Source organism: Cryptomeria japonica, chromosome 2 (genome assembly GCF_030272615.1).
Source record: "Cryptomeria japonica chromosome 2, Sugi_1.0, whole genome shotgun sequence".
In the NCBI taxonomy this organism is placed as follows: Eukaryota; Viridiplantae; Streptophyta; class Pinopsida; order Cupressales; family Cupressaceae; genus Cryptomeria; species Cryptomeria japonica.
Genome location: NC_081406.1, coordinates 560109384 through 560181472, shown reverse-complemented (window position 1 = coordinate 560181472; position 72089 = coordinate 560109384). Strand labels below are relative to the sequence as shown.

The window sequence follows — 72089 nt, the reverse complement described above, 5'->3', positions numbered from 1 at the left end:
AAGGAGATACAAATTTGGAGAGAGAACTTGTATGTGAGAAGTCAAGAGAGATGAGCAATCTTTACGCAAGCATCGAACCAGAAACTTCAACCAAAACTAGCTCTGATACCATATTGGGATTAGCTAGATTCAAAATGCACAATAAAACCTTCAACAAGTGAAACCAAATTATCACAAGTAGAAATATCTATTATATACAATAAGAGTGTATGTAATGTACATGGAGACCAAATTTACATAGGCAAGGTTGATGAAGTGAGAAGGTAGGATACCATGACTGACTACCCCTCCAAACATGGGACACTTACAAGCTCAGTTGACAAGTGTATGACAATAGGTGTCTCACAAAGTGAGGACACAAGTCTCAACCACATGAAGCAAGACAAAATCTAAAATTCCCTAACTAGAGACTTAAGCAATGTGGATAAGACTCTCTCAAGGTATGCTAAAAGCTACTTAGTTTGATAGCTACTATCTACACCAACATTAGCTAGGACCCACCATTATTGATCTAGTTTGGACAAATAAGAGCTTGCTAGTTGAAAGAAAAGAAAAGAAATAAAAGATTTTGTTATGAGGCATGTATGCTAAAATAGTACAAGTTGAAACAAATATATTAAATTAGAATCCTAACTTGTAACTAATTAACCTACAATACAATTGATATTAACAACCAAACTAGAGAGAAATTCTTGGAAATAGGAAATGTAAACATAACATGTGAAAAATGTGATTAAGTCACAACAAATAGTAAAATAGATGGTTTTGATACACCTATAAATAAACTTAAAAGTTTTAAAAATACTTGAAATGTTCTACACTAGTTGTGATTAAAATTTGAAGTTGGTTTGAGGTAGGGTCAAGGGTGCCTAAGAAAAATTAGGGTTCCCATGGGGTATCCTTGACCTATGGAAGGTTTTAACTCTACTTATTATTCATTGAAATTTATAAAACAAGTTTTTGATATTCTATTGATGACTTCTTTTAACTAACCCTTGTCAAGACCTACAAGAAAATTTAGAATAAAATATAAAAAAATACAATAAATATTTAATACAAAAAGGGAGACAAAACTAATGAAATGAATTAAAAATAACTAATGAAAATTGAATGCAAATTTTAAAATGATATGAGAAAATCTGATAGAGATTGCTTGTGAAATCTAATCTTGAACTTTCTAATATAAGGCTAAGGGTGCTAAAAAAATTAAAGCATGTAGTGGACTTAATTCACCTAGGGGTGGAATTAACTTTGGCTAGGAAATTACTAGAATTCTCTAAGGATTTTTGTGATGAAATTATATGTTAGTGTGAAATTTTTTATTACCAAACTAGTTAGCTTAGACCTTATCGAGGAGGTTCCTATTCACACTACTCTTAAGCTCACTTGGGAGACATCTCGCTTTTTGTCTCACCTCATGTGAACTTGCTAATTGTCCCAACACTTTTCCATAGACTCCAACATGTGTTTCACATTTGGAGAGGTAGTCAATGTTTCATTCCTACCTTCTCACCTTTGTATCCTTGCCTTTATATGCAAGTCTCTTTGGTACATTCCAAATGTTGTATGTTGAATATGATAGCTTATTTTGTGCATATTCTTCTTTATGGAAACATTTTTAATTTTGTAAGAGATCTTTGTTGCTCCAACATGATACTAAAGCCTCCTTGCACATTCCTTCCCAAATTGGCTTGAATTTGTAACCCGGTCATAGGCATCAACTTTCAAATGGTGTCTCCTAGAGAAAAATAAACATTATCGTTGCATTCAAAAGGCCCAAGTAATAAATTTTAGTATAAAATATAATTATATTTTTGGTGATAGGAATTCTATATCTTTTTAAAGGGCCATCAATGGTCATATAAAATTTTGTAGTCGTATAGATTCATATGACTGTATATCCTCCATATAGTTCTTGTGTCATTACATCACCAGATTGAATTAGGTTATCTCAATTTATCTGCTCACTATCATCATAGGGGTTTATTTTTTATTATATTTTTTTGGTTTTTGTGTAGGTGTACACCTTGTGTAGGTATGACATTGGCCTATGTAGTTCTAATGCCTATAGAGTCTACCATCAATGGTTGAGGCTCATTGGATTTTCCTCTTTAAAAACTACCTACGATTATTGATAGTGGTTTGGTAGATTTCAAATGGTGGTTTTCCACTTTTGGGGCAAAAACACAATAAATGAAGAGTGGTTTTGCAATATGCTAGTGACAAAGAATATTTTGATAGAATCATTGAATATTTTGTTGATATCATAATGACATCAACCTATTTCTCCCCTAACATAACACCCCTTACCATTGGTCAGGGCCCAATTTGATTTTTTTTTTCTAAACTTTAGGAGCCTTATTCTCAACAATATAAACATAATTTTTTGTGCAATTTTTTTTTCTAAGTATTTTTTGTGCAATTTTTTTTTCTAAGTATTTTTTGTGCTCTAGATGGTAATGTAATGTAGACACTTAAATTTGGCTAATCAATTTAGTCAAATTTATTTCCTTTAGCCATTTAATTAATTAAATATCTTAATTAATTAGCTCATTCCTTGAATTAATTAATCTAATTAATTAATTCTCCTCTTCCAATCCCTTTGAATTAATTAATTAATCCCCCTTCCATCCTATCCCATTAGTTAATTTCTAATTAATTAATGATCCATTTTCCATCCCCTTAATTAATTAATCCTAAATTAATTAATTTCCCTCACCTCATTAAAAAAATTAAATAATTATTTAAATATGTTACGTCTCCTAACTTCTAACTACCCAACTAACCCCCCTCTAACATAACCTTCAATCTAACTCATGGGTTCTAACCAATCCTATCTCCCCAAACTAACCTTATCCTAACCTCCCCTCACATGTGTGTGCACACATATTCCCCTAATTTCCTTAATGTTGGGAAATTTGATTCTATTTTTGGGTGGCTTCCTCCCAAATTGGACATGCGTCCTCAAGCCCCTTTTTGACATTTATCCCTCCAAGGGACACTTGTCCTCCCTTGTTGAGTGGAATCTTGTTCCACTTCTCATCCTTGAGGACAAGTGTTGCATTTTCCCAATCCTTTCCTCTCCTCCCTTCTCCTATTTAATCCCCTCTCATTTTCAATCAAATCCTCCACCTTTTATGCAATACATCGTTATAATGCAGGATTTCTCTCACCATTAACACATCCATATTGTCATAATGCCCAATTTCATCCCCACTTCATACCATCCAATCCTCATATCTTGAATCCAATCACCATAATCACATCATGGAGCAATATCGAGCAGTTGTTGCGTCAATGAGCACACATCTTACCATGGAATAATCAAATCAAAGATTGAAAATGGAGTTTGCATTCTTTTGCTTATGTTTTTATACTTCATTCGCTTACTTTTCAACATCCTAATCTTGAGGTGTTTGAGCTAATTGTGTTTGCTTGATTGTCAGCACAGGTATTTCAATCTCTCATATTTGAGCGCAATTTTCCCTCCCACATTTTCTGTCGTGCCCAGTGGGACCCACTTCATAGGTTGATTTAATCATATTTGCAGGTTGCCATTTTTAGCAAGTTTCCATTTTTAGCAGGTTTCTACTTCTAGCAGGTTTCTAAATCTGACAGGTTTCTATTTCTAGGAGGTTTCTAAATCTGGCTAGTTTCTATTTTTAGCAAGTTTCCATTTTTAGCAGGTTTCCATTTTTGTATGTCATTTTTAGAAGGTTTCCGTTTTTAGCAGGTTTCTAAATCTGGAAAGTTTCTATTTTTAGAAGGTTTTTTTTTTAATAGGTTGCTATTTTTAGTAGGTTTTCATTTATAGCATGTTGCCATTTTTAGTAGGTTTCTAATTTTAGCAAGTTTCTATTTTTAGCAGGTTGCCATTTTGGTTTCTAAATCTGGCAGGTTTCCATTTTTAGCAGGTTTCTAATTTTAGAAGATTAAAAAAAATTAAAAAAATTAAAATTGATGTTGTAATTTTGACTTATGCTACTAATGCTTTGTCTGCATCATGGGACAAGGATAATAGAGACGTTTCGATCGGCCAAAGACTTACATTGAAACTTCTAATCATTTTGCTTGCAAGGGTGTTTCGAGCGGTCAAAGACAAATCTGAAAAACTTCTGACGATTTGTTTTACAAGGGTAACTTAGGAGTGTGTTTTCTTTTTAGAGTAAACAACTTTTATATGGGGATTAAAATGAATCTTGTGTCTTTCATGTTTGGCACACTTGTGCACTCATAGGGTGGAACGACATTTACACCTACTATCCTCTCCCCTCACCTTCGCGAAACTTGGGTGATGAGAAAGGTGGTTAACAATGCCCGTTTTTATCTTTATTAGTGAATCACCTCTTGGGGGCCTCATCACCTTAAGAGAGTGTTCCAAAATAGGGGCACGTTGGGGATATCATGATCTCTCCCAACGCGACCTCAAGCGGTGTTTTTCCAACCACTATACAAATACCTAGTCAAATGGTCGGAGTGTGAATTCGTCATATGTAGAGGTGTTCTCTGTACCGATAAGCTCAATTAGAGCCTTAAGCGACTTGCTTCACGAAATCATTGTTGGACTGGACCCATCAGAAAATTACTACGAACCAATGTTTTAGTGGCCCCAATCCTTCTACTTGTTGGCTCAAGCGTTGTGATACGCACATGTCCAAGACACCCCTCATGTACCCCCCAATCAGAGATAGAAAATTTCTCTAGATCCTCGGATCTTTAGAAATTTGAAGCTTGGCATGCTTGAGAAGTGTGTATCATGGAGTGGAGTTAGTGCTACCAAGCTTCTATATATCCTATCGGATGTGGTATTTTATAGTTAGGGGATTCAACAAGTATCATCTTTGACTATCCTAGGAAGTGCATATCAGCTTTTCAATATCATAATTGCTTGTTTTTCGTGTTTGGTGTCGAAATAATCTTTGTCAAATATCCACTCAAAACATCAAACAATCTCATGTCACTAGGTCCTAGCTTGGTCTCATCCTCCAACACTTGTCCTTTTGATCTATCAATTTTGCATCAACTGTCCTGTTACACTGTCAAATTTTACCTAGGTCAAGTGTCAAAACAATTCATCTTGGTCTCATTTCAAACCTAATATCATCACTATCATCAACTAAGGTATTTGACTTACGTAATCAAACTTTTGTCATCACAATTGCTAAGTCATTACCTTGTCATTTGTTTCAAACTTGCATCATCACTATCATCTACTAAGGTCTTTGACTTACATAATCAAACTTTTGTCATCACAATTGTTAAGTCATTACCTTGTCATATGTTTCAAACTTGCATCGTCACTATCATCTACTAAGGTCTTTGACTTACATAATCAAACTTTTGTCATCACAATTGCTAAATCATTACCTTGTCATATGTTTTAAATTGGCGTCGTCACTATCATCTACTAAGGTCTTTAAATTGCAAAATCAAACTTTCATCATCACAATTGCTAAGTCATTACCTTGTGATATATTCCAAATGTTGCATCATTACTATTGTCCTTTAAGGTTTTTGACTTACATAATCAAACTTTTATCATCTCAATTAGAAGTCATAACTTTGGTCCCTCATTCCAATCGAACATCGCTAATCGGATCTCAATTCTCATTTCTATCTTGCGTCATCATTGGCATCCATCATCATCCCTTGTCTCCCAATTTGTGTCATCAATGGCTTCTTCCTAGGTCATTAATCCAAACATCAAACATCCAGAATCAAACATCAAACTTCATCCTCTTTCCAACTTCCTCAAAGTCAGTCCTCATCTCATTCTGAGCTTTAGTCTATCGTTCATTCTCATCTTTCATCTCTAGCCAACTCATCATCTAATCATCATGTTGCAATTTTATAATGATGAGTTTGGTCATCCTTCATTTTCTTCCACTTCACCCTATGTTGATGATGACAAGGGTAAGGTTGATCAGCCTGATGAGACAAATGTCCAAGTCATGTCACAATTTTATTCTGATGAGTTTGTTCATCCTTCATTTGCTTCCACTTATATCCCTATTCCAAATCCACCATTTCATTATCCCCAAATTCATTACACAATCCCTAATCCTAATCCTCCATCTTATCTCACTTCTCCATCCAATTCTAATCTTCCATCCAATTCTAATCTTCCATCCTATCTCAATCCTTCATTTAATCCTAATTTGCCATCATTTATCATACAGGCTATGACTGGGGACATAAATTACACAATGCCATTATCATTTATGCCCTCGCCCATCCAATCAGTGCCACAAGTTGGTAGTGCTCCACAACATCAACCTTAAGTAGAAGCAACCTGTTGTTTCACAACCGTGATTTAGTTGTCTACAGACACCACCTTCATCCATTATTGTGATGAACATTCATGAATTGACAAGTGGCACCAGTTACACTCCCCAAATGTATCTCAACCCACCATCTACTTCATCCTACCTTAGTCGACCTTCGTTCACCCCATCTTATCTCCATCCACCAACTTCACTTCCAACCCCCGCACCTATCATTCCTCTCCCACTTCCTAACACCATTAAAAACCTTTCATCCATTAAGATCATTGAGCCACAATCCCCATCACCTACTCCTACCGTCATCCAAACTCTAGCTGAAGAACCTCTCATCCTCCCATCCACTTCATCTATCCCAGTTGAAAAATATCCCATCCTTCCATCTACTCCATCTATCCCAGCTGAAGAATTTCTCATCCTTCCATCTATTCCATCCACCCAAGTCATTGAATCTTTCATCATCCCTTCCATTCCATCTGAAGAGTCTACCCACTCACCTCTCGTCACACTATCCACACCAATCCCCTCATGCCAAGATCTTGTTCTAGAGCATGTTGAAAAAATTAATGATCCAAGTCAAGGTCCTACTATTCCATCTCCATCTCAAGATCCCTTATCATCCCCTCTTCCAAGTCAAGATCCTACCACTCCCTCTCCTTCATCTCAAGATCCCCTACCATTTCCTCTTCCAAGTCAAGATCCTCCCATCCCATATACTCCACCTCTTGATCCTCCGTCTCCTCCTATCAAAACCATCCCACCACCATCACTCTATCCCCTTGGTTCACTTACATTCATCTATGGTAGTTCCCTCGCAGTAGAAGAACATATCATATACACCACCTATTCTCCTTCATCTAGTAAAGGACTCACATCTTGTTACCCAAAGAACAAGTATCCTACTTTAGATAAAATGCTCAAAAAAATGAACTATCAAGGAAAAGGCTTAGGCCTACATGAGCAAGGTATTTTGGAGCCCATCCATGTCAAAGCACATCCAGAATCTCATGGTCTTGGTTACATATCCCAAGGCAATTCATCCAAAAATGTTGGTACAACTAATGCAAAATCCAAGTATGCTTCCAAACACACCATTGCATCTCCCCATCGTTCCTCCAAATCATTTATCAACATTCCCCCTCCTCCATCATATAAAGCTAAAACAACCATCCATCTTCCTCCTTCATCTTCAAAATCCATTTTGGGTCCCTATATCCCAAAATCTACCTTCATATATCCCCCACATGCTAAATCCATTTTGGACCCTTGTATCCCAAAAGCCCATCCTCCATCTCTTCCTACTCATCCCTTCATGCACAGATCCCATATCCCTATCACCCATCATAAACATACTACTCCTTTCATTCCCAATTAGGATCAACAAACGCACATATCCCCACATTCCATTCAACATCCTACATCCATCACTTCATCCATAATTCCTCCATCTCCTACACCTTCGCACACTCCTTCCAGGGCCTCTAGCATCAATTTGGACACCAAATAAAAAATGCATAAAGCTACATAACCACGACAATATAAAAAATGACCATGTCCACTCAAAAAGACATGTTCCAACAATGCAAAAAGAGAATACAAAAATGCAATGAATCCCACAGGTCACACAGGCCCAGTAAAGCAAAAGAAAAAACAATGTGGATCCCCAAAGAAAAAAGAAGCAATGCATCCAAAAGAAGAACCTGCAATGGCATCCAAAATTGCTAGTACACCAACTAAACATTCTCCCCCTCCATCTCCTTAGAAGTCTATTTTGGGTACCTATGTCCCAAAGCTACCTATCACAATTCCTCCATCATATCTGCATGCTACATCCATCTCCCCTCCACTTATCTCACATCCTTCGCAACATGTGCCAATGTTGGTCCTGACAACATCCCCCCATCATGTGCCAATGTTGGCATTATAACAGACAAGGAGGGATTGTTGGCATTTCAATAAGGATATTGAGAAAGTTGTTAATGATTATGGATATAACTGATTAAGGATGTTTACTGTCTTAATATTATTATTTTGTCATTGATGTCAAGAAATTGATTTTCTAATTCAGTATGATGTTGCCATATCTTGAGAAGTATGATTTGATGAGTATAAAGATGTCGGTAAAAGACACAGAAAGAATATGATGAATAAGGGGAGGAATAAGTTATTCAATGGGCAACTATTACCGAGTTAGACAATGATGAGATCATGATGTTTAGATTGTTTTGATATCCTACATATGTTATTGATTGAAAGGTTAATACTATACTATGTTACCGAGCATTGAACCTAGTTGGTAAACCCTAAGGTTATCGCTATCGGTTAATGAAGGTAGAATGTCTACCGAATGAAGTTTAGTATTTACCGAGTTGCAACCGAGTAATAACAGAATGCATAGAATGAATAAAAGCATTATTTAATAAAGGAAGCTAGTGAGCTAGCTATGATTAAATGATTGGTATGCCGTGAATGAAGTTTGTTAAAGAATCTATGGCAAAGGAAAATCGGCAGGAAGATCTACAGCCTAGATTGAACCACAATACCCTAGCACAAGTTCCAAGAAATGTATGCAAGTTCCAAGGTGGGGTAAAACATTTTCAGATTGAAGGATACATTGAACCTGGTCAAAGTTTGAAGATCTGATGGCTATGATTGATCATGGGAAATGTGATCAAGGAGATTAAGCAGTTGGCAAATTGTTTATAAATAAGGAACTGTTGATAAACAATGTATGCGGGCAAGTGTATGCATAGGGATGCTACATAGTGATTACCGAGAACTGAAGCTTGAAGATCTGTTTTGAATAACAAAGTATAGAGCCTAGTAGATGGAGAAGATTAGTTCTATGTCTATATTGTATTGAGCAAATAAGAATCTGCTTTAGCATTTTAGATGTGAAGTTGCAGATAGATTTTTATTACTGTTATTTTGTGAAGTGACAAAAAATCTCTTAACCAAGTGGACTTAACAGTCTTATTTGTAAAACCCTCTAGCAAGGTGACATTCTGATTGAGTGTTTGAAGTCCTTTAACAAGGTCACTTCTAACAAGGTGAAGATCCTAACAGATCTGAGGGAAATCCCTTAACTGGGTCACATCTAGCAAAGTGTTTGTAATCTTTAACTGGATTTTCTTTTAACTGAGCATACTCTAGAAGAGTATATTTCTTAGTGGGTCTAAAATCCCACAATGGTTTTTCCCTATTTGGGTTTCCACGTTAAATCTGGTGTTATGAGTGTTATGATGTTTATATGCTTTTGAGTTTGCATGTTTAGCATTTTTGGTTATATTACTGAAGTATATGTTACCGAGGTTGAATCTGTTGTTTTTATGGAAGATTAAGTTTGTATGATTCACCCCCCCCTCTCATCTTATTAGCTTGGCATCTGTACTTATCTTTAAGTATCAGAACTATCACATCTCCCCTCCACTTATCTCACATCCTCCGCAACATGTACCAATGTTGGTCCTGACAACATCCCCCCATCATGCTCACTTTCCCTCATTCCATCCAAACACTTTCCACTACCATATCCCTTCCACCACATACATTTCCCATCAAAATCATCTAATCCAAGTCTTTGCATAAGTCAATCCTTCCACTAGTACATTCGGGCCTAATTTTCAATGGCCTATCGTCAGAATTTCGACTACTTTTCGTCGAACTACCGACAAATGAAGTCGTCAAAAAATCATTGTCAGACTTCCTGATGATGCCATTTAACGTCGAAATTCTGATGACATCGTGAACTCTTCTGATGACGGCCATGACCACTCCTCCGACCAAAAATATCGTCGGATGGACGTCAAAATTCCAATGCTCCCCCACGAATATGCATCGACAACCGTCCGACAAGAAAGTGTCATCGGATATACAACATCCTCATCAGATGTTTCTTCAGTTGGTGTTGGAATTCTGACGAGGATGTTGTTGGTTCGATGGTTTGGCCGTCGATGCAAAGTTTAGTTGTCATCAGAATTCCGACGACTATTTATTAAAAAAAAAAAAAAAAGAATACACATATGAGGTTGTAAGCCACTGGTCAATTTGATTATTTTGTATTGTGACTGCAGCAGGGGGTAAGGCAGGTGGTATTACCTGGGTGTTTACTTAATGTAGTCTAACTTACTGGAGTGCAGGTGTTTTCCATAGTCTAGATCCTCCTGAATACTAGTGTATCGAGCTGGAGGGCGGGTGTTGTCTATAGTCTATTTCAGCTAGTGTCCTCATCGATCTACGCATACCTTTGCTAGGGCAGCCCGGAGTGCTATTCAAATATATATATATATATATATATATATATATATATATATAGTTACCAACTATCTCTATACATACACCATCTCTCTAAAGTATATCCAGGAGTGATTCTCCTTATCTAGACGTAAAGCACACCTCATTGATATGTACAACGAATGGTATTCTATCCCCATCAGCTACCAATAGGGGGCATAGGTTTCAAGCTAATATGAGGGGCACTGGTTTCAAACTAATATGAGGCCCACCATGGTTGAGATGGTCTAACTCCTAAGAGGACTATATGAACTACCGAGTATAGGTAAACCTATTAAAAATGGGATCAAAGGGAGCAGCTTTGTTGCTGATAGAGAATTAGCTAACCCAAATACAAGAGCCTTTAAAGCCAATTTTCTAGAAAAGGAAGGGACATCACCGATGGAAGAAGAGCAACCCAATCAAGGAGATGAAATGACAAGACTTCATGATAAATACAATGCCCTAAGTACTGGCATATGAAGAGACACTTCCTTTACAAAATAGTATGAGATGAAGACAAGGAATGGTCATAGGAGGAGAAGATGTGATGAGAAGCCCCAAAAGGACATTCAACATTGCTTTGGAAAGATCACCATTCCCACCTTTACTGTATCCAATAGCTCTTTTGCAAGAGCTTGGTTGCAAAAATTGGACACGTGTTTCCTTTTGAATCCAAAGTTTGAAGAAGAGGCCATCAAGTTTGCTAACTTGCATCTTGAGGGGATGACTCACAAATGGTGGTATCATGGCATGATGGCCCAAGGGAAAGATTCAATCACTACCTTAGAAGATTTCAGCGAGACATTGATAAAGCGATTCGATAGAAAGGATAGAGAAATTTATTTCGAAAAGCTAGCACAACTGAATCAAGAGGGCATAGATAAATAGAGAATACATAAGATTTTGAAGGAGTGAGGAGACTAAACCAAACTTAGAATTGCAAAACCTAAGGGCCAGACCTAGTGTCTCGGGGGCTCATCATAGATGGCCTTGCCTATGTGAATGCACAAAGACTTCATAGTTCTTGAAAATATTTAAAACCCATCTAACATGATGGTATATAAAGGAGTGGGTATGCAACCCTTTCAAGGGTCCCTTTACCCCAGACAGTTTTCTTGTTGGCTGCCACCCACTTAGGTGAAACAGAGACGATGACCTAGCTAAAACAAAAGGTCCATATACAACCCATAAACCAATGTTGATTGTAAAATAATGATAAAATTGAAACCAATCTATATGCGTCATCAATGGATTATCTCTACCACACTTATATGATCTCCCAAGAGTTATAAACACAATTTTGATTCTTACAACTCTCATGATAAGAATGACTCTTAAATCATACAATTTTCAAGTGATATAAAGTACATGATAATGCTCATATCTATAAAACATGATCATTAACCAATACTAGTTACCCCCTAATGAATACCCCACTCAATTTGAATCATGGAATCATATAATAATGTTGATAATCAAAACAATATCAATATAATATACCTAAATTTGACATCATTTCAATCATCTAGTAGGAAGAAATGGTCCTAAAACCATCATAAGAAATCAACATATGACATTACGAATTTGCTACTTAGGAACCTCGAGAAGAATGAGAATTATTAAGGATCTCAAATGTGGAATCTTTGAATATGGACCTGACTGCTCCAAAGTCCTCTTTTGTTTTAAATCTTTGAATATGGACTTGAATTCTACACCAACACCAGACGAAACTCTCAACGTACCCACCCCTAAAACTCATAGCTGTTGTCACCTCATGAAATGTTACGATTGCAAGATAAGCATAGGATGGGTTTGTTAAAAAGGCTTTAGAATCTTTCAAGAAAATGTGATTGGCACGGTGAAACCCTTGTGAGAAAAAAACCACACCAAAGAGAACAATGCTTGTGTTATTCCTTTAAATGGGTTAGAATAATACTTCTCTCTAAATTCCTCTGGCACTTTATTACTGGTACAACCTACAAAACAACTTGTCTAACTTCCAAGACCAAGCTCCAATTCACAAAATAAATAAAGGTGAAAACATGGGATAGTTTTGCAAAACATTTTACAAGCCCAATTTCACATCTCACTAATACAAAAGGTATGCATTTTGATTTCACAGTATAGAATGGTTTCTCAACTTGTCTTATTATGTTTGTCACTTGAAGATAGGCCAATGGGGAGGTTGTTAAATTTATTTGTTGAAGGGTTTGGGCGAACTCTATCAATCAGTGAACACTTTCTTATCAATAATGAGATTTGTGGTATTTTTTTCTTTATTGAGAGGTAGAAATATTTATATCTTCTCTCATTAAAACTTCCAAAACACATTTATTTTTGCTAATTCACATGGTTTGATGGTGCAAGAGCACCCTAGGGACCTAGGTTTGGCCAAAACGGTCAAAAATTAAGATTTTTTTTTTGTGTGTGTGTTATTTCATGTAAATAAGTCCATTTGAGTCCATTATGATGTATTTGGACCTAATTGGGAAAGTTTGAGGTCCATTGGGCAAAAATTATAAAAATTGTAAAAAGTTGTCATTATTGTCATGACAACTTTTTAAAATTTGGTTGGGAGGTTGGTCTTTGGCGGTTTGAGATTGTAACCCACTTGGATGGGCATAAATAGTCCTTTTCACACCACCCAAGTTTGTCTTGTTGAATTTTGAAAGTTTTACTAAATGAAGTTGGAGATTTTTGTTCATACAAAAACGTTTAAGTCCGATTCTCATTATTTTTAATTGTGAGATTCATCATATTTTCATTATAAGTCGATTGGATATGGTAGAGAATTGAATTACCTTAATTTAATCTTTTGTAGAATTTAGATCCATTGAAATTTGAAGAAGATATCACTATTTTTCCAAAAACTATCAAAACCCTCACTAGGGTTTCCAATGAGTGGGGAAAAAATGTAATTTTGGCCTTTTCACCATTAAAAACTCACACCACTGGTTGGAAAGGCTCTTGTAAATATGTATTTTAATTTCTCTTTCTTGTAGGTCTCCAAAACCTCTGAGACACATGCTAGATTTGAATGATTGGTCTGATATTCATCATGTATCAGACCTTTGGGATAGTAGCATAGAGAAAGTGGAATACAAGATAGGTGAGAGTGAAGTGCCTTGGATGGAATGTTGGAAGAGATGTGTGGGACCCCTGCACACCCCATAGAATCATTTATAATCCATTAAAAAGTGCCATAGACCAAATATTAATGACTGTCCTAAGGGCACCAATTGTGACAATCACAATTTTACCAATGATACTGCCTACTCAAACAAGTTGTGTTTGGAAACCCCGTGTGTGGATATGTAATGGTAATGAAATGTCCTAAGAGTAGCCCTTACACTAGTATGCACAAACCTTGGTGTCACAACGGTGTTGGTGTGGCCTTGGGCCAATGATGATTGACTGTTACAATTAGGACAATGATCTCACACACAATTTACGATGTTTATAACTCTAATGTCCCAATCTACTTGTATATATTTTCACAAAACAATGAACAACCCAACCATAGCTATTAATAAGATTTCCCCATAAAATGCATGCAAAATGTATCATCATTGATAAGATAACTGACTTGTATTTAGTAAGAGACCTCAATGAGTGGAGTTTCATGCTGAAAAGAGTACTTGCAATAAAGATATTGAAATCAACGAGACATTATGCATTCAAAAATCCACAAGGAAGATCTAATATTTATGAATGAAATTGCAAATCAATCTAAGTTACATGTTTGATATCTTACTTATATCATGGCAACATAAAATGTATATATGCACTCAACATAACTCTTTGCTTGTTTATTTGAGAATGTTGCTAGGAATTAATAGGTGAATGATACATTGATCTACACATGAATCACTTGTACTTTCCTGATGCTTTCATCCCTTGGTCAAGGCCGCCTACCCCCTAACACTTGAAGATTGTTTCCACCCTCTTGATTACTTGAAGTCCATGCTCAAATCACACTAAATCACAATATCTAGTAGAAAATAGTGACCATAGCCAAGGAAGCCCAAATTTACTCATACTCAACATAATAAGAAATAACTAATTCATCTAGACCATTATTCATAACATAACCTCTTTTCACATCATGGAAGGCCAAAATTACAAGGATCACGCTTCTTCAAAGGAGCCATTGTTCAGAGCCACCAAACTATCAACAAGAGTAGAAGCTATTAGGCTCATACAATTTTAGGACATATAAAGAGTCACCTTAAAAAACTCACACTAATTGCAAAAGATCAAAAGCTTTCCAAGAACAAAAGTACAATATAACATAAGGATGGCGATAGACTATCAAATAGAAGAATGATCTCCTTATCCTTAACTACTCCCAAAATATTAATTATCATATAGATAATATATATTAAAAAACATTTAACATATAAAATATAATGTTGTTATTATTTTCCTCTGTCAATTTTGTTCCATCAAATCTTTTATCTAATACTTTTAAAAATAATGAACCTTACCAACGTTAGAAATGAGGCGGATGTTGATTTTAAATTTTAAAATAAAAAGTGGTGACTATGATCAATGATGCTAAGGTTCTATTCATATTGTGTAACAAGGCACAATAAGCTAGGGATAGGAAAGATTGACTTGCTACTCTTCAATTTCATATGGTAGTTTAATATATATTGTGCACTTTTTTAGACTGTATGTCTTAATATATATTGTATTAAATGTCTCTTTGTGGGACTACGTGCCCACCATCCATCCTCTCTTTTATACATGACAATACATTTATTTTCATTAACCAAAGGTGGACAAAAATATTTCACCGGAAGGATATCTTAACCGATTCTCGTTGAATCAGAAGCGAGAAATTTTTTTTGAAAAATTGTTGAAATATAACCTTCACAATTTTATCATCATGAGTGCAAACAATCCAGTGAGGAGGACAAAGTTGAATAGTGTGATGAGGATCAAAGCCATCCAATCTAGGAGGCATAATATAAGACTCTTTCTGAACCAATGTTAAGGGCTATTATGATTTGAAGGTTCTCTTAAATCCTCACATTTTGTTGTCACATAAGAGAAATGTGAAGCAAAATTGGGCAAAGCAGATTCAAAGTCTTAGAATGAGGTCGATATATATGGATGGTAATATTTGAAAGGATATATGAATGATATATGAAGGCCATGGTAGAAGAGAATATTTACTTCACACTAAGTGAAGTTATGGAGGTAGCTGCCATGGATGTAAAGTGGGGAGTGTAAAGGATTCTTTGGATTCATGAAGAACATTAAGGAGAAAAGGTTAGTTATATCAAGGAAAAATAAAGAAAAAGGGAAGTGATAAAGAAGGGAGGAAGAAAATAGGGAAGAAAGTGAGGAAATAAAGAGGGAGATCTAATTTATTTTGGTATGTAGCGTCTACTACTCTTTTTCTTGTTGAATGAATTTGTAATATTTTGAGAACACTACAAGGCATGAAGTAATGTTCATAAGGCATGAAGGAGCTATGTAAAGCACAAACCATATATATGAATAGATGCAAGGCATGAATCATACATGTAAACCATGAAGTAATAGATAAATACACATAAGGTACAAGCATATATGAGAAAGGTTCTCATGGAGTGGACATGCTGAAGACACATCGATCATGAAGTATACAAGAGAGAAGTATTCATGAAATAGACATCTAAAAACATCTCATTCATGAAGTAACAAAATGCTAAAGAAAATGTCAAGTAATAAAAAAACTTACAAGGATGAGGCATATTCATAACTTTTGCAGTCCCGCCATGGATATCAACACTAGAAGCAACTCATACTATTAGTGTACATACAAGACAATATGGGAGTTCATTATACCCAGCAACTTGTGGTGTTGTTGTTTGTGTTGGCCAATTGGAAAACCCTAACCACTAAATGTACAACCACCTTGTGATCCCTTGAGAATAAATCAACCTTCCACCTATTATCCTATCTAGATGCCCACTAGCTTGCAACAATCCATTATAGATGGGAAAATAAAAAGAATAAGATGTCCTAAAATCAAATGTTACACTAACTCATTCAATATTAATCATACCTACAACCTCGATGATCATTGACTAATGGTCAATTTGTTAGTTCTCAATCATTGCAAAAACTATGGGTTTTACCTAGATATCAACTATCTACTTTGACATCCTAGGATGGTGTCCACCTACTCTAAAACCTCGTGGGCACTCTCTATCTGATACTAACATATACATAACATGTGCCTCTCATATAACCCTATGTTGGCTAGGCCCCATCATAATTTGAAGATCCTAACTACTAAAAATACTAGATTCTCCCCTAAAAGGTTGTTGAGTCATAGAAGGCCTAGCTTGATAGCCCTATAGTCTCTCATACCTAAAATATCCTTGTGTTGATGATGGTCACATGTGACTACCCTATGGCCCCTACTATTCTCTAGACCTTTGTCCCTAATATTGATACTATTTGGTTTTTCTTTGAAAACCTATAGTAAGTATAAATTCTTCTTTGAAGAATGGGGAGGCCTATGGACACTTTAGTCCCTTGATCAAAGTTACAAACTTCTCTCATGCCTCTTGTGTCCTCCCATGTACCACCTTTTCCATAACAGACTTTGCCATAGCAACCCTAAAGTCATTTGGATTAGCCATGTGTAGGAAAACTGAAATTTTGGGCTTTCCACCCCTAATGAAATATTTGACAAGTAACTTGTCTTGAATGTAATCTACAAACTACAAGAACTCCAAAAACTAACTCTCATGTTGAGCCACTACAAAACCTCATTATGTAAATTGTGAAACTCATCTATGCATCTCTATCAAAAATATTTTGAAATAGAACAGACTTTGAAGCACTCCAAAATGGTATCCCATGAGAGGGTTTCCAATGTGAGTTGGTGCATTTTATCCTCCCAGTACCACAAGGTGGAAGCAAGTCCTCTCAAAATTTGCATTGCAAATTATGCCTTTAGGTTGCTCACATATAGATACAACCCAAAGCATAAGTCTAAGCTAAGTAACCAAGACTTAGCCTCAAGCCCATTTGTGGATCTTAAAAATGTAGAGGATTGGAGATGAAGCAACTCTCGAACATGATCCTTTGGCTCATGATATGTGCTTGCTATAGTCTATACCTCTTGTATTTATGCATGATGAGGCTACGTAATGTGTATTTCCCAAATTCAAGGCGAACTCCTAATAAGCTCCCAAGATGCAAGTATATGCTCCTCTACTACAAGTGGATCCTCATGAGGTGTCTCTGTTGTGGGTGAAAACCTATCTTGTATCACACCTATCAAATTCTATAAGGCTTGTAAGATTTGAGTTCCATACTCGGGCTCTTAATATTTTGCGGGCTTCAAGAAAGTAAGCATTAAACTATTGAACTTCCGCATCCACAATAAACTTAAAAGAAAACCTAGCTCACAATTTAAGTTGAATACAACATAGACAACAAATTAAAGAAATTGAAGCATCTTATATAATTTGGCGGATAATCAAATTAGACCTGTGAATGAATTGGTTGATTACCTCGAAGGTTGCAGAGCTGCAAATATACTAGTCACTGCACTTGCATAGAAAGAGACAAGTTGACATTCACATCTTTAAGTTGGTCTGTGCCCCACTCCCCTACCTTTTTTCTTCAACCGGATCTTGGCGGCACCTCCCACCCCCAGCTATGGAGGCCCTATCTACCTATCTTGGGTGACCTCAATCCAGAACATTTTGTTTCCCTCTTTGTAATGCCCAATGTCTTTGTGGATGCCAGAGGTTGACAGGATGAAGTCTAGGTAGGATAAATGATTTATCAAATGACTTGCCCTCTTTTTTTCTTTTTTTTAAGTAATGCCCGCGGTCATCGGAATTTCGACGAACGAGGCCACTTTTTTTCAAAAAACACAAATTTCATTGCCAATTCCTTCTCCGTCAAAACCAAATGTGGAATTAGCATCGGACTTTCGACGAATTCGGGCATTTAAAAAAAAAAAAAAAAATTTGGTCACAATATACCTTCTCCATCGGAATTTTAGGCCAAATTTATTAGTGTTCTTAATAAAGTTGTACCAACATCCAGTGATCACTCCAAATGGGCTCCTATTACCTTGATATGGAACTGGATGCTTGAGTCCTCCATCCCTCTACCCTCCAAATCCATTTATCCTCATCCATCTTGATCCATGAATTTCCTCCCAAAAATTGAAAAAAAAAAAAGAGAAAACAAAAAATTCGTCCAATGGTGAAAACTTGGCTAACAAGCGCCTTGGACAAGTACCGTGATGAAAAACTGGCAAACATGTGTCATGCGTAATTCCCCTCATCCTTTTTCTCTCTGCACTCGAGGGCAAGTGCTTCTTGCCATCTAGCCATTTCCTCCTCCATCCCATCTGCCTACCATATCCATCATATCCAATCCATTTCACTTCCTCCATCCTCACTTGAATCTTGATAAAAAGAAAATACCATTGTGTATACATGCTTTAGACAACTCTTAGCTTCCACTTCTCTGTCACACCTTTCCTTAATAGTCCTTATCCACCCATCACACTATCTTCCATTCATTTCCTCAAGATTCCTATCCTTCGGTCAATTATCTTATCATATCCATCCATCCACCAATCTTTATCTCCCAGTTCCTCCATCTATCCATCCACGATGCTTTCGTCTCCAATCCTTTTCATCCTATCTGCCATCCTTTCATCCCTCCTCTCATATTATTCCATCACCTCTTGCATGCATTATCATTGGTATCTATCTCTAAGCTACCCCTACACAATCCAATGCCATCCATCCAATCAACTCATCTGCATATTCATCGCATCCACCTTTTCTCTACGCAGTATGCCATGGTACCCGCATTCCAATCAATTTGTTTTCTCCTCGTAATCTTCCATAGCATGCAAATCCTATCCATCTTCCTTAGCTATCCAAGGTCAAATGCTAATCGAATCATCCAATCGTATCCTTGGTCTTGTTCCCAGCCTTGTTGCAAGCCTTGATCACAATCCACTAATCATCATTGGGATGTATTCTTCCCAATCATCATCATCAATATCTCATCACTTTCCCTCAAGCTTGTCAATGGGTCTTCTTCCATCATCCATATCTCTTTTACATCTTGTAAATAGGTGTTGTTGTACATAGTCATGCATCAGTCTAGTCCATGGAGTTCATATCCTATCGGCTCATTCTTCAACAATCATCCTTGAGCATCTTGATCATCATGATCCTATCGGATCCCTTTTGTCGATCATCATCAAATTCTTTTATCTTGGTGTTGTTCTAAGATGTATCTTTCTCAACACCACCCATCGTTTGTCTTATACAGGATGTAGCCTTCCTGAAACCAGACGTTTTGATCAATCTTAGTCTTATACAAGATGTATCCTTCCTGAAACCAAACGTCTTGATCATTTTTGTCTTATACAGGATGTATCCTTCCTGAAACTAGACATCATCAAATCCTTTTGGCAAAATATATTTGAGGCCCTCGTGCTGACTTTGATTCTTTTTAATCTTTGTTTATCTTTTTAAGCTCCTCAGGTCCCGTTTCCTCTTGATCACCACAATCCTTTACATCATGGTGTGTTGGGAATAGCAAGTCTTGGGATGTGATCTTGTTGCTTTTGGTTTTTGCTTGGCGTGTCTTTTGGATGTGTTCCTTGTTGTAACCTCATGAGGTCTCTATTATCTCATGTTACATTGGGGCATATCTTCTGCTTGGGGTTCTTCTAGCACTGTTGCCTGCAGGGTCTTTGTAACTCTGTGTGGTGCTAGATTAGCTTGTGTGTCTGTTTTTGTGTCAGTCCATGCATTGGTTGTGAAATTCCACCCTAGTTCCTTATACCTTGGTGACTCACATACAATGCTAAATCAGAATAAGTTCTCAGTACATGGCATTCGATTCCACAAGTGTTCACGCTCCATGATCATTTCATCCATTGCATTTGCATTTTTCTCCCCTTCCCCTCTGATTCCTATCTTCCATCCTTGTCCGTTGGGGCAATGTTTCTTTCGAGACGCCGCCCGACCCTTTCTCCCCGTGCACCCTCTCGAGGGGGCATCCCTAACCATTACTTCATCCACCTGCCTGGGGCATTTTCTCACTCACTTTTTTCTTCCCTAGCAAGTGTCTTATTGTCTTCACACCGACACTATTCTAGTGCCACTGCAAAGAAGGGGCAAAATGTAGACACTTAAATTTGGCTAATCAATTTAGTCAAATTTATTTCCTTTAACCATTTAATTAATTTAATATCTTAATTAATTAGCCCATTCCTTGAATTAATTGATCTAATTAATTAATTCTCCTCTTCCAATCCCTTTGAATTAATTAATTTGTAATTAATTAATCGCCCTTTCATCCTATCTCATTAATTAATTTCTAATTAATTAATGATCTCTTTTCCATCCCCTTAATTAATTAATCCTAAATTAATTAATTTCCCTCACCTCATTTAAATAATTAAATAATTATTTAAATATGTCACATGTCTCCTAACTTCTAACTACCTAACTAACCCCCCTCTAACCTAGCCTTCAATCTATCTCATGGGTTCTAGCCAATCCTATCTCCCCAAACTAACCTTATCCTAACCTCCCCTTACATGTGTGTGCACACATATTCCCCTAATTTCCTTAATATTAGGAAATTTGATTCTATTTTTGGGGTGGCTTCCTCCCAAATTGGACATGTGTCCTTAAGGACACATGTTAAGCCCCTTTTTGACATTTGTCCCTCCAAGGGACACTTGTCCTCCCTTGTTGAGCCGAACAAGTGTGGAATCTTGTTCCACTTGTCATTCCTGGGATTGCCACTTGTCCTCCTTGAGGACAAGTGTTGCATTTTCCCAATCCTTTCCTCTCCTCCCTTCTCCTATTTAACCCCCCCTCATTTTCAATCAAATCATCCACCTTTCATACAATACATCATTATAATGCAGGATTTCTCTCACCATTAGCACATCCATATTGTCATAATGCCCAATTTCATCCCCACTTCATACCATCCAATCCTCATATCTTGAATCCAATCGCCATAATCACATCATGGAGCAATATTGAGTAGTTGTTGCGTCAATGAGCACACATCTTACCATGGGATAATCAAATCAAAGATCGAAAATGGATTTTCTATTCTTTTTGTTTATGTTTTTATACTTCATTTGCTTTATTTTCAACGTCCTAATCTTAAGGTGTTTGAGCTAATTGTGTTTGCTTGATTGTCATCACGGGTATTTCAATCTCTCATATTTGAGCGCAATTTTCCCTTACACATTTAATTTATTTTTTAGTTTAATTTATCTTCTTTTTTTAATTAGAGATTATCATGGGTCACTGTGCACAATTCCCATTTTTGGAACTTTAGAGGGCTTGTTCGGGATGTACATACTCTTTTTCGGTCACTATTCTTAACCAACCTAATTTTTAGCAATACATAGTGTAGTTAGTTTTTCTTGATTGTGTTCCAAAAATGTGATTTCAAAATATGCCTCAGTATTTGTAATTGTATGTCATTATATACACCTTGTAGAAATTATAAATGCACTACATATGCCACATCATTGTAAAATTATTATGGGTTCATGCCTTACATAGTGGGGGGTTTAATCTTAATGTTTTTGTTAATTTTTTAGGTTTGTAAGGCATACTAACTCTATGTATTATTTGTTCACCTCATGACATAAGTTGCAATCATCCTTTTTAAGGATTGTTGTAAGAATTCCAAGAGCATATATGTTTATAAATGAACTCATATAAAGTGCTAAAATTGATTTTGTTTTCCTTGTGGGGGGGTTGAGGAGGAGGAGGGAGGGGGGAATTTCTCGTATCTATCGTGCCTCTTTTGGTACTTGTATTATGTTATAAAGTGTCATGGTGGGTTGTATAGTGCCTTACTTTTTTTCATCACACATTTGTTAGATGAGTATCCCTCTACAACAACAATGAATCTTAGTGATTCTAGCCACATTCATGTGTGCCTTTGTTTTTACACATATTTTTAATCACGTATACATCATATTGGTCTTGATAATACTTCTATATTTTGTTGCATACATGTGCCAAACTTTAGTTAATCTACCAATACCTTTCCTTTGTTAGCATATAATTGTTGTGTACACCACTTAACCTAATCTACATACTACCTAGTCTTCATTACCTAGAAGAGTTTATGGGTACTATAGTGAGTATGAATAGTAATGGTGTTAATAATATTATCCCTTGTTATAGGTTGTGAATGCATTGAGCTCAATTGCATAAGATGTTGGATAGTCACATGCTCAAATAGAGGAGAAAAATGGATTAAGAAGTTCCACATTAAATACTAGATGCATGATCAAGTATCAATTAAGGTTAAGAATAAAAGTGTTTTCATCAATTATCTAAAGAATGGTGCAAGGAAATGTTGATGTGGTTTTTGACACACCAACATACATATGTATCGTGAAGCACATATGGTAGAATGACAAATGTTCCCCTCCTTGAAAGGTGACCAACCTCAAGAACCTTCATTTCAATTGAATTAGAGGTTTGCTAAAATCCCTCAATCAAAAAGCATTTTGGTTGGTCCCTTCATAAGGGGCTGCATAAAGTTATTAGGAGTTTTTTCCATAAGATTGCATGTTTACATAATGAATTCTATTATTAATTAGTAAAATAAACAATTCTATTTCAATTGGTTCATTTTAATTTTGATTATTTCAACTCTTTTCTTGACTTTAGTTTGCTCTAGATTGATTAAAATTGTAATTTCTTAATAAAATCAGAATTTAATTAGGTAAAATAAACAAGTTTATTCACAGAAAATTGTTTATTGTTAATGTTCTTAAATCTTGATTTGGAGAGTAGCAATAAGATAATTTGAGAATTGTTAAAATATGCATTGAAAGTCAAAAAACACATTCAAATTTACATTAATTTGAGCTAATTTTCCTTTCAATTTGTTTGTTGAATAAGTTTTATCCCAAAATCATAAATTTGTAAAAGGTGAATTTGTAGCAATAGCTAATCCTCTTTAAAATAAGAATGTTAAACATTAAAAATTGAATTTATTTTTATCTTACTTTAATTTATATAACAATAAACATATTTTAAATGGTGAAATTTCACTATTGTAAAATTTAGAAATTAGCATAAATATCTACATAACTAAAATTTATCGTTAAAACAAAGATTAGATGTCAATTAAAAAAACTTCAAAAGAATAAGGGGAAGAGAAAGGGACATAGAAAATAAAATATAAAAAATCAAACCTACATTCAATCCTCTTATACTTCAATTTGTGAATGGATGAATGTAACGTAATACAAACTCCATTAGACTAGTTACCCACAATCTTAACACAATTTGGTGCAATCTTCAAAAAGTGGTGATATGTGAAAAAAGTTTGACGAATTAAATCGACACACACCTCATCAATCAATCACACAAATCATGAAATGGCTATGCAAATAAATAAAAAGTAATTTATATAAAGAAAAAAAGACACATTGTAACATATGCCTCTTATATAAGTTATTTTTTATCTGCCTATATAACCATTTCTCACAAATTACCTTTCCAACCCTGAAATACAAATAGTATAAATTCATTGTCAAGATGTCATAAACATCCTTTAACCTAAATGAGTAAGAAAAACAAAGAGATTGTAGATTTAGAAATTGAAAACCCACTTTGTATTGTATGCCATATTAGAAACAATGATAAGTGGAGTTGAAGAATTTTACTTGGTTTATTTCAATTTGATGTTTGATCTGAACAATATCTCCAGTCTTTAAACTAATCTTCGGTAATCTGTAGCTTCTGTCACGATTAGCTCCACCACTGATTTCAGGACTGTATGTTTCCAAACTATTGGATTTCGGGCTGTAATTACTCTTCGCAGATAGAAAAATCGTCTTCTATCATTCTGTCAAACAGTTTGCATATATCCTTGTGACAACCTGTGATTTTTGTTGAACAACTCATTTGAAAATTACAAACATTTTTGAATCTCTCATAGATTAGGCTTGGTCTTTTCGAAGTGCTGCTGCACTTTTTCTTACAAATTCTCCCCATTAAAACCTTGTACAGTTCAAACACTTAGAAATGCTCCCTCCAGAGGCATCAGAAAAAGCTGTAAAGATGCCTGAAACTTTTTGCAGAAAATCGGTGAAGATATTGCAATTTGGAGAGTTTCCTTTGTCTAGGAAATTGCAATATCTTTGTGAAAATCCTTCGACTGTTCTAATTCCTAGTAAAAGTTCCAACCAATTTATGTAAAATTGATTAACAAATTCCAAGATTTCCAGAACCTATTTAATGAATAAGAACAGATAAACAAAATTAAAAACAAAGTCAGAGATTCAATAGAATAAGTAAGACATCAGATTTATAGTGGTTCACTATAAAGGCTACATCCACTCTCAAGCAGGATAATAACTTTTATTTTCAGCTTTTCAGGGAAATTGTAGGTAATAGTGGTATGTCTTTTATAAGTAATTATATTAACAATATCCAGAATGTGAAAGGGCCAAAAGTTATTGGAGGGAAAAATATAAGACTGTTGGGTTTCATATCCAATAGAACCACCATTAGCATTGACAATTGTTCTTAGAAGCATCTTTGGTGCCAACAAATAGCATATTGGGACAAGCATAAGTCATCTTAAGTTCATCTTGAAGAGGGACTAAAATGATACTTTTATTTTCAATTTGGTAGAAAAATGGTTATTATAGATCTAGTTAGAACCCTTGGAACTCTCGATGGAGCAAAAAGGGAGAGAAGTAAAGGAGAAAAAGGTGGTTGGGGTTCCTAGTGTTCCAGGAATCCCCAAAACCCCTTATCGATACTTAAGTGATGACCAATTTTAATGCGAAAAGTGAAGGTCATCAATGAAGCAATAAAAGTGAAAAGGCAAAGAAAATAACAAAAGAAGAAATTGAAGGTTCCAAGTGTTCTAAGAACCCTCAAAATTATCAATCAATTCTAGTTCTTGCTACAGGTCTTGATTTTGTTTTGAATTGACTGCAGATTGGTGATAAAGTGTTGAGAATAAATCAAAGCATTGTTTGATACATGCAATTTTTCATTTTTCGTGTACTTTTTGCACCACCAAGGGAACTATCACCTCCATGAGAGGGAAATGGCTATCCAACCCCTAGAATGCCCCACTACATAAGTTACTCTAAGTTGTGGGGTGTGAAAGCAACTTATTCATTGGTGCATCCTGGTGGTTGGATAACCAACTTTCCACGTGAGAGGATTGCCCACATATATCTCTAGTTTGACTACAAAAATGAACCATGGAAAGTGATATGTTAGTGGAAACTCCCAGTTATCCCATGAGGTTGCATGCAAAGCTATTATTTGATCGATGTAAAGGCAACTTCTCCTTCCACTTACATGCAAGTTTATTCTTGCCTTAAAAGAGGAATTGAAGTCATTTTAAAGGGGTTATAGAAAAATTATGAGTCTAAGAGGATAGAGAGGATATTTGGAGTGATATAAGATAGTTGTGTTTATTTTTGAGTAATAATAGCCTATGATCTATGTAATTTTTTTTATAATAACATTGCATACTTTGATTTGAGGCATATGTGAATACATGCTTCAGTGTGCATCGTCTCTAGCTTGTGAGACAATAATTTTTAGATAGAATAATAAAGGATTGTAAAGTCCATCTATGTATATTTGTTGCGTCTATGTTGTTTTCAGTGTATATTTTTGTTCATGGAGCACTATAATTTTTTTCATTAAAAATAATAAGATTGTTGATGTCACAAAATGAATTGGAATTAAGATCACCCTATTAGCCTATTCTAGGTCAAATTGTACAAAGTGATAATTCTTGAATGACCATTGAAGTATATTGATGTGTTGTGAAATGAAAATGTATATCATAGTTATTCTATAAACCAAAACATGCACTAATTAGTTTTTTGCTGCCCTGTAGCCTTAAAATTGATTTAAAAATGATAAATGTTGGATTTTGCCAAGATCAAGAAGTCATTGAAATGTACATGAAAGAGACATAATATGGGACAAGAATAAACTGTATTCTCATCAATAGAAAAATGATCAACAATCAACTGGATTATCTAGTTGTTACATACAATGTAGATGAGCCTGCTTATATAGGCAAGGCTAGGGATATGTATGAGCACACAAACATGACATGTGGCTCAATAAGAAACAAGGGTAGGTAGGAAATAGGTGTGGGTAGGTAGGAGAAATAATACAATATTCCACATGAGGTGGATCACCCACCGAAGGTGGAATTATCACTCCACAATAAGTGGATATGATAGTGTAATAACAAGATCAACACCATAAGAGGTGGAATTTCTCCTACACACACTATCCCAATGTGGCACAAACACCCAAGTGTCTCATATCCAAACTACTATGAAATGCATTATCCTAAGTAAACTTAAGTAAGTGTAATAATATCCATGATGAATAATTATTTACACCAACACCCCCCCTTAAGTGCAACTTAGGGGAATGCACTTAAGTCTACAATGCAACTAAGCAATGCAAGATGGGTCCCGGCTACGAGGCCATGTTAGGTACCCATGCACAAATGCAAATGCATGCAAACCAATGAAATGAAATCTCTCACAAAGTGGGGAAAGAGAGAAAAACCCAATGGGAAAAAACCCTCCCCCAAAAGAGAGATGAAAGCTATACAAGAGAACTCTCAAAGAAGTATGTGAGGAACAAAACCCCATGTGAGGAAAAAGTCCCCCCCATATGAGAGAAGAAGAGAAGTCAAACTGTGATCATCCCTCAATGAAGAATCTGCACCAATGATAGAAGCTCGATGTATGAAGAAACTGCTCCACGAACGTCGAACAACATTCCTCCCCTTAGGAAGAAACAAAACCAAAGGTGTATCCATGAAGTCTCCCCAATCATGAAGGGAAGATGTATGAAGAAAACTCATGATGAAAGGAATCTCTGAAAACTGCTCAAGTGTCCCCATGTCGATGCTGAAAGATACCCCTTCCAAAGATGGTAAACTGTGCCATACTGCTGAAAAAGGAACTCCAACATCTAGTGAAGATGGATGTAGAACAATGTCCAAAGACTCATGTGTCTCCTCAAAGAATAAAGAGACCTCCTCCAACTGCTGTACATAAGTATCCACAATCATGTCAACCTCGAAAGAATGATCATGTAGAGAATGAACAAGAGGGTCAGAGTGTGCCCTCGCAACAATCGAAGAAGGATCATCTTCATCAAAGAGAAGATGTATGTCATCAATGATGTCTCCCAAATCTGCAATGTAGGATTCCACAAACAAACCTGCAATATCTGTCATGTAATCATCCCATGAATCTGAAGCTGGAAGACAATGTATATCCTGCTGCACTGAATCACATGAAGGCAAAACTGTCGCACTATCTGCATCATCAGGTGCAATAGGTGATGTGATATCAATATGAGAAGATGAAGTACAAGACTCAAGAACGGGGTTACATGTGAGAATCCCCAAGTTCAAGTGTCCAAAGTTCTCCTCAAAATCTGAATCATCACAATAAGTGTGATCAACATGTGTAGAATCATCAAATGTGAAATCATCATCATCAACAAAATCTGAAAAGGAGTATAACCGAGATGCATGATCAACCACCCCAGTCGCAATGATAGCTCTAGTCTCCATGTCTCTAATAAAAACTGAGTCAGGTGTGAACTCCACAACTCTCTTAGTTGCGCCATGTGTGATTTGATAGATAGATAGGAGATTGTTTGTCAAGTGGGGTACACACAACACATCATTGAAGGAGTTATCCCCAATGTCAATAGATCCTTTCCCAATCACATCCATGTATGTATGATTGCCCATCAAAATCTGTGGCATGGTGCAAGGCTCAAATGTAGAGAACATAGATTGTGAAGATGCCATATGATGAGAAGCCCCTGAATCTAGAAGCCATCTCTCTGAAGTATGATTTGTTGTAGCACATAGAGCTTGTCCTTTTCTTGTTCCAAAAGAGTGAGTCTTTCCACTTGTAGAAGCCATGAATGCTTGCCCTTTTCCTTTTGAATGTGAGGAAGTGGAAGTTGATGAATCATCCTTTTTGTAGACTTTAGGCAAATCAATGTTATGCTTTTTGATGATATGTGTGAGCTCATCAATCTTCTTAGTATGGCAACGATGTTCCTCATGACCAATCTTTTTACAATAAGCACAAGTAGGTCTCTCTCTCTTTGGTGAATTATCTTTCTTGGAAGAAGATGAATCTCCTTGTTGTGGAGAAGATTGTGCTTTATCCTTAGGCTTTGATTGCCATTTCTTCTTGTTTGAGTTGTCCTTTCCTTGATTTCCTTTGTTTCCTTGATTTGCCACTAGTGCTTGAGACTTAGAAGAAGCCTTAAGAATGCCCATGCTTATCAACTTAGTTTGTTCCATCATCAACATTTCATTGAAAGCATCAAATGTAGGCATTTTGTAGCTTGAACCCATTGTCATCCTATGAGTTTGGAAACTAGAAACAAATGCTGCATATTCTTGTGGAAGCTTCCCTATCAAGTTGAATATCAATTGAGTATCCTTCTTATCAATGCCACAATCTTTGAGTTGTGCCCTCAACTCATTTGCCTTAGTGACATAATCTTGTATAGTATCAAAGTTCTTGGGATCTAACATGGTGAGATCACTATCAATTTGATATCCCCTAATCTCATCAACTTGACCATACAAGTCTTGAAACTTTTGCCAAGCATCTTTGATTAGAGTACATTTCTCAATATGAAAAATGAGATCCTTTGATACATACTTTCTTAAGGTACCAATTGCCATGATATTTTTAGTGAGCCAATCTAAGTGACCAACTGGATCAGCCTTAGGATCAGCTGGAGCAACAATAGTTCCATCAATGTAATGAGTGAGTCCTTTTTCCATAAGTTTACTCCATGCATCAATTTTCCAAGTAGCATAATTATGTGGAGTTAAGAGAGGAAACTTAGTAGAACCCATAGCAGCAAAAAGGAAAGAACACAAGAGCACAAAAGCACAAGAGACACCCCCCAAATTCAATCAATCAAAGTACCCCCCCAAAAGTGATGATTTTGGCACTTTATACTTAGTGCGATTACAATGAGCCACTTGCAAAACAAGGCAAAGTGGGCTTATGATGCAAATTTTACAACTTCTCAAATGAGATACAAGAGACTTCAATCAATAGTGCAATGAATCTAACTGAGATTCAAGCAAATATACAAGTACCAAGAGAGCCAAAAATGGCCAAGATCTGAAAGCACAATTTCTACTTACAATGACATCAATCTGATAGCATCATGTGAAAGTAGACAAAAAAATACGCACTTTCAAAAAAAACGGCACCTGAAAAGGAGGTCGGATGACCCCAAACGAAGCCTCTGAAGTTGCAAAAACTGGGATTACTCAGGGACAGTCACCAAAAACTGCATTTTCTGAAAAATCCGTGCATCAAAATCAAAAAATTCTTTCACCACTGCGGAGAGCACGAAATTCTAGCCCATTTCAAAAAAAATTGCACCCAAAAAGGAGCAAAAATGAGCAAGTTATGGCCATTTGAAGTTGAACTGCAAAATCAAAAATGCAAATGAGAGGGGGTCAAAAAATTTCCAAACCCTGCTGATGTGGCGCTGACGTCAGCAAAACACGGGGTTAAATTTGACGGCCGTATGACCGTCGCCAAAACTTCGCTGCCTGGCTGACTGGGCGTCCGTACCGTACGGACAGACTGCGTGGACAGCTGACTGGCTATTCCGTACTGTACGGATGATGACGCGGCAGGGTGATTTGGCTGCTGATGTGGCAGTCCGTACGATTGACGCGTCGTACGGTTTTCGGCTGACTGTGCTGACGTGGGATTCGGGTGGCGGTCTGCGTGGCGGTTCCCGGAGACCGAGGGGCGGAGCGGCGCCGGAGAACGGAGGGGGCGCCGTGTGTCGTCGGCGCGAGCGCAGAGGAGCGGAAGCCGGGGAGGTGCCGGAGCGGAGGCCGCCGGGGGACGGATTACGGAAGGCGCCGCTCGCGGGAGTTCCTGGAGCGGAGTGAGCTTCTGCGGCGAGGACGGCACTGCAGAGTCTTCGGCGAGGTACGGGCGTCGGTGTTCCTGTCAGCGGCAGGAGGTACGGGTCACTGCACAGGGTACTCTGCGAAAACCCTGCAAAAAGGTACGGCGTGCGCAGGGGGGGGGGGGGGGTCTGCGGACCCCCCAAAAATGATTTTTCCTCTTTTTTTTTTTGATTCCTTTTTCAAATTTTTTGCCTTTCAAATTTTTTGAATTTTTTTTTTGATTTTTTTTTATTTTTGAAAACAAATTTCTGAAAAAAGAAATTTTTTTTTTTTTTTGAAAAAAATATATATAATTCAAAAAATCCGTACGAATAGCAAAATTGGGGAAAAAAATTTTCCTCACCAAAATAGGCCAACTTTATAACCAAAATTCATGGAAAGGGCCTTCCGGACGCAATGGAGAGGTCGGATCTGGTCTAGGATGCCTCCAAATGACGATACTCCTCAGATCTGCCTCTTGATGTCGCAATAATGCATCTTCAAGACGAATCAATGAGACTCCAATAGCTCTGATACCATGTTGGATTTTGCCAAGATCAAGAAGTCATTGAAATGTACATGAAAGAGACATAATATGGGACAAGAATAAACTGTATTCTCATCAATAGAAAAATGATCAACAATCAACTGGATTATCTAGTTGTTACATACAATGTAGATGAGCCTGCTTATATAGGCAAGGCTAGGGATATGTATGAGCACACAAACATGACATGTGGCTCAATAAGAAACAAGGGTAGGTAGGAAATAGGTGTGGGTAGGTAGGAGAAATAATACAATATTCCACATGAGGTGGATCACCCACCGAAGGTGGAATTATCACTCCACAATAAGTGGATATGATAGTGTAATAACAAGATCAACACCATAAGAGGTGGAATTTCTCCTACACACACTATCCCAATGTGGCACAAACACCCAAGTGTCTCATATCCAAACTACTATGAAATGCATTATCCTAAGTAAACTTAAGTAAGTGTAATAATATCCATGATGAATAATTATTTACACCAACAATAAATCTTAACTAATTTTATTATTTTTGTATGTATTTGTTTGTATCCGTATATCTAAATTAAAGTGATTACAATTCTAACAATTTTGAGCATAAGATCAAGTTAATCATTAAGAATTACTGGAATATAATTTGGAGAAACTTATAGATTGGTGAACCTATCAAAAATAGATTTGATTGATTGCATTAAAATCCAAATCTGCATTTGGTCTCATTTTCTCAAATATTTGTTAAAATTTTGAGTGATCTTTTACTCGTTTTCCCATAAATGGTGGCGAGTCTAATATTTCCAAACTAGTGAGCATACTTTTCAAAGCGCAATCTCAAGATGGATGGAAGAATATCATTGTTCCACAAAGATCCACACAAGAAATTGGCTGGAGATTTGTAAGAGGAAAATAAACCTGAAAAGCTAAGAATTTAGGTGGCCCTTTCGTGCTACTAACTCTAATTCATCTAAGCAAAATAAAAATGGCAGTGAAAAAATCCTCTGATGGTAACATTGATGAATCTATCAATAAATTAAGTTTAGATAAGAATGATAGCTTGAATGAGACTTGAATATCATGAGATCATTAGTGGTCTTTAAAAGAAAAAAAAAGAAGGGTTGCATATATAGAATGATATTAAGGAAAAATACTTTTCACAAGTAACTTCCCTTGAAATCAAATTCTAGAGATATTTTTTTTATGGACATGTTCTGGTTCCTACAAAAAAATGCAAACATCCATTTCAGTATAATAATATATCATTGTCTCTAGATCAAAGGATCATATAGATGACTAGTGTAGGAACAAATGATGATTCACCAAAGTTAATTAGATCTAAAAAGAAAGATAAAAGTTCAAGGGATTCAAAGCTTCTGAAAAAGGTAAATGTACTCAACGCTGAATTGGATAGGATATCAAGGAGGCTTAGAGCATAAGAGATGATTTAAAAAGGATTAAAACATTGAGAAATGCAGATCAACTTGGCACTTCTATTAATCCAATGAAGTTAGCCTAGAATATTCTAGCTATTGAGGTTCAGCCCCATCACAAGGGGTACAAGAAAATGTTAAATGATCTATCCTCAGTGGACCCAAGAACAATCTAGTTGGGGGAGATGGAGGCCATTCTCCTTCTAGGAAACCGGTACACTTAGAAAGATATAAGCAGTATTGATTCATGGGAGATAACAGTATGGTAATAAAACTAACCCAAGATCCATCATTGATGAATTTACAAATATTATCAAAGGGTCAAATGAGTTTGTGTCTGATTTCAATGCAAGTTTCACCAACGTCATGAATAAATTCCTGCTTACCTTCAACCTAATGATTATGTGCATTTAGTTTTATGCTATAATGCATATGATGTTAAGATGGGTTATCAGTTGAGACAAAAACCCTTAGACATTGAAGGATGCATACAAAGTGGCTTCTCATATAGAGAGTATACGAAGAGCATTAGGGAAGCTTCATAAAAGGTATGACAAAAATCTTGATTGATAGTAAAGGACACCACAATGAGGTGTTTGTAGTGGAAGGCAATTTAGACAATGTTATGAACACTAAAATATTTAAGCTAAAAAATGGTTCAAAATGAAAGAGTCATGATAAGCGTAATTATCCAAAGCAAGAAATAATATCAAGGTTATCCGATCAACTTTATCACACAACTTGGCATAATGGCAAGCCTTGCATAATCAACACAAGGGGTCTTCAAGAAAGGAAACACTACATCCTTTCAAAACTCCTAGAGCAAAAAGGAAACTAACTAATATATTGTATCATGTCAATTGTCATGTTTTTGATTAAAAAAGAAGCGTTAATTAGGGCGCCAACCCTTAACATAACCAGAGACTATCAAAAAGACAAAACGAACCAAGGGAGCAAGCCCCTTTACAACAATCAGATCAAAAAAACAAACTAGACCCAACTCAAGAAAGGAAAGAGACACACAAACCTTAAGAGGGAGAGGTTAGAACAAGATGGGAAGGTCAAAGGAGATCAGTACAACAACATAAGCAAAAACAGTTTTGAAGGTCGAAGGAGATCAGTACAAGCATTAGAGGTCATTGAGAAATTGCATAAATGTATGGTACATTGAAGGAATGTGTTATAATCAGTATATTACCTAGAAGGCTTGGCAAGCATCTTAGTTCATAATATTCATGCAACTGGTAGTTATAATCGAGGGACAAATGGAACATCAAATGGAATTGTGCCCATGCTGCGTGTATTCAGTGATACTGCTCGATATGTTGATCAAGTTGGAGGCAAGAGGAAAGATGCCTTTGCTTATCTACCTAGAACCATGGCATGTTGACGATTTTGAGTTTTTGGAGTTGAGAAAGAACCATGGGAAAGAAGAAAATAGAGCTCATGATCTATTTTATGCACTATTCTATCTAAATGAAGATCCTGGACTTGTTGATTATTGGGGTGAAGAATTTTAAAGGCTATATCTGAAATATGAGCAAGAGGGCATCACGCTTTTGGAAGTGCACCAGGTGGGTAGGATGTGCTACATTTTGGGCATCGATAGGTAAGGAAGAATCCATATGTTCCACGAGAACAAGACACTCTATAGATGCACAGAGTTGAGTAGCAGGTCGCTTGCATTTTTAAGGAAGGTTTTTTTTGTGTTGTGGAGAAGTTGGAGTCTTGCATAGTTTCTTTTTTGGGTTGGTTACAATGTGAAAAACAAGGATATCATTGAGGATATTATTGTTTATGGTTATTAGTTGGATTTCAAGTGAGAGATTGTTAGAATGTGAAGTTCAATGTTCATCTGATTTTTTCTTTCTTCTTTATCTTTTCATTTAATTGTTGTTTTTTTATATTGGAAGAGTTGATCATTTGTATAAATGATGAGTGTAGACTATGAAATATGTTGTAACAATAAATAAAAGATTTTGACCTTCTTTCCGTGGATGTAGTCTTTAATGACAAACCACATAGTTCGTTGTCTTTTTTCTTCTTCTTCTGATTGTCTCTATTTTAGTTTTGTTGCTTGGTGTTATTTAATTTGCTCTTTAAACTCAACAATTAATTCATATCTAAAAAGAGAATTTGAATAGATTGTTAAATTTTTAATTAAAGAATCTAATATATATTTAATTTATATATAATTATTTTAAATAAAATATTTCTTAATATTTGAAAACTTTAAATAAATAAGTATCATGAAAAATTGGTTTGAGAAATTAAATCCACCATCAAATTTAAGCATTGCCCCTATATCAAGTAATGTGTCTCTTTTTTATGATTAGACATATCTGATTTCAAATGTATTAGAATGGATGACAATCTAGAAGACCTGGAAAAATAAATATATTATAACTAATCAATTTTCCCAATAAGAAATTTATTATTGATTTTTTAGATATAAAAATATCAGATATTTTAAAATTATATATATATGGATGACTTGTTTGACCATTCTTTAATTTTGTCTTCCGACGAAGCATGCAATGCTTTCACTTTAGCCAGTAGACCACCATGTGTCAAATCAAGAGATTCTTCATGCAAAGCACTTGTTGTAGCTCCCTTGCCAATCCATCCATCGTCCCTTTATGATGAGCAAGATTGGGATGCAGATGAATTTCTTTAGAAGGGGTTCACAAGCACCTTCTTTGTGTGTTTGTGATGTTTTCCCTTGTAATGTGTTGTTTGAGTGTTTTGTTAGTTTTCTTTGGATGACCCTTGCTATTCTATAGACACAAGGATAAAGAGGGAATTAATCTATTGTGACACTCTTCTATGTGTCTCTTTCTTCTCTTTGTCATGATTTCTTTTTCTGTCATCTTTTGGGGACGATACAAAGCATTGAGATATCTATCATCTCCTCCAAGTTGACCCAAAAGTGTTTTGTTGTTATTTTCTCTTCTTTTCATCTCCTCCAAGTTGACCCAAAAGTGTTTTGTTGTTATTTTCTCTTCTTTTTTAATGTGTTCTTTCTCTATTATGATTGTTGTTTCATTGCATCTAGGGGATGACAAGAGTTTTGAATGACTGTTGATATAAAAAACTATCCCACATTTATACTAACCAAATCTAATGTCTTAAAAATCATATATTCTAAATTTATGTGTTAGCATTAAAAACTTTGATATCTTTAAATTTAAATATGCAATCTTTATATAAACAAAAGTTTTTACTTAAAAAATGAATTTAATAATTAGTATTACTAAAGGAGATGACTTATAGTTAATGTTTTTTTACATCTCAAACTAATAGCATAACATTATTAATTTTGACTTCAAGGTTCCTACCATTGATCACTATTATAAACAAGAGCTGCAGGGTAGCGAAATTCCTATCAAATATTGCAAGAATAGTCACAATTATTTAAATAGTAAAAATGGCTTCAAACTTCTAGAATCAAATCTGCCTTCTTTGTCTTCTTTGTTACACACATTTATGTTGCTTCCATGTTTTACATTTTTGGAGAATCAAATATGCCTTCTTTGTCATAGACATTTATATCGCTTCCATGCTTTGCTTTCTGAATATTATTTATATATATAGGAAACAACAGTAATGGTATTTGTCCCTGTAGTTTGTATCCATATCAGTTTCTAAGGACGTGGATGAAATATCATGTGGTAAAGTAATGAACACAGAAAGGGTTGAGAAGCTCAATGCTAATATGATCAAGACCACATTAATGAACACAGAAAGGGTTGAGAAGCTCAATGCTAATATGATCAAAACTCTTGCTGCCAAGGATACCAAATTCTATTGCATGGAAATGTGAGGATTTACACCTTATTAATTATTCTAATTAAAAATCAATATTATTGAATAGTAACAATTTGGAGACCTGCACATAAGTTGTCAATAGGTTGGACACCTAACTTTCATATAAGATCTAATAGTCACATTATGCATAAAATTCTTTGATATATATGATTGAGAATGTGAATCTTTTGTATAGGAGAGATGAATTTTAGATGCAGACAAAGATGAACAAAACTAAAAAGCCAATTAGAACGATCTTGGACTTTTTAAAAAGAATCTGTTAAAAATAATAAACTTCAGAGATAATTCGATTTCCCTCTTTATTTCAGAATAATGTTTAAATTAATCGGTCTACTACTAGTATTGAAACTCAGTGTTGCAATATACTATCTTTTATTTCTAATTTCTTGATATCCCATAAAATTCCAGATCATTCATTCATTTAAAAAACCAAAATAATCCCAGAGATTGTACCTAAAACAAACACAAAGACAATGACATATCAATTAAATTGGTTTGAGTAATTTAAAACATCTAATATTACAACAACAACAACAAAAAAAATCTGTACCTAATACATTTAAAAAGCTTCAGGAACAAAAAATAGTTATGAATTGAACCTTATAAGCTTCCCAAGGATAAACGATCTTGTCCTTGTTGCGGTCAAATAATGCTACATGCTTTTGAAGAGGAGTAATGCTATTGTCGTGATCTACACATTCCAATCGAACTTCTGTCACTCAAATTCAAACACAAACAGAGATGAATCACTGTTTTCTCTGGATCCAAAAGAACATTAAACAAGCATACTAAAACGAAATTCTCCCAATTAAAAAAACTATATGAAAGACTCATGCAAATTTAACAAAATTAAAAGATGATGTTAAGGCTATTACAAATTGATAGCTTTGAAATGTACCTGAAAATTTCACCTTCGCTGTCTCTGCTCTTGAACACAATCCCACACCTAGAGAAACTACAATGTAAATCTGCTACTATAACCCTCAAGAATGCATATAAGCAGCTAAGAATGAATTACACACATCCCACATGTACTATTAAACAATATTACAATGCATTTGAGAGCAATTGCACGAACAAGAAGAAAAACTGAGAACTGGAACATCACTGAATGCCATGAACTATTTTGAAGATTTCACAGTTTCCGACAGAGGCATTTTCATTTTTACTAGAGTAGAGACCTTTGCATATCGCGTGCAATTGTGTTTTTGAGGGATTCTTTGTTTACTCTGCATATGAGAAAATAATTTATGAAGTTAACCGAGTAACTATGGTTTGAGAATATTCGAGTGCTGGGACAAAAACCATTACTCCTTCGTTTGATCATCCACTCCGGGCTTACTTAGATTCTCTATCCCTAACATGCTTGCTATGAGAAGTTGGGAACTACCTTCATGAATAGCCAAAAAGTCCATTTATTGGTACTTAAATCTTATAAAAGACACATCTGAAATGGATGCAGTTAAACTGGTTTCAAAATGGTATTATAAATTGCGTGTTATTGATTCTTTCGAAAAATCAAAGCAGTAGTTTGCACGATCAACAGTCTGTAATGCATGACTGACTTCATGTTATTGACTTTTCGTGGTACGACAATACAGTTTTGGAACGAGTTTAGCCATAGCCCATCTGGAATAGCAGTAAACCCTAATGTAATTTATCTATTTTCAACTAAATTTGAAAATAATAATTGACATCTGTTTCAACTAATTTTGTAGGACCCTACCTTGTTCCAGAGCTTCATGATTGGCACTCAATTCAATGATGTTGACAAACATTGATTAGTTGGTATACACACCTGTCAATTTAACATTTAAATTTTTTTTCATATTTTGTGATCAGAGTCATTTAGTGAATATCTAGTAATAAGTGCAGTTCGTGTTGGGAGTGTAAAGTCCAATGGTCATATGATCATTCGCATTCTCTCAACTCTTGGTTTCATGACTGAATATGATTGTATGATTGTATAAATGATTGTATGGGGTCCATGTATATTGTAAATTGGATATCAATATCAATTAATGAAATCATTCCCTGCTTGAGAGTGGGAGGGAACTATCCTGTATGATAAGATTTCTCTTTGTTATGTTTAATTTACTTTCTACTATTTTGTTTTGTTTAATTATATTTTTCTCTAATCGCTTTAAATTTTGTGATTTTTTGTGTAAACTGCGTACATGGCTATTACGAATTTTACGACCACAAGATACAGAGCCAGTTTACTTTGTTTTGCAACAAAGCTCCAAATCCGGCATGGGTTACACAAATGTTACAAAAGAAGTGAATCTAATTTTGCATTCCATTCCAAAGCTCCAAGTTTGGTTAAAGCTGGAAGGCTGCAAGCCACTGTTCTATGAAATTGGCTATATAGTTATTGGATGCAATTGTTAAAATGCTCCAAAGATATTTAGAAATCCAGTTCTGTACAAATACACCAATGCATGCAGGCAATGAAACTGCATTCAATAAGGCATTTTGTCAATCACTTAATGTGCCTTTACAAAAATATTCAAATCATCAAAACTGGCACTAATTTTCAACAGATGATGATCCTGGCATTATACCTGCCGATATGATTTGCTTGAAAATTAGCTGATGCGTAGTCTACAACTTGAAAGTTCTCATCCATGAAAGATTGTACGCCACGAGACCAAAAATTGACTTGCCTGTTTACATCCTGTCAAAATATGCATTCATTTAGAGTTCATTGATGATGCCATGATTCTATCTTAAGTTCAACTATCTAGGTTTGCCTAAAGAAATTTGTAATAAAAACCATATGATGTGAACAAATTCGTGAGCCAAATGATATTTTGCAAAATTAGGGCTCGCAATAGCTAAAATAATGGATTGAATTGAGCGAAATTTACAGCATTCTCTCTTCCAGTACTGGTAACAAAGGAAAAATGGCTAGAAAATAATACATTTATTCTTCCTTCAGCTGGCTCGGTCACTCTACAGCTGCTGCTTCAATCTATTGTCAATAAAACAAAAAGTAAATCTAATATTTTTAGGGTTAAGCTACTAGATTCTTGAGATCATGCCAAGATTTTTGCAGCCTGTTAAATAAAAATATTGGATGCTAAGTTAAAAGTTTATTTTCACTGCCACCCCCATTTCTTGACAAGTATGCAAGAATGTGCAAACATAGACAAGGCAGGTGGACTTGTTTACCTCTTTCGCATCTCCTCTGCAAGCAGACACTGCTAGCATCTCTATTAGTAAACAAACCATTCATTACCTGTATATTCTGCACCAGGTCCTGCAATGCCACACATTTCAAAAAAAAACTTAAAGACTAGGTTTTCACGCATCAGGTCCTGCAAATGCCACACATTCCAAAAAAAACTTAAAGGCCACACATTCCAAAAAAAACTTAAAGACTAGGTTTTCACGCCTTCTCTTGCCTCAGGTCCTGCAAATAGAAAATTAAAGACTAGGTTTTCACGCCTTCTCTTGCCTTTTTAATGCTGCACAAGCCTCTGACAATCTGGAGACAAACCAAACTCCAATCACAGAGCAGCAAATAATATTTAATTGATAAGTGACATAAAAACTTGCAATTTATTTAACCCTCACAAACATTCAAACAGAAAAAGATCTTTTAAAAACTGAGTAGTGATTGGCGTATTAGAACATAGATTAATCACTAGTTAAATGCCAGTTCCATGGCAATGGAATATAGTTTGTTAGATCTTAAAGCATCATAACATCTATTAAAGGGGCATCATATTAATCTAAAATATTAGATTTATTGGATAAACTATTACACAAATTTGAATATCATTTAAAATTATTATATAATTTTACAAAATTTAATTGAAATACACAATCAATTAATATAATATAAATTAAGATTTTAAAAAGATTTTAATCATATATAAAATAAAAGTATTTTGATATATATTTAATTTTTATATAATAATTTTAAAAATTATTTTTTAATAAATTTAATTTAATTTTCATCAAATTTAAGCCCACACCCTCTATATCAAGTGATGCAGCTCTCTTTTTGAGTTTCTTCAGATTAATTTAAAGATTCTAAAAATACAAACATAATTTGTGATAGGAAGAAGAGCATAATTTTTTTAAAACAATAATCTTACATGTTGACTTTACAATCAATAAGGAGATCTTGAAATCCTAAAAATCTTAACCTGTAATATGGAGGAGAGGCGGTAGTGTGAGGTCGCTCAAATTCTAGGGGAAGAGCATCAATAGATAACATAGTTTCAATAACCTTTACCTTATTGTCATGTTGACCCCCCAATAGCCGTCATAGTGAAAACACCATTAATAAATTTGTTTTATACCAATAGCCGATCATTTTTTGTAATTTTATGTTCATAATTGGCCCATTTGTGCACCACTATTGGAACATGCGTGCACCACTATTGGGACATTTGTCAACAAGTACTAGCGATTTTGAGTTGACGGTTATTGGAACATCTTTAGTTAGGTATCGGGCGAGACTTTGAAATGTGTAATTTTTGACCTTTTTGTGCATAACTGATTCCACAACATGCACCGTTACTACCCAAAAGCCAGATCAATAGCTATAAGTAGTTAAGTCGCATATGAAGACAACTAAAAAAAAAATCAAAATCCGATGTACCGTTTAGGATCTATGGGTGCGCGAAGTTAGCTATGACGGCTACTGGTGCTCTTCCCCTAACAAGTTTGTGAAGTTTTTAATCATTTAAGGGAGGGGTCTAGTTTTCCTTCATGTTCATGTGATTTTATTAATTAAAAATTATTTAGTAGATCAATACCTGTTTATAAGTATACCAAAAAAAAAGGTTAATAATTAGATCAATTGTACAAATTTATTGGTACCAATAACATACGATTATTGGAGCATTTGTCCATAAGTATTGGATCAATTGTGCAGATTTTGTTGTGGTCAAAATTGTTAACAGGGCAATAGGACTATGTATGGGATGTCAACTCAAAATGACCCTTGCAGGTACAAACCGCTTAAATCACACACACTAAGCTTACACTTCTAGGCTTAAAAATGTTAAACACTCATAATGTATGTTGCTTAGTGTGTGGTTTTGCACATATAACAAATCCCATAGCATTCAAAACAAATTTTTATGATCTATTTCATGAAAAATATATTCAATCCTAAACAGAATTGTATGATTTATTGCCATGGGAAATAAGTTGACTGAATATTTTGGGAATGTTTGTCTGCTAATGACCATGGACGGTAGTGCCATGACCACACAGACTAATAAGCTTCTTTTCAAGTTTTTAACTGTACTAATGAACGAGTTGAGTTTATATATATAAACACACATAGCTGTATGGAAACTGTCACATAGATGATTGTGATTTCATATTATCGATTTGAGCAGATTTCAACTTCCATCAAGCTAAAACATTTGTACATGAATAATAAATCTACATGAACGTATTATGAGAATTTAATCAATTTTGTGTAATCCTAAGACAAGACATGCTTGTAGATTCTTAATTGTAAAGCCTTGATTAAGATTACCTTGCTGATTTATTGAGTTAGCTTCTAATGTTATGAGGATATTTGTATGCTTAGGAAGTATATATGTTAAGAAGAAAGATTTAAAAAATCTAGTATTTTGTACTTTAGTAAAAGCTTTGTTATCTTCTCTATCATGTATTTAGCTTATGAGAAACTAAATTATTAAATTTTGCAGTATGTGAAGTAGAAAAATAAGTTATGTTGAGCTAGCGTTCGAAGAACTTTATTTTCAACATATATTTAGACTTGTATTTATAGAAATTCGGGTACAGATCAAAAACTCAGAGTTCAACTTTATTCTAACTTATTAAAACTGTTATGATCTATGTTCTTGAGTATTGGTTCAAATATACCCTTCTTTCATGAGTATGAATAATTTATTGAATATTCATTTCATATAAAAAATATTCATATTCATGAAATACTAAAAAATTCTAAAAAATCTTTCCCTCAACTCTCTACGTCTCCCCTCTCTAGTTCTCTCCCACTATCTCTCCTTCCCTACCTTGCCTTCCCTCCTTACCCCCATCTCTACTCATGCCTCCCTTCCTCTATCTCCCCTCTCCCTCTCTCTCCTCATCCCTATGTATCTCCCTCCCTCCATATATACCTATCTCATTATCTACATCTATCCCCATGCATCTCTCTCACCCTTCTTTCCCTAAGCTCTAGGTCTCACACCTCTAGACAAAGAGAGCCCAAGTGAGAGTGAGAGAGAGAGAGGGAAAGAGAGGGAGAGGGATAAACCTGAGAGAGAGAGAGGGGGGGGGGGGGGTTGTTGATGGAAAGAAAAGGAGACACGAGAGAGAGAGAGAGAGAGAGAGAGAGAGAGAGAGAGAGAGAGAGAGAGAGAGAGAGAGAGAGAGAGAGAGAGAGAGAGAGAGGGGTTGATGAAAAGAGAGGGATATACCAGGGAGAGAGAACAGAGAGAGCCTACGTGTGTGTGTGCATGAGAGAGAGAGGGAGAGAGAGAGAGAGAGAGAGAGAGAGAGAGAGAGAGAGAGAGAGAGAGAGAGAGAGAGAGAGAGAGGAAGGGATGGAAAGAGAGGTAGAGACCAGAGGGAGAGAGAGATTAAGTGAGAGGGAGGGAAGGGTTGAGGCAAAGAGAAATTCCAAGTGATAGAGATGGAGGGAGGAAGGTAGGGGCTGAGGAAAAGAGAGGGAGAGACCTAAGAGAGAGACAATGTGAGAGAGAGAAAGGGGAGTTGATGAAAAGAGAGGAAGGTAAGGGTTGAAAGAGAGAGAGAGAGAGAGAGAGAGAGGTGATGGAAAGAGAGGGATAGACCTAAGAGAGAGATTAAGTGATAGAGATGGAGGGATGAAGCGAGGGGTTGATGGAAAGAGAGGGATATACCAAGGAGAGAGACCAGAGAGAGAGCCTAAGTGAGAGAGGGGTAGAGAGAGATAGAGACGGAGGGGAAGGTAGGGGTTGAGGAAAAGAGAGAGAGATAAGGCCCAACCTTCTTCCCTCCCTTTGTCTCACTTGGTGTCTCTCTCTCTCCCTCAACCCCTCCCTTCCTACCTCTCTCTCACTTGGGTTGTCTCTCTCTCAACCCATCCTTCCCTTCCTCCCTCTCTCTCACATGGGCTCTCTCTGGTCTCTTCCTCTCTTTCCATCAACCTCCCTCTCTCTGGTATCTCTTTCCATCCCTATATCCCCCCTCTCTCCCTCTCTTTTCCTAAAACCCTACATTCCTCTCTCCCTCTTTCCCTCTCTTAGGTCTCTCTCTTTCCCTCCCTCCCTCTCTCTATCTTAGGAACTCTCTCTCTCTTGAAGTCTCTCCCTCTCTCTATGAAGAGTTGAGAGAGAGAGTTCCTAAGTGAGTGAGTGAGAGAGAGAGAGATCCTAAGTGAGAGGGAGGAAGGGGTGGAAAGAGATGGAGAGACTAGAGAGAGCCGAGAGAGAGGAAGGGATGGAAAGAGAGAGAGAGAATAGAGGGAGAGAGACCAAGTGTGTGTGTGTGTGTGTGAGTGTGTGTGTGTGTGTGTGTGTGTGTGTGAGAGAGAGAGAGAGAGAGAGAGAGAGAGAGAGAGAGAGAGAGAGAGAGAGAGGTTGATGGAAAGAGAGGGAGAGACCAAAGAGAGAGAGGTTGAGAGAGACAATTTGATGCAATGAGGGGGAGACCAGAGAGAGCCCATGTGAGAGAGAGGGGGGGAGGGATTGAGAGAGAGAGCCCAACTGAGAGAAAGGAAGGGAGGAAGGGAGGGGTTGAGAGAGAGAGAGAGATCAAGTGAGAGAGATGGAGGAAGGGAGGGGTTGATGGAAAGAGAGGGATATACTAGGGAGAGAGCCTAGAGAAATAGCCTAAGTGAGAGAGGGGGGAGAGAGAGAGAGAGGATGGTAGGGGTTTAGGAAAAGAGAGGGAAAGACTTGAGAGAGAGATATATATATCCCTACCTTCCTCCCTTCCTCTCTCTCACTTGGGCCCTCCCTCCCTCTCTCTCAACCCCTCCCTCCCTCCCTCCCTCTCAATTGGGATCTCTCTCTCAACCCCTCCCTTCCTCGCTCCCTCTCTCTAACATGGGCTCTCTCTCTCTCTCTCTCTCTCTCTCTCTCTCTCTCTCTCTCTCTCTCTCTCTCTCTCAGGTCTCTCTCTTTTCCTACCTCCCTCATTCCCTCCCCCCTCTCTTTCTCAAGTCTCTCCCTCTCTTTCTTCAACCCCTACATTCCTCCCTCCCTCTTTCTCTCTCTTAGGTCTCTCTCTTTCCCTCCCTCACTCTCTCTATCTTGGGCACTCTATCTCTCAAGTCTCTCCCTCTCTCTATGAGGGTTTGAGAGAGAGAGAAGAGACCAAGAGAGACATGGGAAGGAATGGAAAGAGAGGGAGAGACCAAAGAGAGAGACAAAGAGAGAGATCAAGTAAGAGGGAGGGAGGGAGGGGTTGAGGCAAAGAGATAGCCAAAGTGAGAGAGATGGAAGGAGGAAGGTAGGAGTTGAGGGAGAGAGAGGGGGAGACTTGAGAGAGAGAGAGAGAGAGAATATTGATTATTGAAATTTGACTAAGTGAAATTTATATAAATATTCTAAAAACTAGAATCTACATTATAACTCTTCGAGATCTAAAACCACTCTCAAACATCCTACCAACATACATAAAATATAACATTTAAGTATAAGAAACAAGAAAGGAAAAAGACATATTAAAATGTGGCTTAAACTTAAATGTTATATTTTATGCATATATTGAACTATCAAAATAGAGAGATAGAGAAAGGGATTGAAGACACATTGTAAATGTTTTCAATATAGGGCATTTGGTGCACACCATATTTGGCATGTGTCATATTTGGTGTGTGGCAAATAAGGTGCACGCCAAATGTTTTTTTTGCATTTTTTCCATTTGGCGCATGCCAAATTTGGCGTGTGTCAAATTTTGGCATGCACCAAACGATCTTCCTTGGAAAACACCAAGCCTTAGGCTTGGTGTTTCCTTGGGCATCCAACCCAAAGGCTTGGACGCCCTTCTCAAGCTAGAGACGTGTTTTCCAATAAACATTGAAATTTTTCTCTCTTTTCTTCGTGCTCTCAGTCATGTTTGCACGTTTTTCAATGCAAATAAAAAAAATCACCATAAAATCATCAAGCTCTCTTTCTATCTAGCCATATAATTCTTTTCAAATTTTGATAATGTTATGGTCTTCATCTCTAATTTCTTTTGTTAGTGTGTTTGTTCTTTGTCAAAAACCAACATGTCATATTTCGGGCATATATTTTCACTTGTTTAACGAATTTTGAAAAATTACATATTAGAAACTAGACTCCATTCTACACCATTTTAGAAATAAAAAATTTTAAAAAATGATTTTTGATTATTTTTCACAATTTTTGGGGGGGAGCATGCTCAAATTTATGTTTTTAGGATGTGCCCAATTCAGAAATTTGTAAAAATTCAAATATTCAACAAAAAATTAGCCAAACAATCCATCATAAACTTCAGTGTTAGCCACTTTCTCACTGGAGTGATTTGCAAAATTAAAAAAAAAGTGAATGTTTTAGGGGCACCACATTTGATGCTGTGTTAAGTTTTTATGAAAAAAAAAACAAGACCAATAAATGTGGTGTCCCTTTTTGATACCCATAATATCCACCATTTTCAAAACAAATTAGTAGTTTAGAAAGTAGATTCAAAGCACTTCAACTTTTTTTATTGTTGCATCTTCAAATTTTGAGTGTACCTATCTTCAATTTCTCATCGAAGTTCAAACTTTGTTGATTTCAAAGAAAAAAAAGTGGCATCTTAAGACCTCTTTTTGGTCCCCCATCTTTGTGCACTTAGCCTATGGTCTTAAGTAATCATCAAATATGTACAATTTTTTTGATGTATTTGTGTTAGGATTCACATTTTTGAGGTCCAAATAGGATAATTACATCTATTATAAGATGGTAAATTATTATTATTATTGCATTACATGTTGAAGATATGTTATTTTTTGTAGAACAAAGGATGAATTGAAATCTTGGCTTTAGCATAATTTGAGTTGGACTTAGGGGCAACCAAGTTCATCCTTGGGATGAAAATTGAAAGAGGTAAAGCTAATGTTCAAATATATTTGGTTAGCCTATAGTAAGTATGTGAATTCAATGTTAGAAAGATTCAACATATCAACTTGTAGACCTATGTGTGTTCTTATTTTAGTGGATCAGACTAGGTTATTATTTTAAAAATGTCCAATTTCTCCTAGTGAAATGGGGGATATGGCTAGTGTATCCTATGTTAGTGTTATTAGAAGCTTAATGTGTTAAGATCTACATAATACCATATTCCCAAACAATAAGAGTCCTTAGTCATTTCATGGCTAATATTAGATGAGTACAATGAGATACAGTGGAAAGGAGTCCAAAAATATACTGAGGTACCTTAAAGTACTTTTAGTACATTTGAATCCAGTTTTGCTACAAAGGACCAAGCTTTAGTAACTATTTGTGAATTTGTGGATTTGGATTGGGTTGGAATGTTCATAGTTTGAGATCCTTCTATGGATATTTTTCTACTATGCTTGGTGGTGTTATCAATTATATGAGAAATTAGTTAGTTGCACTCACTTTTCCCACTTTAGTAGCAAATTACTTTAGAATTAGAGTTCATCGTATCCACTCATTCTTATGATGAATCCATATGATTTAAGTGATTATATTCACATGTGGAGATAAGTCTAGAAGATACTATGATTCTATTATGTTAAAGCCAAGAATTCTTTGATGTCATAAGTTTGGCAAAGAACTTGATCGTTCATGTAAGGATGAAGCATATTGATGTCTAGTACCATTTTGTTCAAGACAGAGTAGGGGATGGAGGGTGATGCTAGAGAAAGTTGACACATCATAAAATGTTTTTGATGCATTTATGAAGCTAGTTAGCACATAAAATTTTAGGTACTAGTACATAAGTATATATGGGCGTCTTAACCCCTAGCAATTATTGGTACTCCTTTTGCTTTTGCAAGGTGTTCAACAACTTTTAGAATGTTAGAAAACATGTCTAAAACTTTCTCCTAATATTAAGTATATTTAAAAAATATAATTTTCATATTATGAAGCATAAAATTCAATTTCTAGGCTATATAAAAAAATTAAGCTCCATAATATAAAAAAGGGGCTCTAATGGTGAAACATAAAAATTCAATTTCCAGGCTACATAAAAAAATTAAGTTCTATAATTTAAAAAAAAAGCATCCCAATGGCCTCCTCGATACAAAATTATGACCTCTAGAAGTTGGGCTTCCCACATTAGAAATGTAAAGATATTCAAGACATAAAAAAGAGCTATAAGAGGGGGTTACACTTGCTAACCAACTTATGACACATCATAAGACATCTTTGAATGGACATAATGAACCAAAATAGGATGTCAAGGGATGTCAAGCTGGTGAGTGGATTACGATGCTTTTATGAGAGGTGGAAGAAATATGCTATTTTTAGCTCATTAACTCATCTTGGATTTTGGGTCTTGGTTTTCTCACTAAGAATTTTAACACTATTATTTTGGATGTTTTTATTTAATTGTCATTTGATGGTGTTGCATATTTACTTTTCCTATTTATAGGGTTCTTGAGATTCAGATATTAATAATGAATTTGTATAGGGATTATTGGGTTACCAAAATTACTCTACATCTCTACTTAGTGATACCCTTGTAATGATTGCTTTGTAAGTGTATTGTAACAATGTTTAGATTATTGAATAATGCATTGGGCTACTTTGGAATGTGGATGTTTTTCTCTCAAAAGTATTTTCCCCATGTATGCATTTGTTGTGGTATAAGTTTTTTTTTTAATGTTTTATATGTGTTTTTTTATTTTTTTATTTTTTTATTATAAAGATTAAAAAATTATTGATTAATCCTGTCTAAGACTAGTTTAGAAACCATTTATACATTTGCTTCCTTTAATGAATCACTTAAATAGAGGGGAACAAATATCAATTAAAAAAAGGTTTATAGAGACATAAATTTTATTTACTAACACATATGAAGCTTAAAGAGGAAGATGATTCTAGATGATATTGGAAAGAGTGTAATGTTACGTTACAACCCAAAATTTTGTGTATTGATTAATCATATTACATGTATTCACAATATGGAAAGATATAATTGAATAATAATAAATAATGTTACTTCTTGAAGATTACTTGAATTAGGTTTGTATTTCAACACTAATAACAATAATAGTGTAAGTGATTGATAACAATAAATTGATATTATTTATCATTAGAAAAATACAACTATCATCATGATTGAAAATAAATATTATTACAATTATTCACAATCATAAATTAGTAATTATTATTAAACCATATTAATGATACTAATAACATTGGAATTATTAACAACTATATATATTATTTGTTGGAATGAGTTCATGATGGTGAATGGCTAATATCTAACCATATGTGTAGCAATTTGTGCAATTGAGTATGTCAAAATGGTCTTGTGATAAGGACGATATAACAATGCATTGTGATTGCAAAATGTTAGATAAAATTCATTTGAGAGTTATATTAATTTCCTATTATACTTGTTAGCTTTCCTGAAGTGTCAACACAAAGTTAATAGCCTTTAAAACAAAATCTAAAACTTTTGCAGTAACATACTTTAAGCACATTCCCCATCTTTAATGAATGAATTAGTTTTATCTTAAAACTGAGTATACATGTTACTTAAAAATTTCGTAAAAGGATTTTTTTAATGGAGGATTTTATATCATTCACGAGATTGTTAAATTGCTACTTGACATAGGAGGATGAGTTTATGCTGATATCTTTTCAGTTGAGAGTCAAGAATTGAGAAGTATTTATCACACCAAAATCATATGAGGCACGATCCTAATCTCCTCCCTTACATATCATACCTCCAAAATTTTGATTCTTGATAGATAAAGTAATCAAAGAGCATACTATGATCCTTGCCAATTAAACTACCGATAAACAAATTGTATAACCAAAAGTGTTGCTAACCGATCACTTTATTTAGAATTTGAACCATGGATTGAGGGGGAATGTTTAAGAAGTTCAAAGAATCCTTATCCATGTTAGAAACTGAAGTGCTCCAGTGTCCTCGCTGCATCCAATATTGTCACCCCCAAGTAAGAGGAGAAGATAATGCTGGATAAATGTTGAAGAAAACATTACTATTTTTGGCATTCTGCCTTGATTATGGAAGGATACATAAAGAGATCTGAGAAAGTGGGAGAGTAAACCTTAGAATGGATTTGTTTGTTTCAATTGAAAACATGGTTGAGATTTTATATTGAATGGGTTTTATTCTTCAGGTACGCCACCATGACATTATAATCTTTCCAACTTTCTAAGAGACATTTAAAATTGATCTCCAATACTTTATTTTGTTCCATCTGGTAAACTCTGAGTGAAATGGAAGCGAGTCATTTTTCTTCTTTTATATGAATTGGGCATTTTATTCTTGAACTTTGGGATGTATGAACTATTGAATACGTATGAGTCGCAATTCTTGGCATATGCTTTAGAAATTGATAAGAGTGTAGACTTTCCTTATATCAATTAAAATGAAGTAAACTTCTTGTTTCTTTTTCCTATGAAATCATCCGCAATTGTGGAAGTTCTACCCTGGCATTTCTACTATCAATCCATGAGAGAGATATCGTGATAAATAGTTTAATATTCCATGTCCAATCAATCAAGCATTGTAATGTTAGAACATTTGATTAGGTAGTGTGTTTAAGGAAATGGCAATCTAGTCATCGGGATGTATCATGGTGTTCATGGCTGGATGCTACATAACTCAAGTTTTGACTTCCTATCGATGAGAATTGTTTACAACTTGTTCATTGTATCATTGTCTCAAACAAATAACAACAGTTCTCATTGATGAGAAGTCAAAACTTCAGTTACATGTCATGGATACTATGGCACATCCTCATGATTGGATAGACATTTTCTTATGTTTAGCGATTATATCAAAGTAGAATTTAAATGACAAGGAAAGATTAAGCAATAATTTTATATATGAGTGAGCTAACAATAAACAATGGACAACTATTATTAAAGGGTTTGGAGTCAACAATTGACAAATATTATAATAATGATTTTTTTTTGAAAATTTTTGGTTTTTAAGAATTATAGTAGATTTTTTAATCATTATCCATAATAAATTATTGATAAATCCTATTTTCTTTTAGATGTGTAAAGTTATTGTTCACCTTTTCAATCGTCAAATGATGTTTTATAGGTAAAAAGAGGTCAATTATATTTACTTTTAAACCTAGTTAAATAATTATATACATTCAGACTATAATGTATTGATAGAGGTTGGTCCATCACTCTTAGGTCACAACTACTCCCATATGTATTCGAAAATGACATTATTTGAAAAGATTGAGCATCAAAATGAATCTCAATATTTTTTTCTGACATTGGCAAGTAACCTAATTTTAACAAAATGACATTGGTTAAATATTTATCAAGTGATGTTTAAGCTTTGGGACTAGGATTATAGTGTCCTTTAATACTTAAACATTACCTTATTGGTCTATGTAACCTAATAAGCACTTTAGTGTGTACACATTGGTTCAAACTAAGAAACAAACGTGCATGATAATTGAGTTGTAATTCATATATATAATAAGAATACATGCTAATTGTTCTCGATGTTAGAAATTGATTTTGGAATGTAGATTTTTATGTGTTGTGCAATAACACCTCTCACACCCTTCAATTTATTACTCTATTTCCCATATATAGAAGTTGATATGATTGCACTACTTAAAAAGTTTAGTTTTTGTCAATAATCAAGTATAGAGAATGAAATTTAAAAATACTTCAATATATATCAGTGTCATACTGAATTCCCATTTTTATGTATGTATATGTATGTGGATGTGGATGTGGATGCGTATGTGTATGTGTATGTGTATGTGTATGTGTATGTGTATGTGTATATATGTGTGTGTGTGCATGTATGTATGTATGTATGTATGTATGTAGGTATGTATGTATGTATGTATGTATGTGTGTGTGTGTGTGTGTGTGTGTGTGTGTGTGTGTGTGTGTGTGTGTGTGTATGTGTGTATGTATATGACTATATATGTATATCTATGTATAGATATATGTATATGTATATGTATATGTATAGGTATATGTATATGTATATGTATATGTATATGTATAATGTCAGTTTGTCTTAGATTTTTTTAATTACTTTATTACTTAGACTAATAATTAATAATTTCAAAATATTATATAAAATCATCAAATTTTGATTTAGAAGTAATTGATTATAAATATATATGATATATATTTAAAATCCTGACTATTAGTAAAAGGCACTTGGATTATTGGAGAAATGTACAAACTAGGAGCTTAGCTCAATCAAATTTAAATGTAGAGTAAATGTTGCTGAATTTTGTAGTAGGTATTAAATTTGTAATAATTTTCCTATAATTGATTGTAAGGGAATGATCATGAATGCTATTTAGAGAATTGAAGTGTACATTCTAAATAATATTTAATATTGTTATGGGTGGTAGTCGATTCAATCACTATTCAATAAAGTAGTTCATAAATAAAAATCAAATTTAGTATATGTTCATAACATGGTCTTTAAAATTTGGGACTTGATTTAAATGCCTTTCAAAACTGAAAATATTATCATTTGTGAGTATATATCTTATCAACCTATGTTACCTAATAAGCACCTTAGGGTGCACATAATGATGCAAGCTTAGAATTAAAAGTGCATATAATGAACTGAGTTGTTGTTCATATATGTTAGAAGGGCATGCTAATTATTCTTAATGATAGAAATTGATTTTGGAATTTAGGTTTTTTTTAAAACAAATCTTCTCATTCCCCTCCATATACTGGGATAGAGATACTCTAGTTTTAGAAGTTAGTTGTTGTCATAAGTGAAGTATAGAGTTGCTCAGAAATTGATAAGACTTTAATATATCCCTTAACCAAACAAAAATTTAAATTTAATAATTAAAAATAATAGTACTTAAATTTTAGAGCCAAAATCCTTTCAAATATTGAATTCCTACTTGTCTATGCTAAATTAGGTTTCATATCATCTATGTATCATTTATATTTTGTGTTCATGTCCATGTGGTATACCAATTTTCCACCAAGGCTTGAAATAAGCAAGCTTTTTGTTTAACTTAAAAGATTTTACAATCAATGCTAATGTTTTTGCTAAGCCTACTTTCCTACTAGTCTCATTTGACCTCACTTAAGAAACTTTTCACTTTTATCCAAAAGTGTTTTCTAAACCTACTCGCCCACCAAAATGAGGTTCCACTTAAGTTAAGCCTCCTTCTATGCTTTGTCCAAAATTGTCCACAAATCCTATTAACCTATTAATGGGTTTTAATTTAACTTAAGGCCATTGGTATTTTGTCCATATATTCCAAACTATATCATTCTAAATCATCTTTTCCCCTTTTTGTCATGTTTCCCTTTTGTTCCAAGTACCCCTAAAAAATTTAAATCCCATTAAATTCCTATCTTGCATAATTCCCCCCTAATCCTCATTTCTTATCAAAATAATCAAATGCTTCATTCCTTTACTTTCAAAATACTCATAATAGCTTTGTAATTCATTTAAATTCCCTCACATTTCTCAGTTTCTATTTTTGAAAGTATATGCTCAATCAAAGAATGAAAATGGCTCTCCATACCTCTAATAAGCTTTGTGAATCATAATATACAACAATGTGATGATGAATTAACACTCCAACAATATTTACTTTGTGAAATTTTATTTGAACATATTTTCCAATGGCTTTGTCACTATATGTTAAACACGCCCCAAGATTAAGAGGGGGATTGATCAATCTTGATCAAAAACTTGAACTTTGTACCACAATTCAATACCAAACTAACCTTAATCTAATCAACAACAATGAAAGATAAAATGATAAACACCATGCACAAGAGAAGACTAAATTTACCTGGAAAACCCAAACAAGGAAAAATCACAGTGAGAGTCAACTCACAATATGAATAAGATTACAATATTATTTTAGGCTCATTGCCAAGTAAGTGCACTACTCCCTGAAGGAATTGTAGGCTAAGGTGTACTACTCCAAGGCAAGATACAAGGGACTTATAGGTTAATATGCACTACCTCAGGGCAAGATACAAAACTTGTAGAGGAGGCTCACTATCTCTAAGCAAGGTACATGAACATATTAATCAAGATGAATAAGCATTCAACAATATTGCATCCAACAATATCTAATTATGAAGTTGTCCTTGAACCTTCATCTCAAGCAACCAACTTTAAAGTTGTTAGCAACAATAGAGGAAAACTGAGAGGTGGGGGGGGTGAATCGGTTTTCACCAGATCATAAACTTAACCACAAAAATAGATCTGATAAATTGCAGCAATAATAGAGATAATCAAAATGACAACACAACACACAACACCAAGATTTTGATGTGGAAAACCCAGTTAAGGGAAAAACGACGATGGGAACCTACCCACAATAAGATGATACTTTGCATTAGTATGTGAAAATATTACAATGGGGAATGCACATGCATTCAGGAATACTGCCTAGATCTCACTGCTCAATGATAGTGACCCGAAAGGCTACAACCCTTAGGGAAGTCTTACTAACTTACAACACAATTCAGACTACAATCTGGAGGGAATGAACTACAACAATAGCATCTCCAAATGCCTAATGATATTTATGTTTAAGTACAATTGTCTTCTTTGCACTACACCAAAAGATGAATCCTTGCTGGCACATACACCACTCATTGATAATGCAAACACAACCTCGATGCCCAAATTACATGATAATATCACCTATTTATACAATTCGTCAACCTTGACAACAAGGTCGGATAAACCCTAAACTCACAATTACAAAATTACACCACACGATACAAATATCGACCACCGAACCAATATAATGATTTACATGACATAACATGGACCTAATTCAAATTCCCAAACACTCGTCACCACCGAAAATCGTGCCATGATCAACCACAAATGCTACACCACCAAAAAAAATTGTATAACATGAAGAACATCACGAGTTCACCAGAATCATCAAAAAATCACACAACGATCTATGCAGATCATCAAGATAAATAGGACACAATTAGGAAACACTAGCAAGAATGTTAGAATCACCAGTAACAACTACACCAAAACCACTTATCAAATCTTCAACGATCCGCATCTGAACCTCAAGAACAATCAAACAACAGCAACTATCACGAAGGAAGATAACTTGTGGAGCACCAAATCATGAACTATATGAAATGAAGATACACAAGACCATCCCAAGCAATATCCAAAAAAACTCATATCAAGATCTGATCACACCGGAATATATCAAAGGAAATAATGAACTCTTCAAAACATTGATCAAATAAACAAACTGCAAAACCGGATCATATGATATGATCAATTAATCCTCCCGGATCACCAACACTAGTACAGAAGAATATAGTGATACTAAGGATACTCCATACACCAAACCATAATCACAATGAGCCAATTGGCAATCACCGAAGTGGGAATATGTTGACAAAAACATATCCTAGTAGTAGCAATGTCCAACAATCTCCCCCTTTGGCATTGATGGCAACATATGAATATGAAAAACATTCAATGCAAAGAAAGAAGATATCTCCAACAAAATCCCCCTAAGATCAGGAAGATAAAACATTTTTTCACATGCATCTCTCCCCCTTTGACAGCAATGCCAAAGATAAGAAAACCAAACTCTCTCTCCCCCTTAGAATACGAAACATGAATCTCAAGAATCTCTCCCCTTAAAACACAAACTAATCCACCAAAGGAGAAGCACCAACTCATCAATCTAGATAAAGAGATAAGACTATGAAATCCACCGAATTGATGCAACTCAATGCATCTAGTTCTCATCAGGAGGGGTGGATACCCTAACTTGTCTCTCAAATAGACAAATGTATTTGTAGACAAAGTCTTAGTGAGAATATCAACAATATGTTCGTTTGTAGATACATACTCCAACTTAACTTCCTCTTCACTGACTTTCTCCCTCAAGTAATGATATTTGATTGACACATGTTTAGTCTTTGAATGTTGCACCAAATTCTTTGACTTTCTTCCTCCTTCTTTTTCTTCTCTTCTTTCCTCTTCTCCTCTTCTTTTCTCTTCTCTTCTTCTTGTTTCCTCTTCTCCTCCTCTTTCTATTTCTATTCCTCTTTCCTCTTGTCTTCCTCTTTCTTTTTCTCTTCCTCTTTCCTCTTGTCTTCCTCTTTCTTTTTCTCTTCCGCTTTCCTCTTGTCTTCCTCTTTCTTTTTCTCTTCCTCTTTCCTCTTGTCTTCCTCTTTCTTTTTCTCTTCTTTTTCTTTGTCCCATTTCTCCTTCTCTGTGTCCGGAGTGACATCCTCAACATCTAATGCATCCACATCAATGGGATCATTTTTCTCTATCACTCTTTCCCCTTCACTGTCAAAATCTTCATCTGGTTTGCCTGATGATAGATCAGGTGCTTGTTTCGCCTTCAGATTAGCCTCAGACACTTGGTGTAACAGGACAATAGCTTTGGCATGTAAATGTGTGTCCTTCTCAACTTTAGAAGATTTACCTTCCAGTAGCCTGGGTCTTCTTCTTCTCATGAAGAAGAGGCCTTTGTTCTTATCCATTATCTCAAATAATTCAGAATTAGAGGCATCAGGAAAGTATTGTGCAAAGACTCTCTCCCTTATTTCTCATTCCTTCTCAATGGCAATGCACCATTTGTTATTTAAAGAATTGTATAAAGAATCATGTGTCACCAATCTAATTTCTGATGGCGACTGATCATTAACACATAAATATTTAATAATTTCCTACTCTACTTCTTTCTCACTATCAGTAAAACCATCAAAATATTCTTTTAAATCATCAAGAACCTTCCTCTTAATATTCTTAATAGTCCTCTAACAATGTGTCATCGACTTGTAAGAGGAAATATCTATATTTACCGGTGCTGACATTGCAGGTGCATTACCGGTAGATTTTGTCTTCTTGCTTGATTGCCTGGTCTTCTTTGGTTGTACTTCTGGTTCAATATCCTCTGACTCCGATGAGCTGGTTTTGGTTTTCCGCTTCCTCTCGAATACTTTAACGAGAGAAACCTCAGGTTTCTTATTGGCAGGTGACCGCTTGGTCACTTTTGGACTGGCTGAGGTAACTAGTGCCGATACCGATAGCACTGCCTTGCCCTTTTTCTGTGTAGGATCTTCAACTAGTGTTACACTCTCTATGTAGGTGTTGGTTCTCTTTTTCTTAGCATCTAGTGGTGAGGCAAGCAGGGTAGAGGCATACCTGATCAACATATCATACATCACTTCAGTTGCTTGATTACCGCTTAGTGTTCTTCACTGATAGATTGAAAATGATCATTGTATTCCTCTGCAAGATTTTTGAATTCACTTTGGATTGTTAGACGAATTGCTCTTTGTCGCTTTGCTCTTGGAAATTCTTCGCTCGAAAACAAATAAGTAAAAATGATGACAAAAAAAATCCCTTTTAAACAATCTTTCACCTACCATAATAAATGCATCACTGCTAGGGTACAAACCCTAATTTTGCCTTTTACCATTTCAAGTCTTCTGTCGATTGACAGGTAACGTATACCGATTAAAGTCTTTACCGATATAAATTGGGGGTAAAAATATTTCACCGATATGCTCCCCCTAAGCTTTTCTGAAGCTCAGTTTGCCGGTTCAGAGACTTCCACACTAGGTGCAAAAACTGGTTCATCCTATGACACTTCTTCAGGTTTCTTTTTCCAAGTTTTATTCATTCCTGCTTGAACGGTTTCAACATCAATCTTCCCTTCAGGAGTGATTGGTATATCATCCAATAGGTTCTTTCTCATTCTGCAGGTTCTGGCAGTGTGACCCAGTTTGTTACAATGATAGCATACCATTCCAGGTGTTCTCCATGGTCCATTATTCATACTACCATTCTTCCTTCTAAATGTTGCAGCAGTGTGACCGCTACCATGACAGATCAAACAGGTTGCTCTCCAACTAGTTGCCGCTTGATAGCCACCTGACCGATGGTCATAGGTATTATACCGATTGGAATTCCAGTTCACAGAGGGTTTCAGGATAACTCCTTGAGTCCTTGGAGGGTATCTCCCAGTGTTGTGTAAAATAGACCTGCATTCAAATGCTCTATGCCCAAACTTGTTGCATGCATAGCAGTTTCCATTGAATCCATTGGATCTAGGCTTATTGTTTAGAAAATAAGGAAAATTATTGTAGGCCTTGCTTCTACACACATTAGCAGTATGTCCTTCCTTTAGACAATTGAAGCAAACATGTTTAAACTTTTGCTTGCCTTTATCCTTGGATGTTGGTTGCTTCTTTGATGCTTCAGCTTTTGTTCCAGAGGTCTCACCTTCCTCATACCTAGAGAAACCAAGTCCAGTGGTATTCTTTACCGGTTTTGTCGATTCCAACTTTTGTTCTAGCTTAACAGTACTCTTATTGAATTTGGCAAGTATCTCCTTTGACTCAGTAAGTTCCTTGGAAATAGTAGCATTATATTCCATCAAGGTTGCATTCTCAGAAATAGCCATGTTTAGTTCACCTTGCATTTCTTCTTTTTCCACTTTACTCTCTTGGAGATGAGCGGTAAGGGCACTAATTTCTTGCTTCAGCTTGGAGATCTCGTGATCTTTGTCTTTTACCAGATCTTTAGCTTTCCTTTTGTTCTCAAGCTCTTGACACATTCTGATAGTCAGTCCTTCCAACTCCTTTCTCAAGTTGGCTTTAGATTCATTAAGTTTTTCAACTTCTTCAACTAAGGCATCCATGTCAGCTTCATCAGAAGAGCTATTTTCAGTAAGTTCAATCAGTTTCTCAAAATGCTCTCTTCTTTTGGCCAAAGAAGCTTTATACTTGACTTTTAGTTCATCATAGGCTCTCTCAGTCTGAGTGAGACAATGAGTAAGTTCCCTCATAGTGTATTCCCCCATATCTCCTTCCAAGTGGTTAGACTTATAGAAAGGTTGGCTCTGATACCAATTGATGAATACTAAGAGGGGGGGTGAATTAGTATACCAAAAAAATATTGAACTCAAACTCTTAAACAGTTTAGCAGATAACCGGTATAACAGATTCACTAATAAACCGGTTAAGATAAATGCAAACCAAATAGCAAATAAAGCATTCACCCACAAAACCACAATCACCATAACACACGATATTTGGCGTGGAAACCCAAATGGGAAAAACCACGGTGAGCAGAAACTCACAAGTAACTATTTGCAGAATAGAAACCAGACCGGTTAAGGTCAGACCAGTTAAGATCATACAATGTTCTTCACCAGAACAGATCCTGTTAGGAATCTAGATCTCTGTTAGGAGATAAGTCTTGTTAAAGACTACCTTGTTAAAGGATTTCAAATTCACAGTTGTGAACCACCTTGTTAGAGGATTTACAAAGGCTTTGTTGGGCCTACGTGGTTAAGGGTTTCAAACTTGTCAAAGATATGAGTAATCAACAAGTGAGTGATCTAGATACTAGCACAATATGCTTGGTTAGATCTTTGATAGCTCATTGTTAATGCATTTCAGCATTACTTCAATCTTCAATATCTCCACACTCTAACTCTTCACACAGACCTAATCTTCTCTGCAAAGATCGCACACAACCTACTCATACATCATACATCTCTCTTTTATACAAACCCTAGACATGATGTCCTTATAAAGGAAACGTATTTCATGTCGGTCCAATAGGATTAAACTACAAGTTCCTAGGTTTAGTGCATCTAGACACATTTGGTAACATGACACAAAATCACTGCCAAAGTGTCGGTGGATGATAACTCATCACAAAATGTCAGTTGGTAACTCATCACAGTGTAATATCGGTTCATACAATATACCGATTAGCGGTTGTCAAAAATGAAGACTGGAAAATGTTAACTACCACTTTGTTCCTTCATACCGCTTGAGATCCTCGAACCGTTTGAGGTCTTCATACTGCTTGGGTTCTCCATACCGCTTGAGGTCTTCAGTCAATTTGTGACCAGTAAACATCTTCTGCAAAACACCGATAGTCTAAAGACTATAATACATAATACCAGTTGGAACAATTACCGGTTGAGCATAACTCATACATCAAGAAAGTGTGTGTCCATCAATGACAATCAAAACATCATCAAAATGCCAACATCACACTCTTATCTTTAGGTCTAGGCACAAGCTCCCATGTGTTGTTCTTCTCAATCTAATCTAATTCTTCTTCCATAGCTCTCATCCAATTTTTATATTTGCAAGCTTCAGCAACATCTTTAGGTTCAATTTTAGAAATCAAACATACCTCTTCAACAACTAACCTTCTTCTAGTCATCACACCTTTATTTTTATCACCAATAATCTGATTTTCTGAATAATTCAGTCTTACATACCTCAAAGTCTTCTGGTTGTTTTAATTTCTAGGTTCCTGCACCTCTTCACCGACAACAGCAACATCTGAACTAATAGTCTCTACCGGATCATTATGCTTCAATTCTTCAGTCTAAATAGGGTTTAGAACAATATGCTAACCATCATCATATCTACATGCTCTGATCTCTTTCCCAAGGTTTTCATCCACCTTCACATTTTCCCTTTCCACTATTTTTCTTAGTCTCTTATTGTAGCACTAGTAGGCTTTGCTCTTTGTTGAATATCCCAAGAAAATTCCTTCATCACTTCTTGCATCAAACTTTCATATGTCGTCATCTCTCTTGATATAACATTTGCTACCAAATACTTTGAAATATCTCACAGTAGGAACATGACCAAACCATAACTCATAGGGAGTCTTACCGGTATCACCTTTGATATGAACTCTGTTGAATGTGATGGTATGATGAAAGAATAAGTATCTGGTAGATTACTAAGAGGCAAGGGGGGGTGAATTAGTAAATAGAAAAATTGATACAAACTTTCTCAATCTCAATCTCAATCACACAAAGTAAACTTATCAATAGAATACCACTTTCAACATGAAAACTTATAAGAAAACCGGTTGACTGTTATAGTAACTTAAGTGTAAACATCATTAAACTTGTAAACATCAAAATGCTTTATCATATGTCAACATACTTCATTTCTTAATGCTTCTGGTTATCATGCCTTATCATAAATAGCTAAGTAGTTAATCAAATCAACCATAATATCATAACCACAAAAACATTAACCACATGAAACAAGTATTTTTGACGTGGAAACCCAAATAGGTAAAAACCACGGTGAGATGAGACTCACAAGATAATATCTAAACTCTTCTTAAGGTCACCCTGTTAGGAGCCAAGCCTGTTAAAGCTTTACAAAAGTCATGTTAAGAACTGATCCTATTAGGAATCACTCGGTTAAGGGATTGACTACAAATGCCTTGTTATAAGCAATACCCTATAAGAAGTAACCTCGGTAGAGGATTTGAAAATCCAAGCTAATGGACTACCTTGTCAAAAGATTTAATAAGTAACCAAGCTTGTTAGATCTTACCCGGTGAGGAGATTTCAATTCTATTGTAATTGTTAGAAAACAACAAGAATTTTTTGATCTATTTGAATAGCACTACATTTGCTTGATCAAATCCTTTTATGCTCCTATTTGCTTTACTCAAACTGTGGACTCATCATCCGATTTGGAAACCACACACTCAATTGTTCTCTGCAAACACCTTCAACTAGACAACTTCATCGACCTTATAAACAAATCAATTAGGTCGATAACACAACAAAAACCTAATTCTCTCATAGAGATTACAAACAAGTTGGTTCAAGTATGATCGTTGGATTACATAGCAATCTCTACACATCAATCAAGAAAAACTCAACCGCTCCTTGATTACCGCTTCATCGAGCTCAGTAACTCATCACACACTTTGCATTAGATGCAATACATTTGTTGATTCCCTAGACAGACAATGTGCCAAGACATTTGAAATTGTCTTCATATAATGACCATACGTGTCACCATCATTACCGCTCAACATCATATCATAAACCGACATAACTAATTCAACAACCTTAATCGATTAGGGTTTAACAAAAACAATTGGTAGGTTTTACTAGTTACAACAATAGATAAGGTTTACACCATTACAATGGTTACCGGTTCTCCTCACAAATTCTTCCTACCGGTTATAGTAACAATATTACAACAATATCAACAATATCATTACCAGTTCAATTGACATCAATGACAACATAACATATCATTAATGCAATCTTCATGCAAATGCCAACAGAATGTGTAAACAACAGTGTTAATAGATTCTCTCCAATAGATCTTCGGAACATTCCCTTCAATCAGCATAGTCCTTGCAGCATCCAAAGCAGTCATGTTCTTCCTTTCAATAACTCCATTCTGCTGAAGAGTTCTAGGAGCAAATAATTGTCTTCTAATCCCATGCTTCTCATAGAATGAATCAAACTCACCATAACAGAATTCTCCACCTTTGTTAGATCTCAGACATTTCATTGTCAATCCTGACTTGGTCTCAACCTTTGCTTTGAATATCTTGAACTTGTCTAATGCTTCTATTTTTCCCTTCAAAAAGACAACCCACATCATCCTAGAATAATCATCAATTAGCAACATAAAATATCTGTCTCCCTACACACTTCTAACATTTGTAGCTCCACATTAGGTCAGTATGCACAAGATCTAGCAATCCATCAAATGTATATTGCTTGCTCTTGAAAGAAATTCTTGTTTGCTTACCCAATTGACATTCTTTACACACCAGATTAGCAATCCTAACAATTTTAGGTAGATCTCTAACAACTTGAATACAATTGATCTTAATCATTGAATCAAATTTAACATGACACATTCTCCTATGCCACAACCAACTTTCATCAATCTGAGCAATCAAATAGTTTTTCTCACCAGCATTCAAATGAGAAATATTACCTTCAGTCTTAGTCCCAGATGCAATCTCTATACCGGAGGCATTTAGGATCTTGCATTTACCATTCTTGAATTGTAAATCATAACCTTTGTCAATCATTTGTCCAACACTTAAAATATTATGCTTCAAACCTTCAACGTACATAACATCATTAGTATTATGCTTACCATCAAAGGATATAGAGCCTCTACCATGGATCACACAGGCTGTGTCATCTCCAAATCTCACTATTCCACCATCATACCTTTCCATACTCACAAATTTGTTTTTATCACTGGTCATATGATGTGAACAACCACTGTCTATTACCCATTCATCTCTTTCCTCAACTTTAGCAGCTAAAGCTTTCTCCTCAATAGTGTAGCTAGTGGGATCAACAGGTACCGGTCCATCTTCCTTAATGGCAAGAAATACAACTTCACCTCCTTCAGATTCATCATTTGTAATACCTTCATCGACAACATAATAGAAGTTCTTCTGATTCCTATACTTCCGGTTAGACTTGTAAGGCTTGTCATACTTCTCATGCTTCTTATATCTATCATTTAAGTCGTGCTTATCAAATTTATCATACTTGTCATATTTAGCCATTTTCTCTGAGCACCTAGAAGAAGAATGTCCTAGCTTATTACAAGAGAAACATTTCAAAGGCAATTTTCCATCATACTTACCGGCTCCCATAGGCAATCTCCAGGAAATCAATGCTTCAAGCTCATCAAGTTCTCTTTCTTTCTCTTCCATCTATCTCCTTTCTCTTTCATGTCTAGATATTCTACATTCTTCAAGTTCATACTTCTTCTTATCAAATACATATGCTCTAAATGTTGTTTCAGACTTTCCATGTGATTCACCAAATTCGCTTATCTCAAATGTAGCAATCTTTCCAACCAATATCTCTTGTTATTGTAATCACACTTTGGATCTCATCAATAGCAGCTACCTTATGTTTATAAGTAGGAGGCAAAGATCTCAGCACCTTAGCAACAATTTCATCTTCTTTAAGGGTTCCACCAGCACATCTGATACCTAGGACAAGGTCATTCACCTTAGCCATAAAGGTATTTATGTTTTCATCTTCTCTCATCTTCAACATCTCATATTTCCCTTTCAAACTCTGCAACTTAGCAACTTTGATGTGTTTATCTCCTTCATACAGGGTCTCAAGCTTCTCTGAGATCTCATGTGTGGTTTGAAGTCCCATTACATTTATCATTTGTGAATCAATCAGAGCACTTAGAAATGCTTCCTTCACTCTAATATTGTGTTCAGCTTCATCAATCTCATCAATAGTAACTGGTCCATTCAGAGGATCAGAATAGGAATTCTTTGTAATCTTCCAGTAATCTTCTCCAAGACATCTCAAATGCACTTCCATCAAGTTCTTCCATATAGCATAATTATTGCCATCAAATCTCAAACTCTCCTTCTTAAAGATAACACCTCCATTTCCAATTGCTATCCCAAATCTCTTCAAGCGGTTAAGCTTCTTTTGGAGGATCTAGCTATGATACCAATTGTTATCAGCAATGGAGGAAAACTGAGAGGGGGGGGTGATTCATTTTTCACCAGATCATAAACTTGACCACAAAAATAGATCTGATAAACTACAGCAATAACAGAGATAATCAAAATGACAACACAACACACAACACTAAGATTTTGATGTGAAAAACTCGGTTAAGGGAAAAACCACGATGTGAACCTACCCACAAAAAGATGATACTCTGCAGTAGTATGTGAAAATATTACAATGGGGAATGCACATGCATTCAAGAACATTTCCTAGAGCGCACTTCTCAATGATAGTGACTTGGAAGGCTACACCCCTCAGGGAAGTCTCACTGACTTACAACAAGATTTGGACTACAATTAAGAAGGAATGAACTGCAATAATAGCATCTCCAAATGCCTGATGATAGTTTTAGTTAAGTAAAATTGTCTTCTCTACACTACACTGAAAGATGAATCCTTTCTCGGACATACACCACTCACTGATAATGCAAACACAACCTCGATACCCAAATTACATGACAATATCACCTATTTATACAATTCATCAACCTTGACAACAAGGTCAGCTAAACCCTCAACTCACAATTACAAAATTACACCACATGATACCAAGATCAACCAATGAACCAATATAATGATTTACATGACATAAAATGGACCTAATTCAAATTCCCAAACCCTCATCACCACCGAAAATCATGCCAAGATCAACCGCAACATGCTACACCACCAGCAAAACCGCATAACACTGTAAGAACATCACTGATTCACCAGAATCACCAAAAATTCACACAATGATCAATGCAGATCATTAGGACAAATAGAACATGATTAGGAAACACAAGAAAGCATGTTATAATAACTAGTAACAGCTACACCAACACCACTTATCAAATCTTCAATGATCAACATCTAGACCTCAAGAACACTCAAACAACAACAATTGTCATGAAGAAAGATAACTTGCGGAGTACCAAATCATGAACCATCTGAAATGAAGATACACAAGACCATCCCAAGCAATATCCCAAAAACTCAAATCAAGATTTGATCCCATTGGAATATATCGAAGGAAATATTGAACTGTACAAAGCATTGATCAGATAAATAAACTGCAAAATTGGATCATATGATATGATCAATTAAGCTTCATGGATCACCAACACCAGTACAGAAGAATATAATGATACTAAGGATACTCCATTCACCAAACCATAATCACAATGAGCCAATCTGCAATCACCAGAGAAGGAATATGTGGACATCAATAACAATAAAATTTCCTAGCAGAAACCATGTCCAACAATCTCCCCAATATCCAACAAAAGCAATCACCGCACACTTCTTCTACCTTAACTTTATATCACTTACTTTGCAAGTGATATAATCATGTAAGTGCAACACACATATTGATCCACACATTCATCCACACCATCATCAAAAATTTGATCTTCTATATATACCATCTTCTTCATTTCAAACATCAGTTAGGTTGGCTAAAAAAGAGGACAAACATAGGGGTAAGTGCACCAAGATCGTGTGCAAAAAGGGGAGTATAAATGGACACTTTTTTTTATGAAATTAGGCAAACCTGATCTTGGAGGAGAAAGTTGAGAGTCATCCACTCAAGATATGAAGATACTAAAAGAACAAAGATTGTATTACTCTGAATCTAGTTTCTAAACTACTAGTTTTAAAAAAAATTGGATAAGATTAAGGGTGTCAAATCCTTCACACACGAAAAATAGAACTTGATTTTTTTTTTTAAACATAATGTAGTGTTTGGCGTGCACATCAAAAAAGTCATAGTTAGATTTCGTATTTTGACAAATCCTTTGGTCTAAAGATAGTTAAGAGTGAGCGCTAGAAGCTTTGTATTTTTTTGTAATTTTTTGTTGAGTATTTGTTTTTTTATGATTTCTCGAATCAAGCACATCCTGAAAAATTAGGTATATGTTCATGTGCAAAGCATAACTTGCACCCAAACAATCGAAAATACAATTATTTTTTTTATTATAGATAATCAAGTGCAATACAATAATATATAATTTTTTTTTAAATATAGATAAGTAGATCAACTATTATTAAAAAATTGGTACGCTTGTCTCTGAGAACTATGGAGACACTGGTAAAAGAAATTCAAGAATAATATGTTATTGTTGTTCAAATTTTAAAACAAATTATATGGTTAGAAAGCTCAAAAGATGGGTAAAAATATGGTGGCAATTTTAGAAATACCCAATTAATGAAGTGTAAACCTGATGATTACAAAGTGGAGAAACCAAGTTGATAAAACAAAACATGTCAAAAAGGAGGGAAATGGAGGGAAATCAAACTTCCAACCCGCAGCTTTGTCATCCAAGCTTATTCACAAGCCTAAATAAACTAAAGCGTGTACAGGTTATTTTGAATATAAAGCACGTATGAGGTTTTAAAAAATAAAACCACATACGGGGTTTTAAGAAGACAAACCTGTACAGGTTATGTCTGCATAAAGATAGCCTAACACAAAAAAATACATATGTATGTTTAAAATGTGTTTGTGTATGCATACATATATGTATATGTATATATGTATGTATAATAGGTATCTATATGTATATAATATGTGTATGCATGTATGTATACATATATGCATATATTGTCTTTTGATATCTTATTACATTGTATTCCTACTCTCTCTCTCTCTCTCTCTCTCTCTCTCTCTCTCTCTCTCTCTCTCTCTCTCTCTCTCTCTCAGAACCCCACATAACACCTAATTATATCATGTAAGGTCCCTTAGCACACATATGACCCCTCAAGACAATATGATGTTCTAACACATGTCCAGCCCCATTAGGACCCCACATGACCCTCAATGATGCCATATGACCCCTTCTAGCCATGTATGATATCCTAAGGGGTCAAATGGTGTCTTAAGGGGTCATATGGTGTTGTAACACATGCGTAGCTCAATTAGGACCCCATGTGACCCCTAATGACATCATCTGACATCTCTTCCTCTCCCCCCATCTCCCTCCCTCCCTTTTTTATTCCTCTCTCTCTCTCTCTCTCTCTCCACTCTATCTCCCTACCTCCCCCACTCTTTCTCTCTCTCCCGCATCTCCCTCTCTCCCCCTTCTCCCTCCCTCCCTTTCCCATCCTCTCCCTCTCCCTCCCTCTCACTATCTCTCCCTCCCTCCCCATTCTTTCTCTTTCCCTCTCCCTCTATGTCCCTTCCTTTTCCCATCCTCTCTCTCTCTCTCTCTCTGGACCCCACATAACACCTAATGACATCATATGACCCCTTGACAAACCACATGACCCTTTAGGAGCATATGATGTCCTAAGGGGTCATATAGTGTCCTAATGGGTCATATGGTGTTGTAATACATGTGTGGCACCACTAGGACCCCACATGATCCCTAACGACACCCTAAGACCCCTTAGCACACTTCAAGACTCCTTAGGATCATACAATGTCCCAAGACGTTGTATGGTATCCTAAGGAGTCATATGGTGTCCTAAGAGGTCATATGGTGTCCTAAGGGGGCAATGTGAAGCATTATTATGATATATGACCCCTTAGGATGGCACACAACCCCTTAGCACCCCACATGACCCCTAATGACACCATATGACCCCTTAGCACAGCATACAACTCCAAGTAGGACCATATGATATCCTAAGGGGTCATATGATATATCTCTCTCTCCCTGTCTCTCCCTTAGGACCCAGCATAACACTTAATAACATCATGTGACCCCTTAGCACACAACATGACCCTTTAGGAGCATATGATGTCATAAGGGGTCATATGATTTCCTAAGGTAGCAAGATGAACCATTATTACAATATAAAAGTAGTACCAATACTGCTCACGAAAATAACAAGTCAACATGCTCCCCTTCTCTCCCTTCCTCCATACCCCATCCCTCTCTCTCTCTTCTTATCTCCCTTCCCGCTCTTTCTCTCTCCCTCCCCCCTCTATCTCCCTTCCTTTCCCATCCTCTCTCTCTCTCTTCTTATCTCCCTCCCCCTCTATCTCCCTTTCTTTCCCATCGTCTCTCTCTTCTTCTTCTCTCTCTCTCTCTCTCTCTCTCTCTCTCTCTCTCTCTTTCCTTTTCCTTCACCTTTTCTTTACTATAAGTAATGCATACAGGGTTTAAAATTAGACCGCATATGGGGTTTTGACAGGTAAAAGTATGTACAGGGTATGCAAAATATGAACGTTGGCCTGTTGGGCATTTTTAGGGAGTAATAGCACGTACGGGGTAACTAAACATAACCCGTACGCATTTTTTGGACACACTCTTAGTTTCCCAACACCCTCAATGGCCTCAAAAGGATTTTTTGAAGTCATTGAAGGCCCCACTATAACTGATACTGCAATTCTGTGATAGTTTTATATATGGAAGTAAGTGAAATTTTTGTTTTGCATGATTTCAAATGATTAAATTGTTGTTCCAATTAGTTTGGTCAATGTTATTGTGATTGTTTAATAGTTTTGATTTTAAATAATAATAATAATACTCAATTTTATGGTTATTTGATTTTTTAAGTTTCTCTTTACATATATATGTAATATAATTATATTTAGGACAACTGTTATTAACGATGGGAAAGAACAAGCGAGGAACAACGGAACAATGAGAGGCTGAAAAGGAAAGACAAAGGTAGCGTGTGAAGAAATTATGTGACCTAAGAACAATGGGACAAGAAGGTACGTCATCCACAACATCTCAATTTGATGTACCAAATGAACCTAATGCAATTGAAGAAGAAATCACAATCAATAATCAAACAAACGATGAAGATGCGCCAACAACATTTGATTTACCCAATGAACCTAATGCAATTGAAGAAGAGACCATAATGAATAATCAATTAAATGATGAACATACACCGGCTTTATTTGATGCGATGAATGTACCTACACTAATACATTTGGACTAGATTTCTGACTGAGGTTTCTGACGGAGAAGGTATATTGTGACCAAATTTGATTTTTTTGGAAAAAATGCCCGAATTCATCATAATTCCGATAGCAATTTTCCATTTGGTTTCGATGAAGAAGGCATTAGCAACGGAAATTTTCTTTTTTTCAAAAAAGTGCTCAAGTTCATCGTAATTCCGATGACAACAACCATTACTTAAAAAAAAAGAAGAGGGCAATTCATTTTTGCATTGCAATCCCGCGTAGGCGTCCGTGGTGACTTAAACCCCCAACGAGATCAAACTCGTGTCGAAGACATTTGTGCATTGCTTGCAATCCCGCACAGGAGGTAGATTCTTCACCTTTATTTCATGTTGCAAAAAATATACCATTCAAGAGATTCTACAACTTTTGCTTGCTTTTATACATGCTAGCTATGCATGCATTCTTGTGGGATATTGTTTGATTGTGGAAGCAAATCTTGAAGTATGAGGGATTCCTTTTTTATGCAAAAGATGTTAGGAAATGAGACGTGTGGTGGTTAATTGCCCTAGTTTTTAATGCAAATTGGTCAATCTCGAATTCATATTGATTATCCAATCTCAGGTCAGATGGATCCTAGTCAAAGGTGTGGTTCCCTGAATGCGTAATACCCTGTAGGATTCCACTCCTTGTAAAACCATAGAACTATGAATGAGGAGTGAGCGTTCAATTTTGTCGCAGCAATCCCTTCCTCCCGTATATGTGTTGATCGATCACTATTGTATGAGCTAATATACAGGGCGGTGTCTGCCTCTGGCTACTGAATCAATGGAGATCAAACCAATGCATAAGAAAACAATGGGAATGAGTATTATTCAAGTGATTTGCAACCTTCATTTAATGTTTTTCGGGCAAGCCTTTCTTTCTCTTGCCAACCAGCCTAACACACCTGACCCAGAAGCCCTAGGGAGATACAATTGTGTTCGGTTTAGCACAATCCTAACCTAGAAGGGGTGGACTAAAAATCTCCAACCACACAACTTATCACTTTGTAATTAATATACAGTATAAAGCTAGTCTGTATGACCCCTGAACCATTTTCTTATTGTCTCGGGTTACCCTAGTTTAGGGTATTGGAAATTTTTACTAGATCTTCTCTATTTTAGGGTATTGGCAACTATCTCTCCTTTTGCATAGTTTTAGGTGGCATACAAAGTCATTGCCTTCTTTGGTTTCCTTGCAGCCTCAACCTCAACGATCATCTTTTGCAAACTTACTTTCTTCAATACTCTCTTCTTTATCCTTTCAAAGTTGAATTGTAGCCACTTAGGAACATCTAGATTCTCATCACTTTGGATGGACGGGTTCATGGTAGTTACAACCTACTTTGGCATTTGCTCTTCATCTTGTTGCTTGTGCACCTAAGTTTAAAATTTTGGAGGAGTCATCTTGGGGGTGGGGGCCTAGATAGATCCTCCTTTTCTTGTTCTCCATGCTTCTTTGACTCCATATTCTAAGTTTCTTCTAACTTATATTTCATTTTCATGAGTCAACTTATAGTTCTTAATTCAGTTATAGGCTAGTATCTTGTGTGTTGATTGTACCTCTTAGTTTGATAAGGTTTTGGGTGGAATTTAATCTCTAATTTTGAGGAAAAAGTTTCCCTATAAATGTAATTTCAAAATTCATTTTGAGGGTCTAACAATTGATTATTTAAGGTCCGAGTTTAGTAACACTCATTAGTGTGTTTTCTTTCAAAAGACATTTAGCAATAGGTTGTAGATTGAATACTTGTGCTTTGCTAGTATATTTTGAAGAATTAATGGAAATGAAGTTCATAGTTTGCAACGGTATTGGTAGTCTTTTTTGATTGCTTGGTATTCTTTTATTTCTTTCATTTTCCTTAGTCCTGAATTAATATTTACATTTATGAAACATCTTCTCTGTTATAATCACTCTGTGCATCTTTCGTGGTGATTGAGGTTAATAAGGAACATGTGAATGAATAGTAGTAGTTGTTCTAGAGCTTTCCTTGGTCTCATTTTCATGTTAGAATTAGCAATTTTGGCATGATAAATTATTTACATACAAGGTTATTTCTAGATTTTGTTGATAATGTGGATTTAGGTAATACTGATGATTCATTTTCTCGTAGCCTTGTTCTATCTTTTGCAATTTATTTTAACCTTTTACCTTAGGCAGATTGAGAAATTGACATTTCAACTTGATTAAGAAATGATAAATTCTAAAGGTAAGCTAACTTAACTCAAGGGACTGAGATGGTATCCTACCATGAAAGATGATAGTTCTAAGCAAAAGACTACCTAGTGATATGAAAGTTGATGCAAGATAGTAAGGACAATAAGGAAATTTATTTTGAACTTTGACAAGATTGAATCTTTGGGTGGAAGTTTGAATGGATTGATAGCGAAAAGGCATGCTGATGTGGAGAATCCAATAAACTCAACCAACAAGGGAGATATTTTTCCCAACTCACCTATTCAATTAGGTGTCAACCCTTCACTTACTCACAAGGCCACAAGTTACTCAAAAGGATTCAATAACCCAAAACACACCCATACTCTGTTGGTATTTTGGTATGGTTTTGTCATTGATGTCAACACCTACTAAACACTTATCAACTCTGGCACTTTGGAGAATCAGCAACATTCACCGGCAAGCAAGTGACTCATGCACAGTCACCGGTATCTGGTACACCGGCAAGATATAATGATCATCGACACTTGGAATGATATGGAAAACACCTGGTAATGTCGAAGACATCATTTGGACATATTGTCTTGGAGAATTGTTTTTTGGTATATTCATATTTGCATATTTGTTGTTACCGACAAATAGGTCCAGGGTTACACGGGTAGGTTTATCTTTTCCAGATCAGCACGACATGCTATGGAGATGATTAATTATTGTTGTAAATGTATTAAGCTGACATGTTCAATCAGTTATTGCATCGGATATTGTATTGTTTGTAAAATGTTTTTATTGTAATATCTTGTAGAGCGGACCTACTAAAATTGGTCTTAGGTTATGGTATAAATGTAAGATCTTATTTGTAAGATCAGATGTGGAATGTGAAAAAGGATTGTGTGAAGGTATATGTGAGAATAAGAAGAGCTATACACGCAAACATCATTTGAAGATTGAAGAAGGGTTTTTGTGAAGACAATCAGAACTACACCGGTATTGAATCTAGCATATGAAGATGCTATTTTGTGCAGTACATTCTTATTGGATTTAACCATCCAACTATAGTCAGTGTGACTCCCATTTTGTGATTGAGCAGTGAGCTCTAGGCGCTTGGCCTTTCTGCATGTGCAGACCCCATTTATGTACACTTACTATCTACAGTAGTATCATCTGATTGTGGGTAAGGTTTCCCACCATGTTTTTTCCCCTTACAGGGTTTCC

At 35.6% G+C, this 72089-nt stretch overlaps 1 long non-coding RNA gene across 1 annotated transcript; it reads right to left on the bottom strand.

The window, feature by feature from the left end:
• Positions 1 to 36635: 36635 nt before the first annotated feature.
• On the bottom strand, positions 36636 to 39921 carry LOC131873743 (uncharacterized). The gene is made up of 6 exons (XR_009371641.1): positions 39530 to 39921; positions 39280 to 39329; positions 38920 to 39032; positions 37254 to 37301; positions 36955 to 37067; positions 36636 to 36808 (listed from the first exon to the last, which is right to left on the bottom strand). It is a non-coding gene; the product is annotated as an uncharacterized LOC131873743 (long non-coding RNA).
• Positions 39922 to 72089: the final 32168 nt, after the last annotated feature.